The 70,255-nt window shown below is 36.3% G+C and overlaps 8 protein-coding genes across 11 annotated transcripts; 3 read left to right on the forward strand and 5 right to left on the reverse strand.

The window, feature by feature from the left end:
• Positions 1–7,302: 7,302 nt before the first annotated feature.
• LOC126691104 (uncharacterized) lies at positions 7,303–9,968 on the reverse strand. Its single transcript, XM_050386180.1, has 2 exons — positions 9,819–9,968; positions 7,303–7,665 (listed from the first exon to the last, which is right to left on the reverse strand). Exons 1-2 carry the CDS (start codon positions 9,966–9,968, stop codon positions 7,303–7,305), a joined length of 513 nt encoding a protein of 170 aa, XP_050242137.1.
• Positions 9,969–10,217: 249 nt separating this feature from the next.
• LOC126691105 (uncharacterized) lies at positions 10,218–10,991 on the reverse strand. Its single transcript, XM_050386181.1, has one exon. It carries the CDS (start codon positions 10,989–10,991, stop codon positions 10,218–10,220), a length of 774 nt encoding a protein of 257 aa, XP_050242138.1.
• A 12,203-nt stretch (positions 10,992–23,194) lies between these two features.
• Positions 23,195–28,731, forward strand: LOC126692588 (acid phosphatase 1). 2 transcript variants are annotated; one of them, XM_050388251.1, is made up of 5 exons: positions 23,195–23,317; positions 25,674–25,803; positions 26,014–26,446; positions 26,927–27,139; positions 28,416–28,731. In XM_050388251.1, exons 3-5 carry the CDS (start codon positions 26,055–26,057, stop codon positions 28,591–28,593), a joined length of 783 nt encoding a protein of 260 aa, XP_050244208.1. In that variant the 5' UTR covers positions 23,195–23,317; positions 25,674–25,803; positions 26,014–26,054; the 3' UTR covers positions 28,594–28,731. The 2 variants fall into 2 exon arrangements, with proteins under 2 accessions (XP_050244208.1, XP_050244209.1); XM_050388252.1 differs by lacking the exons at positions 23,195–23,317; positions 25,674–25,803 and having other exon boundaries at positions 25,823–26,446.
• Positions 28,732–30,820: 2,089 nt separating this feature from the next.
• LOC126692590 (V-type proton ATPase subunit E2) lies at positions 30,821–34,508 on the forward strand. The gene is made up of 6 exons (XM_050388254.1): positions 30,821–31,035; positions 31,651–31,751; positions 32,157–32,313; positions 32,896–33,089; positions 33,223–33,322; positions 34,068–34,508. The coding sequence occupies exons 1-6, from the start codon at positions 30,934–30,936 to the stop codon at positions 34,089–34,091; spliced, it is 678 nt and encodes a 225-aa protein (XP_050244211.1). The 5' UTR covers positions 30,821–30,933; the 3' UTR covers positions 34,092–34,508.
• Positions 34,509–34,916: 408 nt separating this feature from the next.
• Positions 34,917–39,154, reverse strand: LOC126692589 (BTB/POZ domain-containing protein At3g08570). Its single transcript, XM_050388253.1, has 4 exons — positions 38,907–39,154; positions 37,519–37,585; positions 36,006–37,160; positions 34,917–35,537 (listed from the first exon to the last, which is right to left on the reverse strand). The coding sequence occupies exons 1-4, from the start codon at positions 38,978–38,980 to the stop codon at positions 35,013–35,015; spliced, it is 1,821 nt and encodes a 606-aa protein (XP_050244210.1). The 5' UTR covers positions 38,981–39,154; the 3' UTR covers positions 34,917–35,012.
• Positions 39,155–43,373: 4,219 nt separating this feature from the next.
• On the forward strand, positions 43,374–45,111 carry LOC126692591 (protein RETICULATA-RELATED 3, chloroplastic-like). The gene has a single exon (XM_050388255.1). The coding sequence runs from the start codon at positions 43,649–43,651 to the stop codon at positions 44,774–44,776; it is 1,128 nt and encodes a 375-aa protein (XP_050244212.1). The 5' UTR covers positions 43,374–43,648; the 3' UTR covers positions 44,777–45,111.
• A 1,796-nt stretch (positions 45,112–46,907) lies between these two features.
• LOC126692592 (putative zinc transporter At3g08650) lies at positions 46,908–53,612 on the reverse strand. 2 transcript variants are annotated; one of them, XM_050388256.1, is made up of 6 exons: positions 53,377–53,612; positions 52,203–52,900; positions 51,460–51,744; positions 49,710–49,838; positions 49,147–49,244; positions 46,908–48,240 (listed from the first exon to the last, which is right to left on the reverse strand). In XM_050388256.1, exons 2-6 carry the CDS (start codon positions 52,677–52,679, stop codon positions 47,427–47,429), a joined length of 1,803 nt encoding a protein of 600 aa, XP_050244213.1. In that variant the 5' UTR covers positions 52,680–52,900; positions 53,377–53,612; the 3' UTR covers positions 46,908–47,426. The 2 variants fall into 2 exon arrangements, with proteins under 2 accessions (XP_050244213.1, XP_050244214.1); XM_050388257.1 differs by lacking the exon at positions 53,377–53,612 and adding an exon at positions 53,246–53,264.
• An 11,588-nt stretch (positions 53,613–65,200) lies between these two features.
• On the reverse strand, positions 65,201–69,038 carry LOC126692593 (histone acetyltransferase TAP1). Of its 2 annotated transcripts, XM_050388258.1 has the most exons (8): positions 68,878–69,038; positions 68,559–68,650; positions 68,407–68,467; positions 67,243–67,423; positions 66,582–66,681; positions 66,344–66,444; positions 65,646–65,739; positions 65,201–65,497 (listed from the first exon to the last, which is right to left on the reverse strand). In XM_050388258.1, the coding sequence occupies exons 1-8, from the start codon at positions 68,910–68,912 to the stop codon at positions 65,418–65,420; spliced, it is 744 nt and encodes a 247-aa protein (XP_050244215.1). In that variant the 5' UTR covers positions 68,913–69,038; the 3' UTR covers positions 65,201–65,417. The 2 variants fall into 2 exon arrangements, with proteins under 2 accessions (XP_050244215.1, XP_050244216.1); XM_050388259.1 differs by lacking the exon at positions 66,582–66,681 and having other exon boundaries at positions 66,344–66,469.
• Positions 69,039–70,255: the final 1,217 nt, after the last annotated feature.

Raw genomic sequence — 70,255 nt, forward strand, 5'->3', positions numbered from 1 at the left:
TTAAGCTAATAGCTATAAAAAAACAAAAAACATATTTGTTTATAAATAAAATAAAATAAAAAACCGTATATTTCAAGTTGGTTTGTATATTATGCTATATCGGTTAATCTTATGAATAATGCTAGAGATACAAACTACTTTACAAATTTTTTTACAAACTGTTGATGTAGTAAGTGATTATTGGTAGATGAAAAAATGATATTAATGGTAAGCCTAGATGAAAACCAATAAAAGGTTGGCCACATTAACATTTTATAAAAATATTGTAAAATAATCTATAGTTGTAGTATTACGCTAATCTTATTGGCATATTTTAGATGCAGAGTGCCTATGGCTGACTTGGAAATTGATTACGATTTGTGAACTATTCTTTTTTTTTTTATGGGTCCGACAATTAATTGTTAAAAGATTTTATTCTTGCTCTCTTCTTTGTCTTTTAGTCTTGTTGAAACCACATTTTTTCACACATGTAAGGTATGTTTAGGATCCGCTTATTTTACTGAAACTGAAATTTTGTTGAAATTGTTTTAAACTATCACTTTAATTATTCATTGTTAGTATAAGTTTTAATTGTTTAAGCCTTAAAATATCTCAGGCATTTAAGCTAATAGCTAAAAAAAAAAAAAAAAAAAAAAAAAACATATTTGTTTATCAAAAAAAAAAACTGTATATTTCAAGTTGGTTTGTATATATATCGGTTAATCTTATGAATAATGCTAGAGATACAAACTACTTTACAAATTTTTTTACAAACTGCTGATGTGGTAAGTGATTATTGGTAAATGAAAAAAAATGATATTAATGGTAGGCCTGGATGAAAACTAATAAGAGGTTGGCCACATTAACATTTTTAAAAATATTGTAAAATAATTTGTAGTTATAGTATTACGCTAATCTTATTGGCATATTTTAGATGCAGAGTGCCTATGCCTGACTTGGAAATTGATTACGATTTGTGAACTATCCTTTTTATATGGGTCCGACAATTAATTGTTAAAAGATTTTATTCTTGCTCTCTTCTTTGTCTTTTAGTCTTGTTGAAACCACATTTTTTCACACATGTAAAGTCTGTTTAGGATCCGCTTAATTTGCTGAACATGAATTTTTTTTACTGAAAGTACTGTAGAATAAAGGTAAAAGTTAGCTGAAATAGTACAGTGAGACCTATGAATAGTACCTGTAGGGTCACAATTTGTAGCCCAAGCCCAAAATGTATGGAGTCTTGGCCCAATGAGCCCAATACAATAAATTTGTAGAGAATGGGTCAAAGAACCAGGCCTTAATGAGTTGGACAACGGCTAGTATTGAATTGCATGACGATCAAACACAAATAAAGGATGCTGACATGAATAGACTTTCAATCCGAGGAGGTTAGACCTGTATATAATGATCACTCTTAGATATCAGAATGATTTAGATTGCTATAATTTTTTTTCTTTCTCTTTTCTGATCCCCTTCTTATGGAGGGTCTCTCACATTATATAGCCCATTTTGGGCCATCTTGATCCTACACTTGTTGATCATCTGAGTCTCTACTTGAGTGTCTGTCCCATCAAACACCCCTTTCAGCCTTCTGTGAGTTGTGGTAGGCAAGGCAGCACTGTTCAGAGGTCTTTTCCACATAAATGCGGTCAAAAAAGTAGTTGTAATGTATTTAATATGGTGGTAGCAGCTTTTCCTTAGATATTTTGAGTTTTCTTCTTTCTTGTATGTTCATGAGGCACATTCCTATCGCTAGAGCCTTTTGGAGGGTTACTCTAATTGCTAAAATACACACTTGAGCTACATTTGTCGCATTCGAGGAGGTATTCCTCCTCGGATCATCCTCCATTCATTCCCTGCTTATGAGATTTTAGCTGGGGATCCCTTAACAACTATTTGCCCATTCTCGAACTTGTTAATTGTTCCGGATGAAGCCCAAAGCTTTTGGAGGGTCACTATAATTACTAAAGTACACACTTGAGCTACATTTGTCGCATCCAAGGAGGTATTCCTCCTCAGATTATCTTCCATTCATTCCCTGCTTATGAGATTTTAATTGGGGATCCCTTAACAACTATTTGCCCATTCTCGGACTTGTTAATTGTCCCGGATGAAGCCCAAAGCCCAATATATGATCTTAGGCCCTTACCCCTACAATAGCCCCTCAAAATTCCGGTTTTTCCCTCTTATCCGAGGAGGAAAAGTGGGGTTTTGATTTTTAAGGGATAAGACCCACTAATTCTTTGATTCACACATGTGGGAATGTAGTTTTACATGCCTCATAATTGTCACTGATGCTTCGTAGCCCACGAGGCGTCATTAATTACTCCAAGCGGCTTTATGTCCCCCGCATCCAACGGTGAGGTGCTAATCCAATGATTGGCATTTTTCCCTAGAATTTTGAGCGGGAGTCTTCCCACTTACTTTCTCCCTCTATATAAAGCCTTGAGGGAAACCATTTTTCTCTTTTCTTCAAAAACCTTCAAGTGCTCCGTCTCATAGAACACTTTAAATTTCTGAGTCTCCATAGTGGTTTCTTATAAGAAGTCTTCGCAAATTTTCCTAACGGTTTCAGAGATTAGCATATGTGTTCCCGTAAGTCTTTTATCTCTTCATATTCTTCTTTTCTTCTCGACCTTCTTCCTCGGCCTTTTTCTTTTTGGAAGCCTTTCTCCACGTCATTTTTGTTTACTTAGATGGGTAGGTTCAAGCATTTAGTAGACTCACCAGCCGGTACGGAGGGTTTTAGGGCTAAATACCATATCCCCCGGGGGGTGGTTTTGGAGTATTGTCCCCCGGACCGAGTTCTTATTGATAGGGACGTAGGTCAAGTTGTCATTCCCATGATTGCTTTCATAGAGGGAGAAATGACGCTTCCCATGGGTAGGATAACCAGGGATTACCTACTCAATCACAGACTAACTCCCCATCAATGCGTCCCCAACCTATTTAGGGTCCTAGGTTGCGTAGACACTCTCAACGAGCAGATAGGCTTAGGGCTTACGTGGCATGACGTGGTTCACATGTACGAGTGCCACAAGCTCGCCAACACAGGGTATTATCTCAAGTCCCGGTCCGACGTTGTCAAAATGATATCGTGCCTTCCCAAATCAAACAAAGGCATGAAGGACGACTTACTTATCGTCTCCGGGGAGTGGAGTGACAGTCTTCATTGCCCAACTAGAGCGGGAGATCTAGGTAGGGTACCCTAGGAATAGGTTCCTAAGCAAGGATTTTAGCCCTCTCATATACTATATATTTTTCATAATTATTTTAATATTTCTCCCTCTCGGGTAATAGTTTCTATTTTTCTAACCACGATTGCCTCCTCGGACATGGTTGCAGATAAAAGCCACGTTGCTCCAAGGCTTAGCCACGTTAACGTACCGGGTCTTAACAAACTACTGAGGTCCGAGCTATTCATCAGCGAAGACGGACAGTTGCGTGCTGCCTACCTGATTTTGGACTATGAACCCTTGTCCCACATATTCCAAGACGCGGGCCAGGCAATAAAGGCTGGTGATTCTAGGCTTAACTGTATAGACGTGTCCAAGCCAGGATTCTTGGCTCGAAGAGATCTCCCACCCGTTGAATTGCCTATTCAACGTGCTCCTCTCTAGGTAGCAGCCTTGAGAGAGGAGTCAACCTCTTCTCGTCATTCCCTTAAAGCTGAGATCGACCAGTTTCACTTTGAGAAGGCAGAAGGAGCACCAGGAGGACCTGTAAAGCTCTCAGATTTTGAGCACGAGTCCGACAGATTTTCCACAACTCATCCTCCGAGGCTAGTCGTCACTCGGGTTGACTCCAGCTCAGAAATTGAAGAAGAGGGAATGGATCTGAAGCCAAGGTCAAGCTTGAAGGGGCTGTTGTCGAATAGGAACATAGGGTCCACATCGAAGGAGGTTCCTAAGACCCAAGTTCCTCCTAGTCTTCCTCTTCCCCCTCTTTTTCCACCCACAAAACCTAGACTTAAGGCCATTTCAAACTTGAGGAAGAAGAGGCCAATTGAAGATTTGGAAGAGGGCGAGGTAGAGCCTCAGAAGGGGACCAAGCAACAAAAGAGGGGCCAAGATCCCAAGGGCAATAAGGCCAAGTCGGTGGAAAGCCGAGAGGAAGCTGATGTACGCCAAGGGCAGCGCTCTTGGGCTTCTCGACTAGAGGTGGAGGGTGTCCTTATTCCTTGGGACTCCACAATCTGGGAATCCCAAAGGGGGTATGCCTCCGTTCTAGCCAAGGCCCTAGAGCAACCTTTGCTTCTCCCTTGGGATATGGAGGGCCTTAAGCGTATTAGGCAACTCGACTTCTTCATGTCATTGAAGAGGACCTTGCCATGGTAAGTCAGCCACTACTCTTCTAAGCTTGACGCTAGTATTTTCATTTATTCACATGCATGTGTTTGATCATTCTGCTATTGTCATACAGCTTACTCAGCAAGTTTACGTGGTTGAAGAGTAAGTCAGGAATGCTCGGGACGAAGTCAAAGCTGAGGCCAACTCTTGCCTTGAAGTTGAGAAGGCCCTTGGGGCTTTCAAAGAAGAACATGCCCAACTGGCCAAGAAATTAAAGGAGGCGGATAAGTCTTATCAAAGCGCTGAGGCCGGCCTAAAGACTACGGAGAGGCAAATAGAGGATCAGCGCCAAAAATTACATATCACTGAGATAAATCTGGCCACCAAGAAGCAATCCATTTTGGACCTCAAAGCAAAGTTACAGAAAACCAAGGATGCTGCTCGGATGGCCAGGGACGCCACCGAGGCCGTAGTGAAGGCATCCTATGAGCATGGGGTGCTGGATACGGAGAAACGGCTAACGGAGGAGGTGGCCATAGTTTGCAGGGATTACTACGCCGAGTCATGGGGAGTGGCGATGGACCGGGCGGGAGTCCCTGCAAACTCCAAGCTAAAGAGGGCCGAAAACATCTTCTTCCTGAAGGATATTCGGGAAATCCTCAAGTCGGATCCTCCTTCTGAGCAGCTCCTTCCTACCCAGGCCCCCTTTCCTGATGTCGAAGTTCCTGAGGGGGCAGGAGTGGGTAAGGAAGCTCAATGAAGGATAAGCCTTTCGAGGACTCCCTCACAATCAAGGATGTGCTCTCCCAGGCCAAGGGCGCAGAGTTTAAGCACAAAGCTGATGGTGTTCATTCCAAGGCTGCTGATCCCAAGAAAGATCCTCCCAAGAATAAGGCCTAGAATTCTAGACAAAGGGTTTTCTTTTGTAGCTCTCTTTTTTAACTTTCCTTTCCTGTGGCTTCTGCCACTACTTATAGTGTAATTTCCTTCAAATTAATGAATGAACTTTCCTTCTACTCCTTGGGTCTCTATTTTTATTGCTTTTATTTTTATTGTTATTACAAATGAGCCTGAACTGCTATTGCTCCATTTCCAACGGTAATTCATTATTGGCATTTCAAGAAATCTAACTACGCATCAGCAAGATAGAGTTATTTTACATTTGTGATACGAATTAATTCTTACATAGTGAATGTTGAATCTGAAGGGAGTAAGTAATATACCTTGTTTCTCACGTTCTGTTTAACATTTATAAAGGTGTTCTTTGAGTGTCAAAAGTATTTAATTTCCCCTTAGCCTGTGGTTCAAGGAGCAATACAGGGCTTAGGTTCTGTTTAATACTTGAATAAATGCTAAAAGTAATTAATTTCCCCTAAACCTGTGGTCCGAGGAGCCATGCAAGACTTAGGTTCTATTTAATATTTGAAAAGATGTCAAAAGTAATTAATTTCCCCTAAGCCTGTGGTCCAAGGAGCCATGCAGGATTTAGATTCTATTTAACACATGAGTAGATGTCAAAGGTTGTTAATTTCCTCTAAGTCTGTGGTCCAATGAGTCATGCAGGATTTAGGTTCTATTTAACACTTGAGTAGATATCAAAAGTTATTAATTTCCCCTGAGCCTGTGGTCCGAGGAGCCATACAGGGCTTAGGTTCTGTTTAACACTTGAGTAGATGTCAAAAGTTATTAATTTTCCCTAAGCCTGTGGTCCGAGGAACCATGCAGGGTTTAGGTTCTGTTTAACACTTGATTAGATGTCAAAAGTTATTAATTTCTCTTAGGTCTGTGGTCCGAGGAGCCATGTAGGGCTTCGGTTCTATCTAACACATGAGTAGATGTCAAAAGTTATTAATTTCCCCTAAGTCTGTGGTCCAAGGAGCCATGCAGGATTTAGATTCTATTTAACACTTGAGTAGATGTCAAAGGTTGTTAATTTCCCCTAAGTCTGTGGTCCGAGGAGTCATGCAGGGTTTAGGTTCTATTTAACACTTGAGTAGATATCAAAAGTTATTAATTTTCCTTAAGCCTGTGGTCCGAGGAACCATGCAGGGTTTAGGTTCTGTTTAACACTTGATTAGATGTCAAAAGTTATTAATTTCTCATAGGTCTGTGGTCCGAGGAGCCATGTAGGGCTTCGGTTCTATCTAACACTTGAGTAGATGTCAAAAGTTATGAATTTCCCCTAAGCTTGTGGTCCGAAGAGCCATGTAGGACATAAGTTCTGTTTAACACTTGAGTAGATGTCAAAAGTTATTAATTTCCCCTAAGCCTGTGGTCCAAGGAGCCATGCAGGGTTTAGGTTCTATTTAACACTTGAGTAGATGTTAAAAGTTATTAATTTTCCCTAAACCTGTGATCCGAGGAGCCATGTAAGGCTTAGGTTTTGTTTAATACTTGAGTAAATGTCAAAATTTATTAATTTTCCCTAAGCCTGTGGTCCGAGGAGCCATGCAGAGCTTAGGTTTTGTTTAATACTTGAGTAGATTGAGAGACAGGATGCGCGATACCTTTATACAACAAAAGAACTTATCGAGAAAGGAAATTTTCATTAATAATAGTACATTTTTAGGTTGTTTACATTCTAAGAGCGTGGTATTACATGCTCATCTAAATCTTCTAGAAAATATGCCCCTATACCAGCCACTGAGGTGATGCGATATGGCCCTTCCCAATTTGGCTCTAACTTTCCCCATGCTGGGTTTTTTATAGTACCTAGAACTTTCCTCAACACTAAGTCACCAAGCACTAGTGGCCTTAACTTTACTTTGGCATCATAACCTTACTTAAGTTTCTATTGATAGTACGCTAATTGGACTATTGCCATTTCCCTTCTTTCTTCAATGAGATCTAAACTTTTCTCTAGCAGCTCATTGTTACTGCTCGGACAGAATGAGCTGGTTTTTAGCGTTGGAAAGCCCGTTTCTAGAGGAATAACAGCCTCGGCCCCATAAGTCATCGAAAAGGGGGTCTCTCCTGTTGATCTGCGAGGTGTGGTTTAATATGTCCACAAGACATGTGGCAGTTCTTCCACCTATCTTCCCTTCGCGTCATCTAACCTCTTCTTAAGTCCGTTCACTATGACCTTGTTAACAGCCTCGGCTTGTCCATTCCCCTGGGGGTAGGTTGGGGTAGAATATCTATTCATAATTCCCAATTCGTAACAGTACCTCCTGAAGGCCTTACTATCGAACTGAACACCATTGTCCGAGATGAGGGAGTGAGGGACCCCCAATCGGGTAACAATGTTTTTCCAGATGAACTTTTTGGCATCCACATCTCTGATGTTCGCTAAAGGTTCAGCTTCAACCCATTTAGTAAAGTAGTCAGTGCCGACAAGCAGATACCTTTTGTTCCCTGCTGCCTTAAGAAAGGACCCGACGATATCCAAGCCCCACTGAGCAAATGGTCAAGGGCTGGACAGGGGATTGATGATCCCTCCTGGTTGATGTATGTTTGACGCAAATCTTTGATACTGGTCACATTTCTTCACGTATTCATGTGCTTCTTTCTGCATGTTTGGCCACCAGTAGCCTTGGGTGATGGCCCTATGAGATAAGGACCTGCCTCCTGTGTGGCTTCCATAAATCCCCTCGTGTAATTCCTCCAGGATTAATTTTGAGGCCTCAGGGTGTAGCAGAGCAAGTATGGTCCAGAAAAGGAACGTTTATATAGCTTCTGGTCCACGGATAGCTAGAATCGAGAAGCTTTTCTCCGTATCTTATTAGCCTCGGTCTTCTCTTTAGGTAAGATGTCTTCCTTCAGAAACAGTACAAAAGGGTCCATCCTGCTAAGTCCCACTCTTACCTGGTGGACATGGATCACTCCTCTCTTCATTACTAAGGGTTTGTATAGATCTTCCACAAGGATGACCCGGGGTAAACTTTGAGCCGAGGAGGTGGCAAGCGTGGCTAAGGAATCGGCATGTGTGTTTCCACTTCTAGGGATATGCAGTAAGCTAAAAGAATTGAAATGTGACTATAGGCGTTTGGCTTGGTCTAAGTATCCTTGCATTCTTTCGTCTCTTGCTTTTAATTCCCCATTCACTTGGCCAACGACCAGTTTTAAGTCTAAGAACATGTTTACTGCTTTTCCGCCCAGTTTCTAAATCATGGATATCCCCTCCAGTAGAGCCTCATATTTAGCCTCATTATTCGTGGCCAAGAAACCCAGTCTTAGTGATTTTTTGATGGTAATCCTTTTAAGAGAAATTAGAACTAGCCTCACTCCAGAGCCCCTTTGGTTTGCTACGCCATCAACATATACTTTTCAGCATGTGGGCCCTTGTAGAGAGATTGCGCCAACTGATTTCTCATCCATGTCTCACGTCCTTGCTTCTTCTTCTAACGAGGGTTCAGCGAATTCAGCCACCAAATCTGTGAGGACTTGGCCCTTGACGGAGGTTCGAGGAATGTACTTGATGTCAAAAGCTCCTAGAATCCTGCCCCATTTAGCAATTCTCCCTGTATAATCGGCACTCCAAAGTATGGACCTGAGAGGAAGCTAGGTCAGAACGATAACTGTGTGTGCCTGGAAGTAATGGGGAAGCTATCGTGTTGCTTGAACCACCGTTAGGATGGCCTTCTCTAGTGGTAAGTAACGGATCTCGGCTTCATACAACGATTTGCTCACGTAATAAACTGGTCGTTGTACGCCGTCGTCCACTCATATTAACACTAGGCTTACTGCATGAGGGGCCACAACGATGTAGGCGAACAAGACTTCATCGGCCTCGGGACTGGACATGATTGATGGCCAGGATAGATATTCTTTAAGTTGTTGGAAGGCCAAAGCACATTCCTCAGTCCACTAAAATCCCTTCCATTTATTCATCAAGAGGAAGAAAGGTCTGCACTTGTCTGCCGACCGATAAATAAAACACTTTAAGGCAGTAATCATACCGATAAGCCTTTAGACCTTCTTAGGATTTCGAGGCGGTTGCAAGCTGTTGACAACCCTGATTTGATCGGGACTGACCTCGATCCCTTTTTGGGTCACCATATAGCCCAAGAATTTTCCCGATCCTACCCCAAATAAACATTTGGATGCATTGAGACGCAGCTTATGTCTCATCAGAATTTCAAAGATGTCTCCGAGGTCTCTCACGTGCTCGGACACCACCTTACTCTTTACCACCATGTCATCTATATAGACTTCAATGCTCTTACCTAGCTGCAGTTCAAACATTCTGGTCATCATTCTCTGGTAGGTGGACCTTGCACTTTTCAAACCAAAAGGCATCACCTAGTAATGGTAATTTCCGATGGGAGTGACAAAAGCTGTCTTTTCTTGGTTGTCTACGGCCAGTGGTATCTGATGATATCCTTGAAAGGCATCTAAGAAGCTCATCCGAGGATGGCCCGCGGTCACATCTACCAACTGATCTATTCGAGGCATAGGGAATGGATCTTTTGGGCAGGCTTTATTCAAATCCGTGAAGTCTACAAAGACTCGTCATTTTCCGCTCTTCTTCTTTACCACTACAGTATTGGCCAACCACTCAGGGTAAAAAACTTCCTTGATAGCCCCTGCTTTTTTAAACTTCATCACCTCGTCCCTAATAGCGTTAGCATGTTCCTTTGACAGGCGCCGAGGTGGTTGCTTCTTGGGAGTAACGGATGGGTTAACATTTAGATGGTGGTAGATGAAGCTCGAATCAACCCTTGGGGCCTCGTAGGCGTCCCACGCAAATACGTCCATGTTTTCTCTGAGAAACCCAATTAGCTCTTCTCTCTCTTGGGGAAGTAGTTCCGAGCCGACTTGAAAGAACTTTTTCGGATCATTGCCAACAGCAACCTTTTCTAGGTCCTCGCACTTCGTTTCCTTGGTTGATCCATTACCGGGCAATGCCGGGGTTGTTGATTGCTATAAGCCCTTTTCAGCGGAGGCAGAGAGCTCAGCGTTGGGTCGGCGTGAAATGGCAGCCACCATGCACTGTCTGGCCACAAACTAATCCCCCACAATCTCTTTAACCTGACCCTTTGACGGATACTTCACCTTCTGGTGCAGAGTAGAAGAGATGGCTCCTAAGGCATAAAGCCAAGGTCTAGCCACAATAGCTGTGTAGGGTGAATAAGCGTCAACCACAATGAAATCCACCTCTACCACATCCGAACCGGTTTGTATGGGCAGTCTAATCTGGCCTCTTGGAGTAACGGTCTTTCCCTCGAAACTTACTAGAGGGGAATCGTACGGCGTTAGGTCCTCAGGTTTTAAGTTCAACCCCTTGTACAGGTCGGGGTACATTACTTCCAAGGCATTGCCCTGATCTACTAGCACTCTCTTCACATCATATCCTCCTATCCTAAGTGTGACTACCAGAGCATCGTCATGGGGTTGGATGGTTCCGATCTTATCTTCGTCCGAGAAGCCCAGCACTGGTGAGGCTTCCTTCTTGGCCTTTTTGGACTCCCGATCGTCGTCCTTGGTGGATAGTCGAGCCACAGACATCACTCTGGAAGGACAAGAGCCGGTCCTTCCCGGAGCAGCAAGAATGACATTTATTGTGCCTATAGGAGGTCTTAAGGAGGTGTCTCTCTGGAACTCCGAATTCGCCTGTCCTTGTTGACCACTGGAATGATGCAGGAGGTGCCTTAATTTTCCCTCTCGGACCAGCTGGTCTAAGTGGTTCCTTAAGTTCCTGCAGTCTTCGGTGGTGTGCCTCGGCTCTTGGTGGTACTGGCAATATAGGTTTTGGTTGCGCTTCATGGGGTCTCCTACCATCTTATTTGGCCATTTAAAGAATGACTGGTTTTTTATCTTCTCCAGAACCTGATGCACTAGATCTCGAAACATAGCATTAACTGTCTGCACGTCGGCAGATGCGGATTATCCTGCAAAGTCTCTCCTCGGTCGATTGTTGTTATTAAATCGGTCCGACCTGAAGTCCCTCCTCTCTTGAGGGATAATCTTTGCTTTACCCTTACCCAATTGCTGGTCTTCTTTAACCTTTTTATACTTGTTAATCCAGTCCATGAGCTAGCGCAAGCTGGTGACAGGCTTTCCTGTTAGGGACTTTCTTAAACCATGCTCAGCTGGGAGACCACTCTTGAAGGTGTTGATGGCAACGTCATCAAAGTTACCCTTTATCTCATTATATATCTTCCAGTATCTGTCCGAGTAGGCTTTCAGGGTCTCCCCTTCTTGCATGGACAAAGACAGTAGAGAATCCAAAGGCCGAGAAACCCTACTACACGTGATGAAGAGAAAGCCAAAGGCCTGGGTGAGCTACTTAAAGGAAACTATGGAGTTTGGCTTCAAGCCATCAAACTATCTCATCGCCACTGGTCCCAAGTTAAACGGAAATACTTTGCACATCAAAGTCCCGTCTTTGAAGTGGACGGTCATCCTTTGATGAAACTGGCTTACATGCTCTACGGGGTCCGTTCGACCATTGTATATGGTGAAAGTAGGTTGATGGAATCGCCGAGGGAGCTTAGCCCCTTCTATCTTGCATGTGAAGGGTGACTTAGAGATCCGATCCAATGCCTTACTCATGGCGTCGTTTACTAGGCCTTTACGAGACGGACTTTTGTGTCTGCGTCTATGGTGGTGCTCTTCCTCATAAGAAAAGGTCTTACTCGGTGGGGTTCTTGACCTTTGCCTATAATTGTTGTCCCCTTCGTCATTAGAGGACGTATCCAAACTGGAAGGGAATCGCTTCCGCTGCACACGATGTAGTTTCTTTTTTAAGTCATCAATCTCTTGCTGCAGGACTTTATTATTGTCTTGTCTTTGGGACACGTGACTTCCCACCCTAGAATGGTTTTTGCTTGTATGGGTAGTACGCACACTACCCTCTCGATATTTCTCTTGATCCCTTTCCCGTTCAAGGTTAAGGAAATTGTCCTGTCATTGAGAACCTGCATGCTTCGTTTGGTGTGGACCTGCTTGGTGCGGACCTGATCCCACCATGTTTAATCATTGCACTCACTGATGCCCAAGTTCTTCCCACAGATGGCGCCAATTGTAGGATCACAATTTGTAGCCCGAGCCCAAAATGTATGGAGTCTTGACCCAATAAGCCTAATACAATAAATTTGTAGAAAATTGGTCAAAGAACCAGGCCTTAATGAGTTGGACAATGGCTAGTATTGAATTGCATGACGATCAAACACAAATAAAGGATGCTGACATCAATAGACTTTCATTATGAGGAGGTTAGACCTATATATAATGATCACTCTTGGATATCGGAATGATTTAGATTGCTATAATATTTTTTCTTTCTCTTTTCCGATTTCTTTCTCTTTTCTGATCCCCTTCTCATGGAGGGTCTCTCACATTATATAGTCTTTTTTGGGCCATCTTGATTCTACACTTATTGATTATCTGAGTCCCTACTTAAGTGTCCGTCCCATTAGACACCCCTTTCAGCCTTCTGTGAGTTGTGATAGCTAAGGCAGCACTGTTCAGAGGTCTTCTCCACATAAATGCGGCCAGAAAAGTAGCTGCAATGAATTTAATGCGATGATAGCAGCTTTTCCTTAGATATTTTGAGTTTCCTTCTTTCTCATATGTTCATAAGGCACATTCCTATCGTTAGAGCCTTTTGGAAGGTCACTCTAATTGTTAGAGTACACACTTGAGCTACATTCGTCACATCCGAGGAGGTATTCCTCCTCGGATCATGTTCCATTCATTTCCTGCTTATGAGATTTTAACTGGGGATCCCTTAACAACTATTTTGCCCTTCCTCGGACTTGTTAATTGTCCCGGATGAAGCCCAAAGCCCAATATCTGATATTGGGCCCTTGCCCCTACAATACCAAAAAGTGCAGTGGAGCTATGAATAGTAGCAAAAATAAGCTGGCAAACAATAAGCTATCCAAACGGACATATAATATACAAAATTTATGGTAATTTTCCCTAATTTTGTACACTTTAATTTCTTCTCAAAAAAATTTTGTACACTTTAATTATTGTAATTTACAAAGAGAATAAAAGCAATATAATTTCTAAACTAAAAAAAAAATTTGCAAAATTTATGGTTTATAATTGGTTTATAATTGGGTTACAAGATCAAACTTCTAGAGAGGATTTTTAACAATAAAACACATCTAAATACAAACAAACACATCAGATGATTGAATAGTCAATCATTTTTTTAAAATAAAAAAACTAATACAAACAACAAATTGTAAATGGAAAGGCTTCACTAGTGGGAAGTACCTACTCCAATATTAGGAAAAAAAAGTGTTTTAATAATAGTACAAAACTTAGATTCAATGCTCTACTGCACTTGACCAAAGCCAGTCTCTAGTAATGGAAGTTTGATCGAATTTTATCTTTTCATATTGCTGCATATGTTTTCAATAATAGTTTCTTTCATTTTTCTCCAATATGTTTGAAATTAGGAAAAGAAAATGCTATTGACGTAACCAATGCTTGGTCCATATCATCCATTTAGTTCGATCAAACCCTATCACTACGCCACTTACTTAATTTAATTACCACTAATTCACTTGGAAAATTTAGCTAAAAAAAAAGTTTTGTTGACTAGGTAAGCATCCTATATATAATAAGATGAGTAATTATGAACCTTGTAGACCATTTCCATGGAGGTGGTGAGTCTAGTGACTATCTAGTGAATTAGGAAAATTATTAAATACTTCGGGAGTATTATAAATGCGTACTTCCCTTTCTCACATGAATTGTGGGTCTTACCATAAATTTCATTAGTGAGACCTAGAGTTATGTGAAATGAGGGAGTGTGCATTTATTGTAATACGATAGTACTCAATAATTACCCAGTGAGTCAACCTACACATTATTCATGTTCTTAAAATCATCCTAGTTACTTACAATCATCATCTCACATTAAACACAACAAAGATTCAGGAAAATGACTACACATTCGAATCACTAGAAAATAATCTAATTCTTTTTTCTTTTCTTTTTTTGAAAAAAAGAAGAGTTACTAATTTAAGTATGAGAGAGTTAATGGCTTGTACCTCAACCATTTTCTCCTTAGAGCATTAGCATTGGTGGTGCAAAAAAATTAGCAATTTAGCACCACAAAAAGTTACTTTTATTTATTTTACCACACCACTTTACAGATACCTAACATCAATGGTTTTATTTTAGCATTTAACAAAATAAGATGGCTGTGAACTGTAGCTCAACCGCCAATTTTTTTGGCTTTTCTTTCACTATTGCAGCATACTTTTTAGTATTGGTGATGCTAAAAATAACAATATGACTTTTTAATTAGTACCACCAATACTAAGAGCATCCATATCAGTGGATGCAAAATCTTGTATAATAGAAAAAGACATCACTTTTACACATTTTGCCTAAAAAAATACTCCACATCAGTACTTCTAAAAATGTGCAAAGATGTGTATATTTATACACTTGCTACAGTAATCGTGTATATTTACACGGTTACTGTAGTATTCTATTTATTATTTTAATAATTTATTCTCTCTCATTGTCTCTGGTTTCGGTCATCTCACCTCACTCTCCTTTTCTTCATTTGATCAAATCATCCTCCATTGCCGCCGATCATCGAACCACGCTGATCTTCCATTGCCGCCGGTCATCAAACCACGCCGATCAAATCATCAAACGAAGGCCTCTCCGATCATCAAACCACACCGATCAAATCATCAAATCGTCAGTGGGTTTCGGGTTGGGTGGGTGATGATTTGGCTTGACTGGGTTTCGGGTTGGGTAGGTGATGAATGGGGTTGGGATTGAATGGATTTAGGATTGACTGGGTTTCGGATTGAGTGGGTTGGTTTTTCTTGATGATGCTGGTTGGGTGGTGATGATGGTGGCTAGGTGTGGAGGGATCGTTGGGAGTGATGGGTCTGTGAGAGAGAGGGGCGGTGAGGGAGAGAATAATAAAAATTTGTAAAAAAATGAATATTTTATTGTATGAATGTGTAAAATAGATAAACTGATGTATTTATTTTGTAAAAATTAGTGTATAAAAAAAAAAATAGCTTTCTTCATGTAAAATAGATGAGAAGTTTGCATCCACTTATGGATGCTTTAATGCTCTAATTATCATTGTTTTTGTAGATTTCCAAATCATAAAACAATATTAGATTCTCCTGCGAGTCCGTACAAAGAATGGGGTTCTCTCACAGGCTGATGGGAGCCAGTGAACCACTATTTATATTCCTTGGAAGCAAAGTTTAAAAGCTATATATCTTTCCAAATTAAAAGCTGCTCGTACATGATTTGTGAAAGCTATGAATGAGGAGTGACTACTTGTGATGACCAATGACTCACTCAGTGGGTGCCAAAAGGAAACCGATATAAACCGTAGAATTGGGAAAAAGACCCATCGAATCGCATCTTTCTTAAAAAGACACCTGCCTCCACATGCTTTCTCTGACTCATCACAGAGATTATAGATGCAGATCCGCTACATAAAGGTTGTGAGTAATTATTTTTTGTGGGTTTACACTTCTTTTATTGAGCACTCTTGAATATACACCCTGTGAAATCATGTTTTAAAAAATACAATTCCATAATTTTAATTGAAATCATGTTGACATGATATTGTTTCTAATTATTAGTATTACCACTCTTAAACTTATGAATTAATTTAATCTAAAAAAAATAATTGTTGTACATTGAACCCCAAGCAAGTATCTCTTTCAGGATATGTAGATCTACATCTTAAGCTTAATTAATCAAGCAAAAATAAAATTAGAATATTAATCAATTTGTCCAGGGCCCCAAACCAACACTGAAAGCCAAGTTGCAATGGCAATATTCTAATTCCACTTCATAACTGACAACCATTTGACACACCAACTCACCAAAGTCTTGACGTTTGGTAAGAAGCTCACCAAAATGAGTTTTCAGATGAGGCTTGGGGGGGAAAATTATAGTAATATACCATATATCTGATACATATATAGCTACTCACATGATATCGAAGACATCATATACCTCAGCTTCTAATGCGTTTGACTATTGATGAAATAATTAATTATATAAAACTTAAAACTTAAAAGACTTATCAATTGAAAACTTGCTAAAAATAAAAGAGCTTGATGTAATATTGGCCTAATAATTTTGATACTTAATAGTCTGAAAAGTGGATTTATGATAATGCTACTCAGATATTAGCCTTAATAATTTTATTGGGTTAACAATAATACTATTTGTAGAGATAAGGGCCCAAGATCATATGTTGGGCCTTGGGCTTAGTCTGAGGACGTTGAATGGTTCAAGAAGGGCCAAATAGTCATTAGGGATTCCAGTCCAAAGTCTCATAAGTTTGGAACGAATGGGGGATTGTCCGAGGACGAACTCCTCCTCGGATATGATGAATGTAGCTCAAATACCTATTCCAGCAAGTAGAGTGATCCTCCAAAAAGCTCCAATAATAGGGACGAGCCACATGAACATACGAGAAAGAAAAAAACCCAAAAATATCTAAGGAAAAGCTACTACTACCGCATTAAATGCACTACAGCTACTTTTCTTGCCGCATTTATGTGGAGAATACCTCAGAACAGTGTTGCCTTGGCTATCACAACTCACATAGAGCCTAAGAGGGTGTCTGATGGGATAGGTACTCATGTAAGAGTTTAAATGATCAACAAGTGTAGGATCAAAATGATCCATAGGGAGCTATATAATGTGATGGATCCTTCATGAGAAAGGGGATCGGAAATCAAAAGAGAAAACACACTGTTGTAATCTAAATTATCTTCATATCCAATTTTGATCAATTTATACCAGATTATCTTCTCAGACTGAAAGTCTATTAATATAATTTGTGTTCGATTGTCATTTAATTCAGTGTTAGCCGTTGTCCAACTCATTAGGGCCTAGTTCTTTGATTCACTCTCTATAAATTTTATTGTATTGGACTTATTGGGCCGAGCTCCCATACATCTTGAGCTTGGACTGTAAATCGGGTCCGTACACTATTGACACAACTTTTTTTCACCATATATTTGATAATCATTAAAGTAATCAATTGTGAATGGTGGAAAAAAATTGAGTTTATGAGTGTTTGTTTTCATTTTAACAAATGTAAAAATTGTTGTGAAAAAGTTGTATTACTAGCATTAATTATCGATCGAGTTAGATGATGCTTCTTACTTATTTTTTAATTATGGTAAGACTTTATTCTCCTTATCAATCATAATTCCCATCCAAGTTTATTGCTCGGTATTTTTTCTCAAAAAAAAGAAAAGAAAAGTTTATTAATGTACGGTGGAGCATCAAAGATAATCACTAATGGGCCTGGGCAAAATATATTGCTCCTATGGCCTTGACATCACCGAACCAGTGATTTCAAATTACTAGGACCTAACTGTTCACTACTTTGCTCCTCCGGCCCATTTGTGCAATTACTCATGTATGGCCTCAGCCACAAATGACAGCATTTGAAAGCATTCACCACGTTTCAAATTTTCTTTTAAATGTACAAGATCGAAGAATTCATTTGAAAATTATTAATATGCTCATAACGGCAAAATTCCATTGTTGATAGTAGTTTTTCAAGATCTGCAAAGTCTTGCGGATAAACTTTTTTACGAACAAACAAATATTATCAATTATTAAAAGTTCATGTGCCTCTTGAAGATCTAGAGTTCACTAAGAATAAACAATTTCATTGCATTCCAACTAAATCTATGATTAAATTCTTTTAATTGAGAACAAATTGTAGCACCGAAAAATATCTATCTTAATATATAATGATGCTTAATTGTAGACTAGTAATATAATTGATGCAAGCTCAACCTCGTTTCTCAACATGATTCACAATGTTAAGTAAAGCCTCTCATCCATCTTCTCTAAAAGTTTACATAAACACTTCAGTGTATAAAACAAGAAGTATGGCATCAAGTTCTAACATGATCTTTATACAACTATATGACATCCATCTTCTCTAAAAGTTTAGATAAACACTTCAGTGTATAAAACAAGAAGTATGGCATCAAGTTCTAACATGATCTTTATACAACTATATGACGTCCATCTTCTCTAAAAGTTTAGATAAACACTTTGGCATATAAAATAAGAAACATGGCATCAAGTTCTAGCTAACATGACCGATCTCTAGACAACTATATGAATGGACGTAGAATCATTCCTTATAAGATTTAGAAAAGCACAACTTAATTTTTCCATTTCTTAATTTTCTACCAATTCTCATCAATCAACAGTGAATGCATATTATGCCTAAGAATTCTCAATATATTTTGAGAAAAGATAAGAATTCTAAATAGGTTATTAAAAAGAAAGCTTAGTAGAAAAAAAAATGTACCTTATTAGGTGAATATTCAAGTCATGAAGGACATATTATTGTTTACCACAAAGGTTTATTAGTCATATTTTTTAATTTACTATGTGTCCAATAATTTTCTAACTAAAAAACCAATTAATGTTATTGTAGGGGGGCGGTTTTGGGGCTCAGGCCCAACAGGTGGGTGATTCTGGCCCAAAAGTCCCTCAACAATGAATTTGTAGAGAGTAGGTTACAGAACTAGGTCCTTGACAGAGGAAACGTAGTTATGACCAAGCCATGCAACCAGTTGGACGTAAGGATTATTCCTTCAAACTTTTTGGAGTAACGATCCTTGGGGCTGTTTCTTCTACTTCAATCTCCTTCCTCTTTCTTTATCTTTTTCTCCCTTCTTCTTCCGATCTCCTTTCCATGGGGGTCTCCTTCTCTTATATAGCATCCTTTCTAAGATCATGACCCTACACTTGTCAACCATCTGACCTTCCACTCGAGTGCCTGTCCCATAGGTCATCATTTCTCTTTTCTGTGAGTTGCACTGGCCAAGATGATTCTGCCTTCCTGTCCCTTCCACATTAATGCGGCTGCAAAAGTAGTTCCTTGGCATTTAATGCGGCAGTTGTGGTTGCCCCCCTTCCTGAACGCCACGCACCATTCCTTCGTATTGGGTGACCTTTCGCCAGGTAGGGGGTGTTAATTTAACACTCACTTGGCGAGTCCGAGGAGGTACTCCTCCTCGGACGCCCCTAAGCAGGCCCGGCCCATCATGGTTAGGATGGGATATCCTGCGCCCATGCCTTTTCTTCTTATCGTGGTTGGGCTTAGTACATGAACTACGGCCCAACATCAGCTGACAGATTTTACCCCCCACAGTTATCATGTAAAAATGAAAAAAAAAAAAAAAATTTAAACGCAAGGACAGGGAAAAAAACGTTCTAGCATATTATCTTAATAAATAAATCCCCTCTTTACACACAATATCAAAGATTTATCCCTCAAAAGTTTTATCTTATCAAATTGAATTACATAACCCCTAGTGTTTTATATCTCTTTCTATTCTCCCTTGCTTTTTTGCATTTACAATATTTTTCATTTCATTTTAACTGTAACATTTCCAATCATATATACTTTTATATATATATATATATATATATATATTAAAAAAAATCTGGAGGAAGGGGGCCTAGGTGGCGGACCCCTTAGTGTTATAGATAATGTGCTTCTAAGAATGATTAGACAGACAATTTCTCTTCTCCCACTCATGTTTGTGGATATATCATGTTATTGTTGGAAAAACATAGTTTGTATCGCATACAAAACACATGCAGCGAAAAATTAATGGATCTACTTCATTCGCAATTGATAACATATACTATGTAAATTTCAGAATTTAAGAACAAAAGAGTGTACCTTGGTGCGATGAAATTCAAAACCAAATATTAGAAGTACTTGAGAACACTTTTAATTTTCACTCCAATTCCACTTTTGTCCAAGAAGTGTGGTCTCTCAATTAGTTTACGCGTATGTGTTCAAGGGAGAATAAGAGAGTGGTTTATACTCACATACACACCATTTCCATACTTTTGAAAATTCTGTATGTTTCTCTCCTTATATATAACTGATTATCTAATTGGACTAACCTTTTAGACCATTCCAATTGGGTTTTAGTATGAGGCTTGGAGTGAGACTAAAAGGAACAAATAAAACACTAGCTTCAATGGGTTTTAGACTTTTCTGTTAACTCTTGACAAGCCCAAAATTATCATTAATTATATTTAATACCACTATATAAATATAATTGCACTCTAAGCCTTATTAACAAATTATATCCCAAGACTTAATTATATATTCAACCCCTTCATTAAAATATTTGTAGTAATACAAAGTCATAAATATTGACTGCCACTTAAAAAATTACTACATCTTAGTCCTTGAGTACCCGATTTAATCATTTAAGTTATTCATCATATATTTATGAAATCCAATTTCTTAAATATATACTTTAGTAACTTCTTACTAAAATAGTTAGACCTAACATTCTAAATAATCAAACTCATTAAACTTTTTTTTTTTTTTTTTTAGAATAACTCATTTAAACTTATTTCAAGGGAATATTTTATATCTCCGTTAAGAGATTATAAATTTCATCTTGAGAATATATGTTCCTTCAGCATTAAATGTGACTGTCCAACATACTGAGATTTTGATCGTGACTTTAAATCTCACTCCTAATATATCAAAACAACCTACATTTCATGATCAGGTTCATTATTCTCTCAGGATTAAGAGTTTATGTAAATAGAAGTCGTGAGATTTATTATTCATTTGACAGTCGTTAGTAGAATAATAAATCTCACAGCGGCCTAGTTCAATATGTTTTAACACTTAAAACATATCAACATATCAATTAGAAGTCTCCATTTCCATGATTAAGACAAATCATCTTAGTTGATATGGTATAATCTTCGCAGATGAAATGCCTAATTTCATCACCGACTACGAACTAAAATTCTGAGTTTACAAATAACTTATGATTTATATCTTCTGTGACTAAATCACATAGTATGCATCTCATGGACTATATGATAATATCCAAATATTCATGTTACCATTATTTTAGATAATAATAAAACAACTTTATTAATCACAATATAATGTCATACATAGTATCATATAATAGGATTTAAAGGACACATATCCTAACAGTTATAACTTTCTTGACCATGTGCATTTCTATATGCTATTGCAATTTGCAACAACAAATAATTTCCTTATAATAACGTGTGTTCCACATCATGATCAACATGAGTCATTAGGTCTTTTCTCACTGGTTTCTTAAAAAAACAGGTCTTTTCTTACTATAATCCAATCCAATCCAATGGCGTTGACATATATCATGGAGAAGAAGAATATAGATCAATTAGTTTAATAATCTTGTCCTAGTATATGAGCAATGGAAAAGTTAATGGATGCTCTAAGAGTATTAATTTAGGATATATTTTAAAAACTTTTTATGAGAAAAGAAAAATGCAATAAATTTTTTAGATGACTGTTTATATATCTCATAAAAATGGTATCAAAATTTTCTTAAAATAATTTATTAACAATTTTCCTAAGTGAGATCTCCCTATAAACAAATTTGAGAAACTAATCGCGATCAGATTCCGAAATGGTCTGTGGAAAACAAACAAAAACACAAAAAGGTTTCTAACTCATTGACCTCAATGGTCAATGCCCACCAATCACCTTCTTTCTTTTTCTTAATTTCTACGCCGACCTAAATTGGTCTGCATACTACTGGACGTGGCACACTCGATTTTCCAAAATGACTCTCTGATCCAATTTCTTTGCAAAGGTTTCCAACTTATAAATTCCAACAATGTCACGAATGTAAATGGTATGACGGCTGTTCCCACTTCCCACCACTATGGTTTTTGTTAAGATGTGGGCTCTGACTCTATTCCCACTTTTGGACTACTAAACATTTACCAATTGGTATGACATATATGCTTTTCACATTATGGATATGATTGATTGTAATGGTATATAAATGAAAATAATAAATTCATATAAAAATAATGTTATTGTACTTAAAAATTAAGGTGTTTAAAGAATCAAGTTGATCAGCTAAGTATTAAAAATTCAGACTGATTTATTTATTTGTATTTCGAATACAAGTGGAGCTTGAGCTTATTATCAAACAAGATTACATATTCGAGTTTGGTTTATTTTATTGTAGAACAAGGTCGAGCTTCTCCATGAGTTACTTGATTGATTAACCTACTCTTTTCCATTATATAGTAAAATCATGACTATTTTTATTTTATTTTATATAAGATAGAAATTATACTCTAGTTTAATCTAAATGTATATGTATGTAAAACTCTCTTCTAGAGACTTGAACCCTGACCTTTGCCCCCACACCCCACAAAGCATTTATACTTATGGAGTGACCACCGCACCAAGGGTGCGCGGTGGTATGACTAAATTTTTTTGACCATTCACAAATCTATGATTTTCTTACAACAATTTGATTGTCTATATTATCAATAAGCTACAATTAATAATATGATATTATATGGACCTATTATAAACTTACACAATTTCAAGTCTATATAAATAAATTTTTAGAAAAATATACGTATAAAAATATAATATTATGTATAATTAAATCGAATCTTATATTTACGAGTTTATTTAGGAACACATTTATGTATGAGCTTAACTTGTTTAATAGTCAAGCCTAAACTTGAACTTGAGTTTAACTAATTTGCTAAACAAACGAATATAAACAAGTTTTTTTTTTTTTTTTTCTGAGTTGAGCTTGAATTGTTCATTAACAGCTTATTTCATTTACAACACTACTTAAAATATATTATCTTATATGTTGTAAGGACTAAGGAGGGTTATAAAAAATATTATGAAATGCTCAATGTCTAAACCTCCCCAATAGACCGCGGCAGTGATCTCTTCTGAATCCATATATCCTCCGTGGTGGACGGTGGACCACGTAGCTCTCCTCTAACATCTGGCTATCCACCATAATAGATCACATTCATTTTGCTCTCTGACGCCATTCCCACCAAAAACAAAATTGAGACTTTGACAAACTGTAGTTTCTTCATGAATATTTTAATTTTGTGGAATGCTTTTTCGCTCTTTAAATACCTACTTGGTAGTTGCTCCTAAGATGCACATAGATTACTTTGATCAGCAAATTTGGGTCAAATATTGCAACTTATTGTGCAACATTTTTTTTTTTTTGGGTGGTTTTGGGTAAATGTTGTAGGCATCTCGTTTGCCACTTTTATAGGTAACTCTTTCTTTGGTAAGCATTCTTCTATGGATCAGCTCTTTCAATCTCTTATTTAGATTAATTTCCTAGTATTCTCTTGCATTCTGTTCTTAGGTGATTTAGCATAGCACGTATTCTTCACCTTTTCTTGTTTTTATTTTCCAAACCCCCTCCAAAAAGAAAAAGGAAAAAGGAAACATGATGTCCCATTCTTTGTTGTATCTCATGGAGTCCTCAATTTGTATCACGTCTCACAACAATCTGAAACCATGTAGTACTAGATGAGGGTGGCAAAACTGGACACGATCTGTAAACCCATGGGTTGAGATTTAATGGGTTTGTGTCATATTCGGGTTAACACAACTGACCCATTTAATAAATGGGTTGGGTTAGTGTTCATCACATGGAACCCGTTTGACTTATCTGACTTATTTAATTAAATGACACTTTATTAATATACCCTTCAAATCCTAGGTATATAAACTTATTAGTTGTTGTGATTTATTTTCTTTGACATATTATGATTGATTATTTGTGATATTAAGATATGTTTTAGTTTTAAATGAATATTTGTGATGCAGTTACTCATTAGTTCTGAATTTTATATTAAAAATATTTATTTGTTTGGTTTTTCATAATTCATATCAATTTGGTTAATGCTAAAATTAGTTAGGTTTTTTTTTTTTTTTTTTTTTTGGATAAAATCTAATAAACATACTAACATGACTGACCTGTTTAATAAATAAGTTGTGTTAGGATTAAAGAATCTTAACCCGTTTAATAAACATGTCGGGTTAGAGTTGACCCATATAATCGAATATATGAGTGAACACGACACGAACCCGACACGCGAACATGAATTGCCACCCCTAGTTCTAGGGTTGAACTACTTTTTGAAAATCACTTATATATGGTAAAATTACACTTTACCACCATAACCTATACTTTATATTACACTTAAAAATCTTAATTTTTCGAATACACGTTTTACACCATAAACTATGGCACTTGTTATACTTTGTACACTGACATTAAGTTTTCTGTTAACTTAGAATGGAAATTCAAAGTTTAAGGTATAAAGTGTAATTGAGAGTATAGTTTAGGGTGATAAAATGTAATTTCTCATTTGTTTTTAAGGGACTGAGAAGAGGGGCAATTGAGTGTTTTTACATGATGCAATACTTTTCCATCCAAATTAACAACAAATTTGATATTGGAGTGTAAAGTATAACAAAACTCATTTTTTTAAGGGACAGAGAAGTGAGGCAATTGAATCTTTTCACATGACACTATATTTTTCCATCAAAGTTAATGGCAAACTAGACATTGGGTACAAAATATATTCAGAAATCATAGTTTATAATGCAAAACATTGCATTTAAAAAGTTTAGGATAATAAAATGTATTTTTTTTCTATAAATAAATTATCATAGCACTGTATATTGACTTGTACATTTGGAAAAACAAAACACGAGCTTATATTATTTAAAGTCAAAAGAGGATCTTCCATATTGATCATATTTTAAAATTTTAAGTGATGGATGGTGGCCAAAAAGAGTTTGGATCAGCAAAGTGGCAATAGATTACCTTAATTAATAAATTGAAAGTATCAATTGTAAGTTTCTCCAATCTGAATCATGCAATAGATTTTGGGTATCTGAGCTAGACATTAACCCATCCACCCACCCACCCCCACCCCTATTTTTTTAATCTTTTCTCTGCTTTTCAATTGGTAAATTTTGTATGGAGCGAGAATACCTTTCTTTTAAATGGCATGACATTCATTTGTGGGCTGATACATATTCTCTGTTCTTCCACTTTCTTTTAGAACGCTATAGATCATCCAAAAGTCATCTTTAAAGCTCAATAGGTGCATCTGAAGATGCTTCTTGTGGCTTTCCTTCATCCCAAGAAAATTAGATTTTCTTGATATTTTTTTAAAGAAAATAAAGAATAACTTTTGTTGAGCACGCTAGCTTTTTCGGTGACTTTGGCATCTATATATTCTTATCTTCAAGTACACAAAGATAATCAAAACTTGGTTATAGAAATTTGGTTGCATTATTTAAATTTTGATTTATTACTCAACAACTGAAAATAATACCCTTTTTTTTGGGGGAGAACGTGAATTGATGGTAGGGAATTCCAAACCTATTGAGATTATCTACCAATAAAAAAAACTTTTTTGAGAGTTAATTTCTCCTAGTAACATAGTTTGCCAAAATACAGACAACAGAAATAGGAAAAAAATTTCTAATCGTGCAAACCTTACTCTATTTGTCATCAGCCTTTTCTTTTAGATTTTTTTTTTAGCTTGTTTGTTTATGTATAACTTTTCAACACCCTTTTTTTTCCTAAGCTTAATCATATTTTTTTAACCAACTTTCAGCAAATAAGCAATCAACAAAAAACTAAATTCAAACAGACATATCAGGAGCACGCCTTGGTGAAAACTGAAAATCTCATTTGCAAGTGCATTTTCTAGTGTAAGCGTGAAGACTTGGCCAAAGGAAGCAAAAGTAAGCTCAGTCACACTTATGATTTTAACTTTTGTAAGTCTCATTCGCAATATTGACACAGAATAAAGTAAAACTAATCCCACCCCACGTTATCCTTTGGCATCAGCAGTGAGCAAGCTCTCACTGCTTATGGCTTTATCATGCTCTTATTATGTGTTACCGCTCGTGTTTCCAATCTTGATACTAGCTATTTGTGCCTGCTTGCATTAGCTTTCTCTCATTATTAAGCTAGCTCAGCTCATCGGGCACACATGATCAGGGCCATGGTACATCAGGTACGAGAGGTTTTCATTTATTTGTTTTTAGCGGTGTTCTACAAGGCAACTGGTACTGTAAAGCCTTATTGGAGACCAGGAAGCAACTTGAGTCCTGATAATGATCGTGCCTATTGCTTAAGCTGGAGGTTGGGTGTAGAGACCAACAATGTGCGTGCATGGCGTACCGTCCCATCTGAGTGCAAGGAGTACATTGAAAATTACATGACTCGTGGACAATATTACCATGACCTCAACTTCATTACCAACCAAATTTCAAGTTATGCAGATGAGATTGCTCTTTCTAACGATGGCATGGACGCCTGGATTTTGGACATTGATGATACATGCATATCCAACATCATTTATTACCGAGGAAAGAGATATGGGTACGTTATATTATGTGAATAATTACTTTAGTTAGTGTAGATTTGTATCCCCTTATCAATGGAAAAACTTATCAAAAATCATTTTTGAACTTCCAAAATTGTACTACCCTAAATAATAGATTGTTAAATTTCATTCACTTTGTCACAATCATGAAAATACTTTAAAATGTTTCTCATTAATCTTTAAACTTTAAAAATTATTTTTAGAAAGTTCTTATTATCATATAATGGATGAAAAATGTTGAAATGATAAATGAAATTTATGTTGTATTATAGGCTAACTCCTTGTTATCAAAATAACCTTATTATTTTCATGAATTCTATTTAGTTCGTTAGTATTTTCCATCCATCTAATAATGGTAACATTATTGAAACATTTAAAATATAACAATGATTTTGAAACAGAAATTAAATGTTGAGGACCGATTGTATACCATTTGTCTTGAAATATATTTGGTTTCCATTTTGTAAAATGCACAGGTGCGACCCATATGACCCGCTAGGGTTTAAGGCGTGGGCAATGAAAGGAGAGTGTCCAGCCGTTCCTTTCATGCTTGGGTTGTTTGACAGATTGGTTCAAAGTGGATTCAAGGTGATCTTGCTCACGGGAAGAGATGAAGAGACCCTCGGCCAAGCCACAACTGATAACTTGCTTAGCCAAGGATTTATTGGTTATGAACGTATCATTTTCAGGTAAGATGATAAAAACTCCTATGGTTTTTTCACTCGTTAAATATATTAGATTATAATACTCACCATCATTGAAATGATTACTGAACAACAAAGTAATAATACTGTTTTACCAAAAAAACAAAAAATAATACTGAAAAATCCTGTGGAGTACTGGTAAAAACTAAAACTAATATATTCTACAGTTGCTTGGCTAGGAATGCCCAGTGTTCCATATATATGTTATTAAAAAAATAAAGGGCAGCCGAGTGTGTATATGCCAAATTGCCACATCATCAAAAGTCAATTTTATATTTGGATATTGTCCTAGTCAACATCCATGCAATATAAATGTAAAAATCCCTGTTCCTTTGACCAGCCAAGAGCCTTCCATATCCAATAATATTCTTCTTTTTTTCTCTTATTTATATTTATTTATTTATTGATAAGAAAGAATTTTATTGCACACAAATCCAATAATATTCTTGCTGACATTTTCTACAAGCTTTTGATTTGTTTGATATTTGATACTTACGGCATATTTAGGGTCCCCTTAATTAGTATACAAGTATATAATTATAATTTGTAATTATATGTACTTTAAAAAATATATATTTATCAATAATTCATCAGGTGTTTTTTTCTTTTTTGCTAAATATTTGTGTACAATTTAATTTGATTTATTTTTTGAAAATATATAAGAAATTTATTATTATTATAGTAAATACCTATTAATTAGTGTCTTCAGGACACTTTTTTTTTAAAAAAAAAAAATTTAAGATAGCTCTTTCCGTCCCTAAACTCCCAAGCACTTTGTGCATGAGAATGTGTCAATTTAGTTACAAAGTCCTTGGTAGTATCTTTAGGGCACTTGTTAAAACTTAATCAAGATTAAAACTAATGGGTTCTAGAATGGGTGCATTGCATATGGGCTTAAGCCTTTTGCTAATTTGAAGTTTAAACTTTTTTTTTTTTTAATATACAAGATAGAATTTCTACTCTAATCTAATCTAAGTGTATATATGTGTGAACCTCTTTTTTGGAGACTTGAACCTCGGCCCTTGTCCCCCCACACCTCACAGTATTTATACTTGTGAAGTGACCACCGCACCAAGGGTGCACGGTGGTTGAAGTTTAAACTTTGATGGGTGGGTAAAGAAATCAATGTTAATTACTAATTAGTGGTTTATTTTTCTTTTCTTTATTTGAAGAATCAAGTTTAAGTCTTACCCGTCTCATTGATGTCATTGAATTAAAAAAAAAAAAAGCATTTTTATCCTTGTGATTCTTTACCACACAGGACCACGGCTTATAAAGGGCAAAAGGCAGTGACTTTCAAGTCTGAAATTCGGAAGCAGCTTGTAGAAGAAGGTTACAGAATATGGGGAAATGTTGGAGATCAGTGGAGCGATCTTCAAGGAGAATTTACGGGCAATCGGACCTTTAAGCTTCCTAATCCTATGTATTTTGTTCCTTGAAATTGTAAAACCTTTGTATTTGGAATATTGTATATCCAATTACAATCACCAGTGTTCCTTTTAAGTTTTATCAATAACTTGTCACAAATAAGTCACGCAATGTGTGAGAATAAATAATTATTTCGTATGTTCAATTAAGTCTACTTTGGTCCAATTTGGTCCACTCGGTCAATTTCGGTTCCCTTCAGTCCATTTTAGACTAATTGAGCCTTAAATTGATTCTTTTATATAGGTTACATTTTCAAGTTTAGCTCAAAAATTTTTTTTTTTTTCTTTTTTTGGGGCTGAAAAGTATGAAAGTTTATTATTTTTGGGTTAAACTCTTTAGTTTTGAGTTAAAAAATACAAAGAAAATAGACATTAGAAATATGAGCCCTAAAAATGCAATAAAAATGATAAATATTCAAAAGTCTTATTCGGTCCACATTGGTTCTATATATCTAGTCCATTATGTCCTCTTCGGTCCAATTTGGTCCATATAGTCCTAATCAGTCTATTTGGTTCTATTTAATACATTCTGTCCATTAAAGCTCTATTCGATCCATTCGGTCTTATTCAATCTACTTCAGTCTTATTCGGTCCACATTAATCCTATTCAGTCCATTCTGTCCACTTTGGTTTTATTCGGTCCTTTTCGGTCCAGATTGGTCCTATTTTTTCTATTCTGTTTACTTTGGTCTTATTCGGTCCATTTTGCCACTTTGGTTTTATTCGGTCCATTCTGTCCACTTTGGTCCTGTTCGGTTCATTTGTTCTTATTCCGTTCATTCGGTCCCCATCGGTCCTATTCGGGTCACCTTGTTTCTATTTGACCTATTCTGTCTATTTGGTCCACTTTGTTCCATTTAGTCCAATTCGGTCCATTTGGACCACTTCAGATCATTTTGGTCCACTTCTATCTATTTTTGTGCACAAGAAAGACATATTTGGGTTGAAAGCACCTAATCAAAATTCAAATTTATTAAAAAAAATATAAATCTCAAACTCGTAAAATCTAAAATATTAAGCACAACATTTATTATCGTTATGCTTTTGTTCTTGAGCCATATTAATGTAGTATTCTAATCAGGGCCGTCCTAATAAAATTTGGGGCTTAAGGCAAAAAATTTATATGGGGCCTTTTTATATGTAAACATTAATTAAATAAAATTATATAATACTAATTAATTAAGACTACTTTGATGTAAATACAGAAATTGATGAATAATACTAGTTATGAATATTATAGTTGAATCAAAAGGAACTTACTTTAACTTGGATATATGATTATGCATAGTTAAGTACAGTTGTAATCTAAATTTTAATTTTATATATTTTTTTTAAGAGAAAAAGATGGATAGATATTATTTGGTGTGTGACTTAGTAGGAAATTAGTCATCATTGATGATTTATCACATTTGCAGCATTTTATTTGAAACATCTTAGGGTTTTAATTGGGTTAAATTTTTATTGGTCTCCTATTTTAAAAGCCTTGTTAGAAATGAAAAAGAAAAATACTAAAAATACTAAAAATACCACAAAATGTTTACAATAAATGTGATTATGATTGTAATTGATGAATTTCAATAACTTAATTTATTTGTGTTTGAATTACTTTTTTATGTGATTGATGATATGTCAATTAAATCTATAGTAAAATTTGTGATATCTTGAGCATCACTCTTAAAAAAAAGTACCAATTATTTAAAAAATGTTATATTTTTATAAAATTTTGGGCCTTTTACTAAGGGAGATGGAGCCTTTTTTTAGTAGGGAAATTTTTTATTTGTTGTGGGGCCTTAGGCCTAAGCCTAAGTTGCCTAGGCCTTGAACCGGCACTGATTCTAATCCACTTCGGTACGAGTAAATTTAAGTGAAAGTTCTTTTAAACATAAAGTGTATGGATGTATAAATGTAATCTTTATGTTAATTATTCATTTGTTTTAATGTCATTACTTTTAAATGAATTTGCATGAAGTTGATTATTTATTGATAAAAATTTAGTGGTGTGAATAATTGAGGAGAAATTAGTAAAAACACGAGTCCCAAGATTCGTGAAATACGGGAATTATTAGTAATTATAAGGATTTGTTCAAACTTTATTTATTTATTTTTTATTTATTATAATTAGGATTTGTTCAAACTTGGAACGTCCAAAGTTGGAAAGTTCGGAAGAAACTTCGCACTTGAAAGGACCGTATGTATGTATATGTGGTCTTCTCTTACCATTTTTACGTGGAACTTATCATATGCGTTAGAGCACGTTTTGTTTCATTTTTTTTCTGTGCCATTTTTTAAGGTCTCTGATAAAGGGTCATCTGAAAAGCCTGGGAATAGAGTTAGTGTTCGTACGTAGTAAGAATGGAGGACGCAGATGTGTCTAAGCAGATTCAGCAGATGGTGATGTTCATCCGTCAAGAGGCCGAGGAGAAAGCTAACGAGATCTCTGTCTCTGCCGAGGAGGTCTGTTCTAAACAATGATCGTTTAGAAACATTGTGACTTATATCTTTTAGCAAATACATTAGTTTTGCTTGTTGAAAAAAAAATTTACACATATGACTGACTTTGTTATTATTGTTGTTGTATCTAATAGTGTTCTGTCATTTGACATTTACATGCACCTTTAAATTTTTTATATTTAATCTGAATCACAAAATAAAATGAAGAAATTGAGAGGATTCTAATTCATTTGAATGAATCTTCGCTTCTTTCTAATAAACAACAGATCGTTTAATGGCAGTATGTTTAAGAGTATGTGTGTCCCCTATAATGGTTTTGGATTAGAGGGAGCCCTTGCCTTATATGTTACCAACAGTTCCAATACACATGCATAGGGAGTAAAAACCTGCCCTGTCATTCTGTTAATGTAACTATGTAAGACACAATGGACTTGTAAATATTTATTATTTAAGAGTTGTCTATACTCCAAACAACCTCAATTTACTCTTAACAGAAATATGGCTTTGGTTTTGGTATGGTATGGTATGTTATGAGGCAGAAGATATTGGATTCATTTAAATGTGTATTTCTAAGCTATATATAATACAGTTATTGATACATTTTCTTCTTCTGTTCAGGAGTTTAACATTGAGAAATTACAACTGGTTGAAGCTGAAAAGAAAAAGATTAGACAAGAGTATGAGCGGAAGTCGAAGCAGGTTGAGATACGTAAGAAAATGTGAGTTTTCATTTCATACATCTCTTCCCAAGCTTATCAGCAATGCAGCATCGGTTTTGTTGTTTTGTGGATGTGGCTCTCAATTCTATTTTAGTTTTTGTTATCTGAAAGGTTTGTGCCTTAGCATATTAACTGCTTTAATACTTAGTGCTTGGCACTGGACAAAACTTCTGTTCATGATCTTATTATGCAACTGCACATTTGAACACAGATGATACTCTTCTTCTCTTGCTTGTATATGTTATATTTTCTGATTAGTGATCCTTTAGTTTTTGAAAAGAACAGATATTGTACACCAAGTATAACAGATAAAAACCATATAAATTATAATTCTTAACGGTTTTCTTTCCTATATTTCTCTGTATTTTCCCTTTGAAATTCATACAAAAAATAATTTCTGTGCAGTGAATACTCAATGCAGCTGAATGCATCACGAATAAAATTTCTTCAAGCACAAGATGATGTGGTGAATTCCATGAAAGAATCTGCTTGCAAGGAAATTCTGAGTGTTTCCCAGGACAAGAGCACATACAAGAAGCTTCTTAAAGACTTGATTGTTCAGGTAATCACTATACATTGAGTTATCTGAATCTCTTTCCAATTTGCTCATTTAGGCCACAATTACATTGGTGAAACATAATTCTGGCATTTGTTCAATTCCTGATGATCTATATATCAGAAAGACCCTTGCATCTGTTTCTTTTCAAATCACTTTGTTTGCCTCAAATTTGGAGCTATGTGCATTCCAGCTGTTAGCTTATGCCTTGTGCAAAACATAGTTGATGATTAACTTGCATGGTCTAACTTTCATATGATTAAGTTTTCTTGGTCTAATATATAAATCAGAATTGGCTTTCTCAGACGTATCATCTTAGACTCTTAGTTATTGTAATAAGATAAACTTAGATTTCAAGAGCATGATTTGCATCAAATCTCTTGTTTTTAAGTTTGAATTTCAACTACAGATTCAATTTGGAATTAACATGATAGATATCATTCTTCTTATTATATGTAATATATCACATTTACTTGTTTTACAAGCTAGCTGTCCTCTTTGAAAATTCCCAGTTTAATTGATATCTTAATAATGGTTTTTTGCCTATACACAGTGCATTGACTGGAAACTTCTTCTTGTGATTTCTAGAGCTTACTAAGGCTGCAGGAGCCAACAGTATTGCTGAGATGCAGAGAGGTTGACCGTAGGCTTGTTGAGTCTGTTTTGGATGAAGCAAAACGAGAGTATGCCGACAAAGCCAAAGTACATGCCCCTAAAGTTACCGTTGACAAAGTGTTCCTCCCACCACCTCCAAGTACAGCTGATTCCCATGAAACCTCTTGGTAATGTTTAACTGCAGAACATATCCAAGCAGACAATTTTATTGCTATTTGTTCAAAAATACAATCTTATTGCTAGAGACCATGCTTTTACTGATACAACTGCTGACCCTTATTTTGGTTAATTGCTGAATAGCTCGGGTGGAGTGGTCTTGGCTTCACAAGATGGGAAGATAGTCTGTGAGAACACCCTTGATGCACGGTTGGATGTTATTTTCAAACAGAAACTGCCTGAGGTGTGTATTTAGAGATCAAATTGAATAATCTTTGTCCTTTGTCCTAACCACTAGTAGCCTAATTTTTTGAGTAATGCTAGAAACGCAATTTTTTCACAATTTTTTTCATAATTTGCTAAGATGGCAATTTGTGATTAGAGCATTTCATAAAGACCCAATATTGACACTACTTTATTATGCTAGCTTAAAAATTTGTTAAAATTTTTTATCACTAGACTTATTGTAATTTTTTATGCCATTGTCCAATGACTTCTCTCATGATATCAACCCAAACACTTTTGGCTCATTCTTCAAAATCCATTTTGTATGTATCAATTTTTTTATATTAAAAATAAAGTAATGAAAAGAATATCCTATATTTATGGCGAGAAAACATTTTTAGTTGAAATATTAAGAATCTTATACAATGGCTGACTTGGATCAGATAAATTTCTGAGCATTATTATGTATCAAAAAGATATATAAAGCATTTATTTAATTTCTTCTCTTAATTTATCTTTCCTGAAGTTTGATGTTGTGTTGCTTAAAATCTCCAACGTGTATATTTATTTGCAATAACTTGAGTGATTGCATTTGAATTTCAATAACAAATATGGTTTATGCCTAACTGTATGAGTTTGGACAAGGAATTGTAACTGAGATGATGAAATCATGGCACTAACAAAAGTTTTGATAACCTTTTTTTGTTCAATTGATAGGACTTATAAGTAACACTAAAAAACTAATTTATTTTTCATACTTGCAGATCCGAAAGCGCCTTCTAGGATAAGTATCAGATACTTATCCTTCCCGTTGCACCAGTTTTTGCTAAGGACGGGCATGCATGTTTCCAAGTGGGTGCCTAGTCTCCTGCAGAGTCAATTGTTTACCTCTGGAAATAAGTAATGTTTTACTGTGGTTTGTTCTCTATTAAATTGAAAAGAGTAATAGTTTTCATCTTCATTTAAAATTCTTACTTTCTTTTACATGTACATGCTGTTGGCATTTAACAAGAATGATGTTTTAGGAATTAAAATAATCCTGTTGGTGTACAAAAACAATCAAGAGTTTAAACCCTTAAGCATTCTGCAAATGCTTAACATTATGAAAACTCTTCCAATAAAATAGCATTACTGTGAAGGGATATCTCTCTAAATCAAATGTGAGAATACTTTTCCCAACAATTCTTGTAGTAATAGTTACAGGCAATTTTACAGTGTTGAAGAAATGCTAATAATATATCACTATACATATGGGAATTTGATGCATATAAGTGTAATGTGTGCATGTAAGCCTTGAGAAGGTAATAGAGTATGATTTTGAATATAATAGAACCACGAAAAAGAATATGTGGCTAACTCTGATTAGTATGTTGAGGATCCATAGTCAACCATGCTCATGAGTTAAAAACCTATTTTGAGTTAAATTATTTGTTATAGAGCCATGGGAAGGGTTAGTTGACTATTGCAATTAAGGAAATTTTGGTTGGCATTCTAAATAAATTCTGAAGAGTTGGCAGCTGATATCAGGTTGTTGGACACAAGCACCTTTGGTCTTTTGAGCGTGGCCAACTAGGGCAGTCCCATTGTTCCTCTATCAGTGCTGCATGATCCTATTAAACTGAATGCCATATCATAAAGAAACATGAACTTGTATACACTCAAAGCCTTTGGTTCTCTTTAGAAAACAAAATCAAATATAAACACTAAAGCTAGGAAACAGAATGCCTCCTACTCCTACCAGATTTCCCGTCTGCTCCACGAGACTTCCGACCATTTTTGTGCCTCTTTCCTCCTGCTGGACCGCTAAAGATTCCAATCCTTCCAATCCCTTTAGAGAGTGAGGTCAAGAAAGTTTTTCCATTCCCTGCTTTATCAATCATCCCTTGTTTCATAAACGTCTGCTCCTTCTCTAACTCGCTAAGCCTCACTCGCATTCTTGATACCTCAAGCTTTAGTTCTCGGTTTTCTCTCCTAAGTGAAGCATAATTATCTCGAGGGGACATTGCAGCACTGGGGACACCACTGCTAATTCTCTGCGACAGAAATCCATCTCCAGAACTTCCTGACAAAGCATCCTTCAGACGAAGCTGCTCAAAATAGAGGACTCGCACTGCCATCTGTACTGGGAGTCTATCATTCTGTGCAGCATGATTGCATGCTTCCTGAGAGAGCTTTTGGCAGTCTATGAACTTGCAGAGCTTCTTGCATTCATTATCAGTTAGCATTGAATGAGCCTTAAAGAGAAAACAAATTATAAAATGTTAGAGATTAGCAGGGGAAAACTGGAAAAAAAAAGTGTTCTACACAGTTTCATAGCATTTTACAAGTCCGTAATGAGAATTAAAGTTCAATATGTACACTTATTTGTTGAAAATTGGCAAAAGAACAATTGTACCTTAAAAAGATTGACTTAAAAAAGTTGTACATAAGCAAATTAGCTAATAAGTTGATGGTTAGAAACTACTGATATTAGATGCAAGAAGATCATCTTTTGAAACATAAAAAATCGTCACTTCCAATGAATGAAAAATGAAATCAAGCATAATAGAAGACACAAAAGTAAGTTTGATAATAGTAGCAACTAAGTAGTGTATAGCGTGGGTGGCTGTGAACTGCAAGATCTATCTTTGGTTGCAACAATAATGGAAATGATCTGCCAAAGGTTACTTATAATTTTAAACCATTGATATTGCAATATTTACCTTCAAATAAATATCAATTGCTCTATAAAGCCCATCATCAATGACACGAGCATAATCAGGCAGTATCTCAATCATAGCAATAAATTTCTGTAGACTCAGATAAGGATCAGGGGCAATTTCTGCAAGATATGCATCAATAAGCTGCCCTACTTTCAACATAGAACCATGGCTTGGAGAACCAAGGCATTCTGATTCATAGCCATAATCTTCATTTTCCTCCTCTTCAATTCGCTGCAGGAAATTCACCAATATCCGATGGACAGTATCAACATCAAATAATGAATCCCCAGTTTGGACAGATGGTATAAGCAGATCATCAAGTAAAACCACTTCCAACCTAAGAGCTATCCTCCTTTCGAGCTCAAGCTTGCATGCAATGGTAGCATCCACCATGATAGCCATCCTCAACATCCCAAAAAGAAAATTCATGGGAATGGAAGAACTTTTCTCTGTTGGCATTAGACTAACAAGAGTTTCCACAATTGCCTTCTGGTCATTTTCTACCAAGCCAGAAGTTGGTCTGGTCCTTGCTGGATTCCATATTTGACACTTTCCAATGCCTTTTAATGATGCTTGAGCATAATGAACTAAAGATCCGACAATGCTATCAGGTCGAACACCCATTCTCCCCATGGCACAAATAACTCTCTGATAGAAATCAATCCTCAGCACTGAGAGATCTTCAACCCACCACTCAAGACAACCACTCCTAAGCTCCGTAGATTCACTGTCACATTCTAACCTAGACAAACCTGATACTAATTGTTCCTTGCAAGCATTCATGGCAATAGCCTCCACACATCTACTTGGAATTCCAACCTCCTCTGCTATTGGAGGTAGCATCTCACAGGTGGATAAGACTTCCACTGATTTTTCAAGACTTTGAACCACAACCTCATTCAGGTAAACCTCCGTTCGTTCAATGAGATTTTCTTCCCGGTAGTTTTCAGTCATATCCAGGTATTCTGCAGCACAGCGTAGACGTGCAACATTTGCACATGTGATTTCAAAGTTCATGCCATAACAGAATTTCATAGCTAGTTCAAATGTCTGGGGGCCACCTGGTAAGTCGAGGAGCTCCAATTTAGAAATATTTGAATCCTTAGCATCAGCAACCATCTTCCGAATCTTTCCACTCCGTGACACCAGGGGAAACTTCAGTGAAACAGACCAAAAAGAACAATTTGATTAGTTCTGAAGAAACTTAAAAAAAAAAAAAAAGTGTTTTTGAGTTCAAATTAATTTGCTTTAAAATTTGAAACTTCATGTACATAGTCTGCAATTGCAGAACCTTAGGTGCTAAATTTACCCGATAGGATGTGTAAAATGTCATAGGTTTAACATTAGTTCTCACATTAACTCATTGAGGCTAACTCAAGCCCTTGTAAACTCGAGAACATACAAAAGATTTTAGCTCACTGATGTATTTATTGAAATGAAATAGATTAGAATTAGTTCACAAATGGTCTAAATAGATATCAATAGCAGTATAACCAGACTGATTTAAATTTACCTTGTGCAGCAGAAATGACTCCCCATCTACCACAATTGTAACGTCCCCAGCAACATCTGAAAAGATACTGCATGCAAATAGAACATCTAATGTAAGCAACTTTCACATGAACAATAAGCATATACAAAATAATCAAGAACATTGCTACTATCTAAGGGAAAGTAAAACAATATCAGAAGAAAATAATGGGATTATCCCAATTCCTTTTTATTATCAACTTTAGGATTTAAATCTCTAGAACAACCCTGGAAACAATTCATGAGAGTTTGGTAATGGATTAGCAGCAGCTCTATGGACAGTTACTTGACATTTATTCGACATGTCTGGAAAAACTATTCACACTGTATAATCTGACCAGCCAAACTTTATGCTAGGACCAATGAAGGTTACAAGTCTCAATAGACTAGTCTAGGCAGCTATATGTATTCTTTTCTGCAATAGGACTAAGAATTAACATTTCAATTAAATGAATTGTTGTTAAAGAGTAAAGACCAGACAAAATCTCATATAAACAGATCCTGCTGTGAGATATTTCCACTGTTACAAAGGAATCAAATTTTATCTGAAAAACTTTGACATTTTAGATTCAAAAATAGCCACTGTCTTTCCCAATTGATTGGCAGACAATGACATGGAAAAATGACGTCGGTATAAAAAGTTAAAAACACCATGAGAATAGTTTAGCTGAGTATGCATAGAGTCCCTTCAAGAACAGTAGTTTGTACTCTCAAACATGTATCTCGAACTCACTTTTAAGCTCAACTGTCTGATATATTTGAGATCTTAAGTCTTACCCTTTGTTCTCACTTTGAAAAACCACAGAGCCTGAGATGATCAATCTAATGGAACCTCTAGCAAACTTAACAATATTAGAATATATAAATTTATACACAACAAGTCTTAGTCCTAAAATATTGGGGTCGGTTTAGGATCCTCCACAAACTAGTCATGTCCGGTCACATGTATTCTTTAATTTCTGGCATTTCATACTCTTTTACTTAGTAATAGTTGATTTGTTGAATCAGTGATGCTCAGGATCATTATAATATCTATGAATTTATATAGAATCACGCAAATAAAAACTACAAGCAGGACAAAGAGACCTTTTTCAAAAATTAAAATAAAAACTATTTTTTTTGGAAAGAATCTTAAGGCTTAGAATAAAGAACATTCTGAGTTAAATGACAAACTGCAATTTCAACAAATAGAAAGACGTGCGAAAGGCAAAGAATTTAAATAAAGTAGCATGAAAAATCTATGAATGCTTTAAGCCCTTCAACAAATAAAAATCAAAACTTGATCAAGCAGACCAAATAATAAGTTAAAAATTAAGGGAAACAATCAAACAATTGCTTCATGCCAAGTGAAGATATGAGTAGAGTACCAACCGAGTAGTGAAGGAGTTGCAGAACTTGGGTGTGGGAGAACGATTATAGGAAGAGAAAGAGGTCTCGGAGACCATGTTTTAGTCTCAGTTTTTAGAGTGTTCACTTGCTCACTTCTTATCTAACTAGCCCCAGAAGAAAAGCAAAGCAAATAGCCTAGCTACAACATGTGATGTGAACAAGTCTCGTGGAAGAAAGATGGAGGGAACATGAGTGAATCAATGCGGATTCCCCTAACTAGCCTCCTCATCATTAGTAATTTACAAAACCAAAACCCAATCTTTTTTCTTTTTCTGACACATGCCCTTCCTCACCTTAAAGCTAGCTAGCTAGCCAACTTTTGCTTTTGCTTTGCTTTGTCTTTCATCGCATTGTATTGTTTGTATTGTATTTTGTGCAGTAGTATATTCTTTTGTTATCACTACAAGCTTTACTTTTTCTTTGTTTTTCTGATAGGAATCGATTACATATAGTTTTTGTGCAGAGTCGAAAAAATGAGTTTTTTTTATTAGGTGGACGTTACGGAACGGAAGCACCACTACGTTAAAAATCTCGAATTTACCAATTGTGTTCAGTGTTCATCCGTTTCTAGTTCAACTTCCATGAAAGTTGGAAACGTTTATATTAACGGCTACTTTTTTTATTGAATTTTATTCACCATCAAATTGAATGGTATAAATAGCTTTATCATTATCAATAAAATTGAATAGCATAAAAAGTGGACTTTTGTTGGAAGTAATTGTAACATGATCCTCTAAATTTGCTTTGAAACGGAGAAACTCCATCTCTTTTTGTAAAAATTTAGTAGTTGGATAATTTTAGAGGCTTAAAATTAGTTATTACTTCTAGTTTAATGTAATGAAATTTTAAATGATGTGATGGTTCAGGGTTCAAGCTCGTCCAACTTGTACCTCTTATAAAACCTTGATCTCAATATAAAAGAAATAGAGAATTTTGCTACATATAAAAGCAATATTTGATGTTTTGGATACATTTTCATACACACAAAAAAAAAGATCTAATTAACTTTGAGACAAAATTTCTTAAAAAGGAAACGAGACAAGAATGGTATTGCAAGAATGATCCAAGATGAAAGGTGCAAATGAGAATATTCTCACTTGTTTTTTGATTTTCAGCAATCTAGACCAATTTGTGGTGCAAGTTACTAGCAACATAATTCATAATCATAAATAGACATGATAATTTTGTTTTCTTCTAAACATACAATAATTTTAATGGAAGTGAGAAATCTGAATTCAAAATATCTTCTAAAAAACACGAAAGAATGTTCTTGACACATAAATATTATAATTTTAAAATCATTGTGATATTATAAAAGTACAAAAATTTATGCCATAATGCCATAAACTATACTAGTATTTGTATCTGCGGTATTCTCGTATTGTTGTACTAAAATTCGAACAGGAGCCACAAAGACAGAGGGGCGGCAAAGCAGGTAGTGTTGTTAATGTAATGAAATCCAAGGGTAGGCTTGACGAGAAAAAGAGAAGACTGTGGGTAAAGGCAGAGAAGAAGGTGGTGTGGGGGCGTGAAGTTGAACTGACTCTGACACGACACAACTGGTAGTGGCACGGAACTCAATAAAGATGTAATTATTAGCAACAAGTACGCTACTACATTAATCTTACTTTTCTTTTCTTTTTTCTTTTTTTTTTTGTTTGGGTATAGAAATTAAGAATCCCAAAATATTCCTATCTTTCTCATGGAGTCCTAGATCTTTGTTGACCACTAAAACCCATATCTTTCCGAAAGAAGCAAAGTTAATTCCTGTTCTATCCTCTCCCCTACCTGCCTATTAATTTGTAATTCAGGTGGTGTCTACCTGCACAGTACAGTGCCTTGGTCGGCTCTTGATGGATTCATTTTGCCAATATGAAAATAACCTTACCTACCAAAAAGCAAAGAATCTGAAATTATTTAGCAATGCCTGACATGAAAATTGATAGAAAATTTATCAGACATCACCAGGGTTTCCTGCACTAAAACAAAATTTTCATCATGTGTGGGAGCAGCAACAAGTATATCATGTATTAGATATATATATATATATATATATGCATCATTTGTGTAACTCATAGGATGCATATATTAAATCATGAAATGATAAGATATATTTTCTTGTGATAGGACGCCAAAAATTACAATTGGAACAAAAAATCCAAGTGAAACGATGTGTCGTTTTCTAGAAAAATTCAAGGTCAATCAAAATCTATGGAGTTGTATGGAACCTTTGCTTTCTTTTTCTATTTTTGGTTAAACATCACATAATATTAACTAGGGAACAATAAGTCTGTCACAAACATGGCCAACTTTGTCCATTACTAGCAAATCAACCATCACAGGCGGTGGGTTATACAAAAAGAGATGGTTAATATAGAGGTCAGCCGTCATCTTTGCTAGTCTGTCAATGCAGCTGTTGGTTTCTCTATAAACATGTTTCACCAGGCAGTTAAGGAACGACTTTTTCAAGTTCCTGCAATCGGACAGCAGTGATTCCAAGTTAAGATTGACAACAGTTGGGTTAGTGATAAGAAATACAAAAAAAGTAGCATCTAAGTCAACACATAAGTTATCAATGCCCAAATGTTTAGCTATCAGGAGACCTTCCTTAAGTGCCCAAAGCTCCGCGGTGTTACTAGAAACATTCCCAAACTTCTTCACAAACCTAACAACCCAGTCCCCCTCGCTATTCCGAAAAATTCCTCCACCACCAGCCTTCTTTGGGTCCCCAATCATTGAGCCATCTGTATTCAACTTCACCCACCCGGGTTGGGGCTTACTCCACTTCACTTGAACTTGGATTCTACTCGGCTTGCTGGGACTGTTTGGCACTATAGCATAGAATTCAGCACTTTTCTTAATACAAAGAGCATTCAACCCACTCTCAACATTTCTATCCTAGAATATGGCCTTATTTCGTTGAAGCCAAATATTCCAAAGGGTTTGGGGAAACATAATTTTCCAAGGAATGCGGGGTCTAGGGAAAAACTCTGTTGAGTTGCAGTATTTCTCTAACCAATCAGCTAAGGGAAGATTAAAAAACTCCATATTTGATTCAGCTAAGGGAACCTTTGCTTTCTCTTGGAACTAATGCCATCTCTCCCACTCTTCACATCACCTAAAAGTACCCTTATTTGCATTTTGTTATTTTCCTTAATTTTTATTTAATTTGCACACATTACAAGTTATGAATTTCACTAAAAATGACAATATATGTAGAGTACCATCTTCTTTCACATCCAACATTCATTAAGCCTAACCACATCAATAATTAATAGTTAATTCTATGTGAAAGGGATTTTTTCCCTACAACCATGTGAGTCATCGACAAGGTCCCCCCCAACATCTTGAACGTAGGGTGTGTTGTCAATATCACTTGCAAATGGCATAAGGAAGCCACCTCTCACTAACCACCATTGGGAGATCAACCTCACTAATTGGTCTTTAGTCAAGTAAGCAAGTTTTTGTCTCTTGCAAACTTCAAATTGGTGAATTCTTGCAAGTCCAATCCTCGTGCTTATGGAAATCTAGACCATGATTCCATTTTTCATTCTACCTACGCAAGGTCAAATTGAAGGATTTTTCAATCCAACCTAAATTTGGTTTGGTTGGAAAATTCTCAACCCAACCCAGGGTTGGATCGATGAGTTATGTATTTGTGCTTACATATTTTATGTCTTATAAGAATTGTATTCATAAACTATTTAAGAAAAAAAAAATCCATCATAATATGCCTAAAATTTACAAATTCATAAAAACTAATTTTCAAAATACTAAAATAAATCAAATTAAAATAAGATAATATATATGTGTGTGTGGGGGGTCAAACAGGCTGGAAAAATTAATAACTCGAGCCCGGTCCAACCTTGGTCCATTTTATTTTTTTAAACCTCCTCTTCAGATGTTTAATTCCAGGCTTTTTTTTTGTGGTAACTGTTGTTTCCTAATGTGCCCACTGTATTCTCATTAAAAAAATGAAAAGCCTACTTTATCCAAAAAAACACACTCCACACCTTTCCAAAACAACCAGCCCAATATTCTTAAGTTCCGATCCTAAAACTGTTTCCCAGGCCCAAAGAATGTCGGGCTGGTTGGAAGGCCTGAAGGCCCACGACTCATAGATATTATATATATTTTTGCTTGATTAAGTGCCCAAACGAACACTAGATTAAGCTTACTAGCTAACTTGGTGCTTGGTGGTGTGTGCCCATTTATCCACCAGATCCATATTTCCGTCCAAGTTCATCATGCCCACTATTTATTTTTTGAGAAAGTCGGCATTTTTTTCTATTTCTTTGTATCAAAGTTGGGTCCTATTAATTATAAAGATTTTGCTCATGTATGTTTTAAGAGCACATAATAATTAATTATTTTTAAATTAATAAAGATAAAATAGAAATAAATGGAACAAAGACAAAAAGATTTATATCGACAGAAGCGTGTGGTACATTGGTACAGTGAGACATGACATTTGGTTCCGTATTTCCAAAGGGTTTTAGTTTTTAGGCATTTGTTGTCGCTGTTTGAGTTGGGTTGTTGAGTTTAATTTCAAGTGTACCACCTCTTCTATTTCTATACCTTAACCTACCACCTCTTCACCAAATCTCGTTCATTGCAGCCTGCTTTCCCAGAAATCGATTGCTCGAGGTCGAGGTTGAAGCAGGACACTCGATTCATAAATCGCTACGATCTGTGCTTTTCTCTCTAACACCCGCATTTCGAAGATGGGAAGCATGGCGGCTCAGCTTCAGCTTCGTTGCTCTAATAATAATCCTAGACAATATCGCTGCAACAACAACGTTAGCGATAATCGATTCAACACTGCCCCACCTGCTTCAATTTCGTTTCCATGTTCTTCTTCATCATCGTCACCATCATCATCATCATCGCTCAACAACAATCAAAAGCGCTCTATAAAATTAATCCCCAACAAGTTATTGCCTTTTGCCGGCGGAGGCAGCGACGGCGGAGCTGGGATCGGACGTGGCGGCGGTAATGGAGGCTGGAGTGGAGGAGCAGGAGGAGATGGGAATGATTTTGGTAATGATTCTTCTAAGTCTTCTGGGAAAGGATTTGGGCTTTTGGGTTTGTTTTTGAATGGATGGAGATCGAGGGTTGCTGCAGATCCACAATTTGCTTTCAAGGTTCTAATGGAAGAGTTGGTGGGTGTCTCTGCTTGTGTTATTGGAGACATGGCTTCTCGACCCAACTTTGGTCTTAACGAGCTCGACTTTGTGTTCTCAACTCTTGTTGTTGGATCCATTCTTAACTTCACTCTTATGTATCTATTGGCACCAACGTTGTCTGCTTCATCGGCTTCTCTGCCTGCAATCTTTGCTAGCTGTCCCGCCAGTCATATGTTCGAACCCGGTGCTTATTCCCTTCTCAATCGATGTGGGACTTTTGTGTACAAAGGAGCTGTCTTTGCTGCTGTTGGTTTTGCTGCTGGGGTTGTAGGGACTGCACTTTCAAATGGGTTAATCAGTTTGAGGAAGAAGATGGATCCCAATTTTGAGACCCCCAATAAGGCTCCTCCAACACTGTTGAATGCGCTCACTTGGGCTCTTCACATGGGGATTAATAGTAATTTCAGGTACCAGACTTTGAATGGGATTGAGTTCTTGTTGGCTAAGGGGTTGCCTCCGTTTGCGTTTAAGTCCTCGGTGGTGGTTCTGAGATGCTTGAACAATGTTCTTGGTGGGATGTCCTTTGTGATATTGGCTAGGATTACGGGGTCTCAGAGTGCTGAGGAAGCTAAACCAGTTGCGGTGGAGGTGGGTTCGGTTGCAGAGAAGGAGAAGTTGATTGATGGGAGTGAGGATTTGCAGAGCAATCAGTCGACTTACAAGTGAAGTGTTAGTTTGGTTTGGAGGTTCATCCTCCATGTTTTTGGCTCTATTTGTTAGTGATGTTTCTGCAATTTTCTCATCTGTTTTCATATGTCCATAACTTGGTTGGGTTGTGGCCGTTCATTATGATCATGGTCATAGTTTAGCTCTAATAAAAATCAAACTACTACTTAGTTCTAGGTTTTTTCATGGAGATGGTACCTGGATGCCCCAACTCAATGTGTTGCCTGGCTCTGATCGAATCGAAATGTTTTATGTTTTAAATTTCTTGTTAATTTGGGATTGTAAGTTTAATATCTTAAATTGACAAGTTTTATAATAATAATTATTTTCGATAATTCGATAGTTATGATAGATTGATAGTTACAATGGGTACGACGATTTGAACTTCCATTGAAACATAAAGAGGTAGTTGAACTATAGGCTCTTGGCTGCCAGTTTTATTATAGATAGGTACATTTCTTGTTTTCTTCTTTTTTTGTTTTTCTTTGTATCCAATCCAGCAATATCGATACTGTTTTATTGCCACTTTTGTTGTTGCTCGAGCTATGTGATAGGTTCTGCAACTATCCTGATTCAATTATTTGGTCCTGCTTGTTATCACTCAATCATAGCACTTCCAGCAAGAAACACATCTGAAGAGTTGGCGCTTTCAACTCTGATACGTACATAAATCTTTCAAGGGTTGGCATGCCACCAGACAGAGCCTCCACGTCAGACAATAGCTTGACAATTATAGAAAATCGACAGTCTCTAATAACTATGAAAAAATCAACAATTTTCATAGCCATACATTCGTCAATTAGTATCAACAGAACGGTTTTTTCCCCCCCTTGAGTTTGAAATGTGTTTGAATCAGAAGTATGCCAGAGTAAAATCGCAACCAAAGGAAAAAATCAAATCTTATTTGTTGTGTCTTTGAGAGGAAGAACATTACTGATCTTATTTACGAATCTCTTATAAAATGGCCTAGCACAAGTGACAAGCTCAGACGTTGGAAGATGACTGTGCTACAACCACATCAACATATGCGAAGTGCACCTAATGAATAGACATCAATATGAGCTGCAGCATTAGGAACTCATCTGACAGCCTCTGGTGTAGAATTGCAGTGAGGTGAGTGCAAGCATACCAACTTTGTAAATGCTAAACGCATAGCATCAAACATCACTCCCACTGCAATTATTTCATCAGAGGATATTGTTATCTTAATTTTTGGTCTGTTTTATTTTCCAGTTTAGAAAAGTTGAGACAGATACAGAAAGAGCAAGAATACATACCTGCTGCTGTAAAAAAAAGTCTTGAGAGACGAGAGCTTTTTCTTCAGACCTCCGCGCGAAATCTCATTACTCACCCACTCCTATTACGATTTAGGACTCTTGCTTTGCTTTCAATCAACATATCTTAACCGACTTCTTCTTTAAAAACCCAATTTTTTTTTTTAATATTTAAATTTTGGTTGCCCTATGTTGCCTTCAAAATGACTTTTTTTTTTTTTTTTTGAAGTGTCTTCAAAATGACTTGACACTCCTATAAAACAGTTTTGTTATTATTATTTATTTTATTTATGCTTTGACACTTTCCTCTTATAATTTATCCATCTCCCTAACCGTTAAAATTAGTCCATTTTTATCTTTAAAAACAGAAACTAGCCAAGTTTACATCACTACCAAACTTTTTGAGTCATTCCTAATATTTTAGCACAGGACTGAGAGAAGCAGTTAATCAAAGACATGTGCAGAGATTTTATTGGCAAAATGGTTGTTGGTAGGAAAATTGATGGATAGATTGGAATTGTTTTGAAGTCACAGACTAGGTGGATTTTTTTTCTTCAGAATTGGTGGAGTCTTGGGAGTAGTGTTTTTCAATGGGGTTGTATCAACTCATTGTATAGCCCATATGCTGTAGCGTTTACTTAAGATTGTATCAGGCTAGACCTGGTTTCATAGTTGCTGTTGGGTGTGTTTTCTTTCCCCCGTGCCAGGGGCAGGCATAGACCTGATTTGTAATGGTCTAAATTCCATCTGAATTATACGGAAAACAAATAAAAACAAACCACTCTGCTAAGGGCTGGCATGCAACTAGACACTGCCACCACCTTTGAAAGCTGTTTGACAATCATAGAAAGTCCTCATGAGAAAATAAAGTCTAATAAATCAGCAATTTTTAATTTTTTATAGCCTTACATTCACCATTTGGTAACAACAATGGGGTTCTTAATTTTCCACCAATATCATTTTCATCTCATAACCTGCTCAATAAGATTGGCAGCTGATATGGGGAAAACGTTTTTCATCGAATTCCTTTTTTTTTCCCCCTCTAAAAGTGAAATATGTTTGAATCAGAACTATGCCCAAGTAAAGTGACATCAAAGGAAAATTCAAATCTTTATTTGTTCTTTCTATAGGAGGAATAAAACAATGACATTATCTATGAGCACTATAGGAAACCTCTCATCTCCTGGCATACTTCTGAGGAACTTTTCTTCTATAACACCCCTTTGCACTGAATCTCTTCTACAATTTTTTTAGTGGTATCCTTTGCCTAGCACAGGTGCCAAGTTCACATGTTGGAAGATGATTGTACTAACCACATTAGTGTATGCAAGTGCACCTAATAATTACACATCAGCATGAGCTGCAGCACTATCAACTCATCTGACAGCCTCTGGCGCAGAATTGCAATAAGGTGTGTGCAAGCAAACCAACTTAGTGAATGTTAAACACGTAGCAGCAAACACCACTCCCACTACAAGCCCGCAAATTCCTTTCCGTGTCTCCAACCTTACTGCTCTCTTGATTATTCTTCCAAAGCTTGGGAGTAATCCCCCACAAGCAAACACCATCACATGGTCTAGACCTGTGTAGTCAATTCCTGCAAGAATAGCTCCAATTGCAGATATTGGACCTGTAACTCCAATTAGGGCAGCAGCTGCAAGGGACCCATGCCAGCTGTCAGTAGCCCCAAATATGCAGCTAGCCACAGCTGCACCCCGAGGGAATCCATGTAGAGAGACAGGAAGGACCATGTGCCGACCAAGTCCAGGAGCTTTTGGTGCAGCCACTCCTAGTGCAAGCCCCTCAGCTAAAGCATGAAAGGCAACTGCTCCACAAGACATGAATGACTGAAGGGTGTGAACACTCAACGGGGGACCGGATATTGTAGGCAAGTTATTCACTGATGTTCTTTTGCGACTTGCAAGCTTCAAGACACTGGAACTTGTAACATGGACAAATGCAGCTCCCATTGCAAGCAGCAATACAAGAGGCATAAATCCCATTTTTGATGAGAAAAGTAGCTGTGATGGTCGCCAGGCACCAAGGACAAAGGCAATGCCAGAAGCTGTGCCCATTAGAAAAGCATGCTGAAGATGGAAAGCAAGGGCAAATGCAACAAGAACAACTCCACCGAGCAATGGCCCAAGACCAAAAAGTAAGGAAACAAAGAAGCCAGAAGCATCCTCTGAGCTGAAATGCAGAGAAATTTAAATTAGTCAAGAAGAAAAAAAAAAGGAAATGCAACCAAAGTTGGTTTAAAGGATGTTTTCCTTCTTATATGGCATTATCTTTTTTTTGGGGGGTTAGAAATCCTAATGCTACTACATGAACCCTCCCCTCCATCTACCCCAAGCACTTTATGTGGGTGGGAGGTACCAATCATTCTTATATGGCATTATCAATATAACATTTCTATTGTGTCAACCAAGAATTAGTTTCGGTCGTATTTAAAACATTGTACAACCTCACCTGAGCCACAAGAATCCACTTTTAGAGGGATAAAATGCAATTAAAAGATGTTCACTGCAAAGCTTGAACAATGTCATATCAAAGTGATCTATCTGTGAATCAAAACTAACATGTAGCCAACTGAACTTTTGGTGAGGGCTCATGGTCAAAAAATTGAACTAGAAGAAATAATTTACAAACAGTTAGGAAGACTAAGCCCCAAAAATTAGGCTCAGATCAAGAAATTGTAAATCATCTTTAAACAACTGAATGAAATAATATATAGGAGGGCAAAGCACAACAATAGTGGGTAAGAAATAGGTAACATGATAATTTCATCATACAAATTACAAAGACATAGTAGAGGCTTGGAGAACAAGTGGTTGACAACTAATTTGGAAGCTTCAAGAAGTAATAGAGACTTGTATTTATTAGTTATTTTCTTGTGCATGTACTAGCTTGTAGTAGTTTAAAGATTACTATGATGTTGTATATGATAAATTGTTGATCAGTTTTTTACAGAGAGATGAACTGTGACCTGGTTGGAGTCTAGAGATGGTGTAAGTTCCCATGAACCATAAACTTATAATTATGTAAATTTTGGTCTTTAGTTCTTTTCAACAACCAAAAATTCTAGAATGAACTCACTTGTAGCCATGGCTGAAACTCTGAAAAAAAGTGCTAAGAGCTTCCATAAATGCCACAGAAAGTGTAGCTGCTGATGCAACCTGGGAGGAAGAGGCGTCCTGTAACAAAAAAAAAAAGGCATGAGAAACTAGCATTATCTTTCTGGAAATGAGAAACTTCAAGCCAACAAAATGCAATAAATAAATAAGAAAATAGTTCCAATAATATTTAGATTCTCTTTGACCTTCTCTCTCTTCCTAAGGCTTCTCTTTCCTTTTTCTTTATCTTTTTTTTGGTATGTGTGTGTGTGATTTGGGGGGGGGGGGGGGGGGGGGGGGGGTGGGGGGGGGTGGGGGGATTAATCTAAAATGACTGTAAACTACGAAGAGTTGAGACACTCAACTAAGTTTCGTAACCAACCTTCAAGTGCTACACAAGCACAGGAGAATTGAAAATATGTTTTCTTGCTTAGTTTACAAGAATGGATTGGCTAACATAAAAACTAAACCAAAACATTCAGAAAGCCTACTTCAGAAAATGAGCCATGGATCCAACCAAATATATGAGTTCAAGGAGGCACATACCTTAAATGCATCAGGGAGTACCTCTGCAACTACCATCCAGATCATACATCCAGCAGCAAATCCCGTACAGAAAGGCAAAAACTTGTTAAACGCATCAGCACATATAAATGAAGGCACTGCTACGAGAGGCTGCAATACAAAACATGCTAAAAGCCATTGAGTTAAAGATATTCTAATTCATAGAGAGATATTTAGAATGTTCAGATTCTACTCTTGTTCACCACTCAAAATAAACTTTAGTTTCCTTTTGCTTTCACCTCTAAATGAGTATATGCACTTGAAAGTGCAACTTGGACCAGGTTCATTTGGTATGGCATCAACCGAAAGTAAAACAAACCCATTAAGGGTTCCTTTATTTTTTTTTAACTAAAATGAAGATCATATTAGCGAGCGAAACTTTAATTTCCTTTTGCTTTAACCTCTGGATGAGTATATGCACCTGAAAGTGCAACTTGGACTAGCTTCGTTTAGTATAGCATCAACTGAAAGTAAAACAAACCCATTAAAGGTTCCTAAATTTTTTTTAACTGAACTGAAGATCATATTTTCTTGCAAAGCCCTACCCATGTTTGAATGGGTTGTTTGGATTTTGAAATTCTATGATTGATACAAGAATAGGTCATCATTCTACATAGTCTATTTTAAAGGTTCTTTTTTTAAATAAAAAAAAAAAAGGCTTATGGGCTTTGGCATACAGCTCATCACAATGATTCATGGCTTCATACAGGGGCAAGAAATCTTGTTCCCTTTTATTAAGGAAGTGAGAGTAAAAGGTAGCACAACAGGCTAACATAAGATATAATTCAGTTCGCACAAATATCTTAGCAGATCTTCGTATCTGTTCTGTTTCCCCTGACTCTTCATGCACGGTGAGGTCTCCACTCACACATTAATATTATAAATTTATAAGTGAATTGCTCCTCAGGTTCAATATGGTTCCTACCTATCAATCCAGTACCCAAGCAGACACAGATCTTTTGATACAAAAGACGAATGATCTGACACAAAGAAACCAACAAATCACCCATAGGGATTGGGTTGGACTCAACAGAGTTTCCATTTGCATCCCTCCACCAGAAACATGAAGGTTCAAAGCAAGTGTCCAGAGAACTTTGGACACTAGCTTTTTCTTCATTTGGAGTACATTGGGTTATGCCTAAGAGGGTGGTGGATTTATTGGCTTGTTAGAAGAGGCGGCTTGCTAGACATCTTAATGGAGACATTTGGAATGCAATCCCTCTTTGTGTAATGTAGATCATTTGGAGGGAAAGAAATGGGCGGACCTTTGAAGACACTAAACAATCTATGCTAGTGGTGAAGTTGGTTGCGCACTTTATATGAGTGAATGGCAACTATAAGTGGTCATTCCTTCTCTAGATTGTTAGAATTTTTTAGATTCCTGTAATTTTTTTAATTCCAATATACTGCTAGTACACCTCCTGTGTACTGTTGTTATCTCTTTTTCCCTTCAGGATTAATAAAATTTACTTAGTTATAAAAAAAAAAAAAACCATACTAAGATCATTTAACAAAACATAAAGGGCATTGCAAAAGTCACTGTATTAAGCTAGAATGGAAGAAAAATTTTACAAACTGAGATAAAGTTGATCTTCCCAGAGCTTCCATTTATCCCTAATTTATTTTCTTAATGTGGAGAGACCCAGTTGATCTTAGAATACTTTTTTCCTTTAACAATGTGAGAGATAAATATACTCAAAAGTACAACAGATTAGAAAGCATAACATATTACCTGAGGTAACGAAGTAATTACACTCCATAACATGGCTTTCTGTGGAGAAACACCCCTTGATGCAAGCACCATACTCACAGCTAATCCCTCGGGGATATTGTGCACAGCAATGGCCAAAGTCACTAAAAGACCTTGAGAGAACCCCTTTGAGCCAGCAAATGAAACACCAACACCAGAGCCCTCCCCGAATGAATGAAGTGTCATTATGCCAATAACAAGAATGACTTTAGCTGCTTCTGCACCTTTTATGTCCAACATGCTTACTTCCCCATATTGTTCAAGAAGCTGAAACCCAAAAGGTGAGTAAGAAATAGTTAGATCTTATACACCTTACCTTATGTAATATGTATTAGGCATATATTGGCACGACTTAGGTCTATTTCTGTTCAAGTTTCTTCACATGCCATATTGACACCTACCAAGCTGATATTGTAGTTACTTACACTGCCTTATCCTTCTTCTTTATTTAGTAAGTTACAGTCACCCCATGGGTCTTGAATCCACAACCTTTACCAATATTCAGAAAAGCAATCAAGCATGTTTACAAGTATTCATAATAAGAAAGATGAGGCCAAGAGCCTCGAAGATCAACTAGCACTTCCCTTTGTTGATTTAAATCCCCCCTCCCCCATTGTAACTATTGAACTATCAAAAATAGAATGATGAGAAGCAGAAAATTCTAAATTCCCAATGAAAGGGGAAACCAGAAAATGATGTGAAAAATGGAAGACCAAAGTCATCACCTTTTTACAGAGCCAAATGAATATTCCACCAGCTAAAAGCCCAAACACAACCCAATTTCCACCATCATGCCCCTGCTGCCCTTCCTCTATGAGATCAAAACTCGCAGCCAACATCACACCAGCAGCCATTCCATTGCATATTCCAGCCCACTGCGGATCAAGCTCCACAAAGAAGAATGGGACTGCACCTAAACCAGTAGCAGCAGCCATTGCCAGTGTAAATAACGCAACTGTTGACCATGAAACTTTGCTGCTTCCACCCTTAGTCTCTCCCAACACCTTATCAGTATCCTGAAAACTGAAAGAATTCTCTGTAACAGTGCCATCTATAACATTATTTCCTACATCCTTATGTGGAGCGGTTCTCAGCTTTCTAGAAATTTCATGTTCAACCTCTGCAGTAGCAAAAACAAAGAACAATATAGAGGAGAGCAGCAAGAATAACAGGGGTCCCTTAAATCTCAACTGCATTTTCATTTGTAAAGATGCAACAAAATAACCATCCAAAATCTCAAGCAACTCAAAATATATCCTTCCAATGAAGTAATCAAAAACACCGGTCTTTCTACTCTCCCTGACTGCAAATCATACAGCAAACAACGTTTCTCATATTAGCAACTTCCAGAACCCCTAATTCAGGGAGCACCCAGAAGCCAATTTAGGTACAGGCACCAGTCCTTGTTGGATACCAGCTTTAGCTGCAATACAAGATCAGATTTTCAGAAAAAGGGTATAATGCTTGATAGAATCATATTACCAAAACATAACATTATAAGAATTTCCAATAACTTAAGGCACAAACAAGAGAAAAAAATTGAAGGAATTTAATGGAATTAATTACAAAATCTCATCTAAAGATGATAACTTTTTTCTAAATCAAAGAATACCCAATTCCACAATCAACAGCCTCTCCAACATTCCACTTTGAACCCACCAAAATTAACAACTAGAACATAGAAATTAAAAGGCTAAACTTGATAATCTTGATCAATGCCCCCATCAAAGAATTCAAAATTCAAGTCCAAAGAGAGAGACAATTCTACCATTTTTCGTTTCCTCAAAGAAAAAAAAAATTTTGAAATTGCAGATACTAGTCAACACATGAGAGGATCAGAGAGAATCCGATCATGAAAATTAAGAGAAAATCAAAGAAAAAGAAAATAATGGAACTTACCAATACAGACAAAAAGAGGGAAAGCGCGTAGGTTCCAAAACAAAGGAAAGGAATAGAATAAAACCGCCGAGTTAGTGAGTCATAGCAGGGTGTGTCAAAAACCCGGCGATTTTAAAGAATCGGTGAAGGTAGGTTCCAAAGGAAACCTTCAACAAAACCAGTCCTGCTAATTATGTTTTAATTTAGAAGATAGATATACAAGTATAGTAAAATATCTAACTTTACAGTACATGGTTTAAACGTAAATGTAAATGTAATTGTGAGAGAGGTTATACGAAGTTTTAGTTTATAGGAGTCTTTTCAAGGATAGATTATTATTTTGCGCCCGCACGTTGTTTTCTTTTCAACCTTGACCACAAACAAATACTACCAAAATTGAAAGTCCAAAAACCAGCGACTCATAAAGTCTACTTTGCTCACGCGGCACCCACCGAATTAGGAGAGTAATTTTCTTTTCAATTTCTTTTTTATTTATTTTTTAATAATTCAATAGGTATAATAGGGAGGGGAATTTGAAATTTGAATCTTTGGAAAGATACTATTGAATAATTTAAAATTAGTTAATTGAGTTACAAGTCTCTTGGTGAAATAACCAGTTAAGAATGAAGTTACATCACTTCTACTTGATTTTATTACTAACCCTGCTTTTATTATACACTAATTACAACAAATTTTATTTTCCATCTTTTTATCAAACAAATTTACAATAAATCTTATAAGTAGTTATGGAAAAAGTTGTAAACCTTAACGTGGAGAGTTAACGATTTCCATGTTGCCAATACCCATGGAAACTATTCAAACCGAGTAAATATCTTGAACCGAGATAATATGTCAACCGAGGAAGCTTAGTTTTAATGGAAAAATGGGAATCCAAGGAAAAAAGATTAGGACTGTAGAGAGATGTCTCGAGAAACACGAGCATGTGTCCTAGAAATGAAGGGAGGAGAGAAGAGGGAAAGCTAATAAAAATGATCATATCCTTGAGTCGAGATAGAAAGGCATTCTTCATAACTGTTGTATCAACATTAATGATAGCCACATATGACGATTGAAATTAATTAGCATTAAGTGTTAAGTGACTCAACTGTTCACAGGAGTTAATGAGAGCATTAAATGTAGATTAACTCAACTGTTCACGAAAGTTAATGAGAGCCTACATGCAATCATATTTTAGCCTAATTTACAGATAAAGAAAAGAAAGACTGGATGTCCCTTATCATCACTCCTCTTTTCGCTTAGGATGAAGGCAAAAATATCGGCTATAAATACCAACCCCCTTCCTTCAGAAGAGGTCACAAAGAATAGAGTGGAGAGAAAACCCGAGCAATAGTTAGAAATTTAAGAGGAGAGTCATTCATGAGGGAAAATTGAAATTCTTGAGTTCTGGTTGTGGTTCTTATGTATATAAAAAGAAATCTTATTGTATTGGTTTAAATGGATGGGAGAAAAATACCAAGATAAAAATTAATATTTGCATTGAATAAATCCGTTATGATAAAAAAAAATTTGAGGAAATTACACTTTACCCTCCTTAAACTATCCAAATGCACACTTAACCCCATAAATTATTACTCGTATAACACTTGCCCCCTAAACTATTATCTGTGTAACTCTTTGCATCACATCCTATGAATAATTGTTTAGGGAAATAAGTATGTATTCTCGTAGTTTACATGGATAAGTGTAAAAAATGTATAGTTTAATAGGGTGGGGTAAGTATAGAATAGAATATAGTTTAAGGAAGTAAGTGTAAAAGATGGTATAGTTTAGGAGGTAAAGTATAATTGCCCCCAAATGTCAATATTTTCCTTTTCAAATGTCACGATTAAAAAAAAAAAAAAAAAAAGAGTTAAATAAAAAGAAATTGACGGAAGAAAAAAAAAGGTTGACTGGAGAAACTCCCCAAAATAAAAAGTTGACTGGATTCTTAAAAACAAAAAAAAAAAAAAAAGATTTGAGAAGAGAATATGCAGGAGTACAATGGAATACACTACTAATCATAGAGCTGGCACTTGATTTTCTTTTTCTTTTCGTAGAACCGGATTATTATTCAAAAATCGAATTATTAAAATTAGTGCAGTTAATTTTGAAAACAGGAATTTTATCCGTATCTCAGTTTGAAATGAGGAGGTGTTCAGCTTTGGTTGGGTAAACCACACTTATTATTTCCCTTAATATGACCCTTTAATTTTTTTTTATTATAATTACCATAATTTTAATTTATGGTGTATAATTTATATGGTGTTCTGATTCTGACTTCCAATGTTATCCAAAGATGGTATTCCATCATGGATTTTACTAATGTGTGCCCTAAGGGTACACAATAGTAAATCAATTTTGAAAAAGTTTTATCAGAAATTGAAAAAGTTTTGACAACTTTTTCAAAAATAGATTTGTTAATGTGTGCCAAATTGGATCTGTTAATGTGTGCCTAACCGGACTCTTCAAGGGCACACATTAACCGGACCCTTCAATCATTTCTATATACACAACAATTTTTTGAATATTCTGTTTTTGGTATCGGAATAATACTAAAGGCACACATTAACCGAACCCTTCGATCATTTCTATATACACGACAATTTTTTGAATATTCTGTTTTTGGTATCAGAATAATACTAATGCGGATGCCCTGTTTGGGTGCAAATTTTGGTTATCCTGTCAAACACTCAAAATCCTCTTTTTTGGATACTACAGTCCTTAATAAACTTAAAATCCTTGAGAGCGAAACTTGCGAAAGCTACATAGGTGGTAATTCTCAGCACTTTGTCAAACCAATCCAAGTTTAAAGCATATTCTGCCAAAAATAAATAAAGAAGAAAATCCAAGCATAGAGAGCATCACTTAGAGCATTCTTATCAAGGATTGCAAAAAATTTAGCATTTACCCTCTCAAAACCCATTTTTATAACATATAACACACCACTTTACAACACCACTTCCATCAAAACTTCTATTTTTTTAACATTCCATTTAAATATTCTTTCTTTATCATTTTTTTTATTTTTCCTTCTCTCTCCTCTGTCTCTCTCTTTCTCAACCCAATTATTCTCAGCATCGCCGGCCACCGCATCCACCCACGCATACCACAACCACCACATCCACCCACCATCGCCGCCTACCAGCCACCAGCCAGATCCATCGCAACCACAAACAACAGTAGAGAAAAAAAAAAAAAAAAAACCTCCACATCCACCCACCACACCCACCACATCCACATCCACATCCACCGTTGGACAAAAAAAAAAAAATCAACAGCAATCGGACCAAATCACCACCAACCACAGCAAGAAAAAAAGGAAAAAAACCCACAAAACACGGCCAAATCGGACCACAACCCACAGCCAAAAAAAACCCACAAACCAAATCAACCAAATCGGACCACGACTCCTTCGATCCACGCTCCGACCCGTGCTCCATGGTTGACCTCCAAGCTCCGTCGCACAATCGGAGCCTAATCGGACCCAAGAAGAACCACGCAGAACAAAAAAAAAAAAAAAAAAAAAAAAAAAAAAAAAAAAAAAAAGAGAGAAAAAGAAGAAACCTCCATCTCCGCCACCGGACCACAGCCATCGGACCCATGATCCATGACCACAATCACCGGACCACAGCCATCGGCATCCCACAATCGCCGGAGCACAATCATCGGCGGAGCCCACTCATCGGTCGAGCAGAGGGAGAGAGAGCAGAGCAGAGCAATGATGAGAGGGAAGAAACGGGAAATGAGAAAGACAAAGAAGAAAAGAAAGTGGACCCCACTTGAATAAAAAATTAATATAAATTTTACAATTGGTGAACAGTGCGGTCTCAAATATGAGACCGCACTGTTCACCAATGCAAAAAATTATAGCTTTTACCACTCTTGATGGAGCAAGTTTTTAGGTCAAAAATGCTAAAAGAAAGCATCTTTTAGCATTTAAAACCCTTAATGGGAATGCTCTAAGGGACGGAACCACATATATATATATATATATATATATAACTAAGGGGTTTGTTATAAAACTTAGTTTTAACTCCAAACTAGCATTATGCCTGTGCGATGCACAACTTAATCAAAATTTACATGTAAATAGTTTTTTTTGTATTAATTTACTTAAAATTAGATAATAGAATAGATAATAAAAATAAATTAATATTTCACTTTTAAGTTATATAATGAATGCTTATTGTGTAAAACTAAGGTATTATAAAATGCATATATATATTGGGCTTTAAGGCTCAATTAATCACCAACATACATTTAAATAGAAAAACCTTGAATTTAATAATTAAAAACTATCCAAAACAATAATTGAAATCATATTTAAGTGAAAAACTCAATACAATAATTAAGAACAATCTAAATTACTAAAAATTTAAAATAATGACAAATTTTGCCAAAAAAAAAAATTAATGACAAATTCAAATCCACGTAAGTTTGAAGCAAAGCTTACAAATTTTGCTTCATAACATTGACAAAAAATAATATACGAAAAAAAAAAGAATAAATCATCTTACGTATTCTAAAACAAACATATTTATTTCACTCTTTTAATAAGTAATATATATATATATATATGTAAGGACTAAAATTGGGTTGGTCCCAAAACAAGATTGGGTTCAAACCCAAGCGGCTCAAACAATAAATTTGTAGAGCATGGATGGAAGAATTAGATTTATTCCAGGAGAAAAACGATTAAACTTGGTAGTTTGAGACTGTTAGTCACAAGTAAGATCAGAAAATCTGTCCTCGAAATAACCCAAGGAGTTTGTATTATGTTGTCTTGTTCAACAATAAAATTATACAAGAGTCATAGTCCTGTTCTTAGACAATCTCTCCTCCTTCTTTTAGTACCTCTTTCCATGTTATATATTCCAGTCTTAGTGTCGCCCCTACCACATACGTGTAGGTTAGATTCGAAGAACTCCTTCCTGTTCCATCCAGCACTTCCCAGAACTATCAACTAGTAGCTGTAAGGCTGCTTGATCACTGTTCAGGCGTCACTTCCACATTAATGCAGTCAAAGAGTTGGTTGAGAGTCATTTAATGCGGAGGTAGCAGCTTTTTGAAGATATTTGTTGCCCTTCTCTTTTCTTATCCCATGTACAACGTTTAACTCTTAGTGATAATGTAACTCCGAAGTAAGTCCATGATGAAATGGCACTCGAACTGACCTTGGACATATATTGTCAAGATGGCTTTTATCCTCGGACGCTTGTTGGACTTATCTCATATTGTCTCTACTCTTCTCTTCACTCTGTTCTTCTTATAACCTTGTCTGGACCTCCTTGGATGGTCTAACGTCCTCGGATCGAGTCATAGGCCCAGTTAATACTGCCTTAATAGTACTTCCTAATTATCTGGCCCCACAATATATATATATATATATATATATTATGGTGAATATGTTTATATCATGAATAAGATTATTTTTTTCTTATATATAATTTTTAAATTATTTTTTAAAAATAATAAAAATGTTTAATTATCTTAACCCAACAAAAAAGTTACTAATTTTACTTGTTCAAGGTGGGCTTCAAATAGTCAACCAGCTTTGGTTCTTGAAATTTACTATGTCTTTTTCTCTAAAAAATTTCTCTTTAATTTATATTCATAGAAGAATACAAAATTTCTCTTTAATTTATATTCATGGAAGAATACATGTTTCCGATTAAAACTCTTAAAATACATATTGATAATCACAGTGAAATATCATACCAAACCCTCAAAAAAGTAAAATAGCTATCATAAACTTTATAAAAAAATACATGCAATAAAATCAATGCCTTACAAAGAATAAGAAAATAAAATACGAAGAAAAAAAAAAGTAACTTGGAGGACCAAATAAAAAGTAATTGAATGACACATCAAAAAGAAAGAAAAAAAAGAAGTAACTTAAATGAAACATGTAAGGACACAATTTGTAACGACCCATAATAATGTTGGGTTCACACGTAAAAAGACCCAAACAATATCATTTATAGAGCATGGGTTTGAAAGGCTAGGCCTTGGTCACCAGAAGGTGGTTTGTCGTGGTGTTCATACATAGTTAAATCGTGTTCGCTCTAGGAGTTTTTCTCCAGGAGGCGGGCTGGGAGGCTCTGGTTTTTTGCCATTTTTCCCAGCCTCTTTTATCGGATTGCTTATTTCTCTCTTTATATTAGTCTGTATTCCTTATCCTTCATCCACGTGTAGGATCGACTTTTCTAAGACTGATACTTGTCCCATCAGCCCATTCCCAGAGTGGTTGGGGGTGGTTGTAAAAGTTTAAGAGCATGGCTCAGTCAGATGCAGAATGCTTTATTACAGTTTTGGCAGCCTTTTAATTGTGTTGTCTCCGCACTGTGGTTGCTCTTCCTTTTAGGGGCATTTATGGCATGCAGAGCAGGAACTCGTCCTCGGCCATATCCTTAGGCCGTCCGTGACTCTCATGATGCATCCTCGACCCTGTGTCTCCTCGGCGCAGGCCTTGGGCCCTAACATGAAATGGGCTGGGGTCACAAACTCTCTGGCCCCACAATAGCCTCTCAAAATCCTGCTGTCCGACCTCTTGGTCGGAGAGGAGGGTTTTGGTAATACCACGTCTTTATTGCGGTTTGCTTAGATCTGCCCTTCATCAATGTAGGTGTCTCTTCATCTCTCCAGGAAACATACCGGGCTACGAGACATTCCTTTGAATTTATTCATGATGTGTTCCTGCTGTTTCACTATCCGAAATGCGCCTTTAATGATTTCCCTTTACGAGACCATTTAAATTCGACGGTTATTGACGGCGTGGGGAAGTGGAGTGGGCATATTCTCGTTTATAGATTTTCTTAGAAATTTGGACAGATTAAATGCCTCCCGTTTTGCCCTTCATATAAGAAGAAAGGCAAAAGGTTACCCCTCTTATACAAAGACCTTTTAATCCTTTTAAAGTCTGAAACCTTTAGCTTCCCCTAGAGTTTCCTTTACCCGCTAGTTTACACCTTGAATTGTGATATGTTCGAGAGAGGAGCGGGAATGAAGAGACCATACCCTTCCAAGAAATGCTACGTTCTTGTGAAGCTCAAAATGGCTCGGTCAGGGCAGGGATGTGGCAAAGACTCAAGATACTTCTCATCCTCCTTTCAGCCAAAATCCGAAGCAAGGGCTCGTCGCGTCAAACTTTTGGTGCGACTGAGCTGGGGTCACCCATTATCAGTACCAGCCGCTCTTTTATGAGCATAGCTAACATGGCACCAGCGTGTTAGGAGTCAGGACTAATGCAGGGACAAAGTATCCCTGCTTCTTCCTCTCTTCCTTCACTGGTGCCTCTTTTTGCCTCCCCTTCTTCTTCTTTCCCATCACCAGATCCATCCTGGTGCTTTTCCTTCTTCCTCTTCTTTTCCTCTCCCACCAAGGAAGGTCCTCCTCTCAATATGGGTGCTATTAGGGCAGAATTTGGAAAGACTTGGGAGCAGAGCTTAAAAAGATTTCTGGTTGTTTGTTTGTTGTTGTTGTAGTTGTTTTTTTTTTTTTTTTTTTTTTTTTTTTTTTTTTTTTTTTTGTAACTCGTTTTCTATATAGGCTTGTTTAAGCCCTTCATTGTACGCTGTAATACCTCTTTATATTAATAAAATTCATCATTGCTTTATTTCGTATATTCTATCTCTTCTTTTTGAAATGGTTATGTCGTGAATAGACGTACTACTTTGTGACTTCTTTTTTATTTCTATACTCTGAACGATGCTTAGGGCCAAAATCTCAGTTAATAAAAAGATCTTGCTCTGTGCTTATTGAAACTATCCGACATAATAATACCGAATTGAACAAATAATACTTAGGGCTGAAATCCTTACTAAGAAGAAAATGAAAAGATATTATGATGAGCTTATTAGGGCTGTCTGGCATAATAACGCCGACCTGAGAAAACAATACTTAAGGCCAAAATCCCTTACTAAGAAAAAAGATGTTATTATGAACTTTATTAGAGGTATCGTGTACAATAAAACCGACCTGAAAATGGGTTGTATACCCCAAATTTGAACGAGGTGATGGTTGAATGCTCGATGCCATGTAGGAAGTAATCATCCGAGGATATATAACCCAAAAATGTACAGCCCCTGTAGGTTGTTGAGTAATAAGGCGTTTCGCCATCTTCCTAATAACTTTCATAGCCTTAACCTTTTCCGGTATTTGGTCCGAGAACTGAGCGACTTAGAATTCTTCTTAAGTAGTTGACTTCTCCATAGGTTTGAGTCCGAGGACCATGCAATACCTTGGTTCTGTCCAAAACTTAACTTCTAAGTAGTTGGTTTCCCCATAGGTTTGAGTCCGAGGATCATGCAATACCTTGGTTTTGTCCAAAACTTGATTTCTAAGTAGTTGGTTTCCCCATAAGTTTGAGTCCAAGGACCATGTAATACCTTGGTTCTGTCCAAAACTTGATTTTGATAAGTAGTTGGTTTCCCCATAGGTTTGAGTCCGAGGACCATGCAATACCTTGGTTCTGTCCAAAACTTGATTTCTAAGTAGTTGGTTTCCCCATAGGTTTGAGTCCGAGGACCATGCAATACCTTGGTTCTATCCAAAACTTGATTTCTAAGTAGTTGGTTTCCCCATAGGTTTGAGTCCGAGAACCATGCAATACCTTGGTTCTGTCCAAAACTTGATTTTGATAAGTAGTTGGTTTCCACATAGGTTTGAGTCCGAGGACCATGCAATACCTTGGTTCTGTCCAAAACTTGATTTCTAAGTAGTTGGTTTCCCCATAGGTTTGAGTCCGAGGACCATGCAATACCTTGGTTCTGTCCAAAACTTGATTTTGATAAGTAGTTGGGGGAATTAACCCCTCGGCTATGGCGTGGGACCCTGGTTTGGGGGGATTAACTCCTCAGCCAAGCCCCTAGAACCATTCATGCTGCTGACGCTACGAAGCGCAGCCCCTAGTAAAGAAACATAGGCCCTAGTGGAACTTTGTGCTAAAACACTACACCCGGCTGTTGGAAATGATGTGAGTGATTGTCTCAACCCACCACCTGTGTCAAGACACAAGTCTCCCCACAGACCGCGCCAATTGTAAGGACACAATTTGTAACGACCCATAATAATGTTAGGTTCGCATGTAAAAAGGCCCAAACAATATCATTTATAGAGCGTGGGTTTAAAAGGCTAGGCCTTGGTCACCAGACGGTGGTTTGTCGTGGTGTTCATACATAGTTAAATCATGTTCGCTCTAGGAGTTTTTCTCCAGGAGGCGGGCTGGGAGGCTCTGGTTTTTGGCCATTTTTCCCAGCCTCTTTTACCGGATTGCTTATTTCTCTCTTTATATTAATCTGTATTCCTTATCCTTCGTCCACGTGTAGGATCGACTTTTCCAAGACTGATACTTGTCCCATCAGCCCATATCCAGAGTAGTTGGGCGTGGTTGTAAAAGTTTAAGAGCATGACTCTGTCAGGTGCAGAATGCTTTATTACAATTTTGGCAGTCTATTAATTGTGTTGTCTCCGTACTGTGGTTGCTCTTCCTTTTAGGGGCATTTATGGCATGCAGAGCAGGAACTCGTCCTCGGCCATTTCCTTAGGCCGTCCGTGACTCTCATGATGCATCCTCAGCCCTGTGTCTCCTCGGCGCAGGCCTTGGGCCCTAACATGAAATGGGTTGGGATCACAAACTCTCTGACCCCACAAAGCATAAAAAAAATATATATATATATATATATATATAAATCAACACATAAACTCAAAGTTACAGAGAAGTTCCTATTAAAAAAAAGTTACGAAAAAGAAATTGAAAATAACAATTAAGAAGAAGAAGTTGAGAGAATGAAGTCTAATATATGTGCAATTTTAGCAAAAAGAGTGAAGGAAAGGTAACAACAAATATGTTTTTGTATTTATCTAAAAAATTGATAGAGATTTATAGACAAAAGTTGATAAGAAAAATTATAATTTTGTGTCTATACATGAGGTGTTTTAAAAAATAAAATAAAAATTAAATGATTTTTTTATAAGAAAGTAAATAATGATAATTTATTATAAAAAAATAATAATAATAACTCCTATTAACGTTAGACCACTAAATGATGTCTAACCTCTGTCTTTTTCCTTTTTTTTTTTCTTTTTTCTTTTTTTCCTTGAGAAATCATCAAACTTAAAAACACAAAATTCATCAAGAACACCTATCTAAATCAAGATTCATCAAAGTTAATCTCTTCAAAACAAATTGTAGGTACATGGATATGGTTGCTAATCTCTTCAAATGAAATCGCATTAAGAATTTGGATTGCAATTAAGATTTTTAGTAACTTATAGATAAATTAATAATAAAAGGATTAGATGAAGAATTTGGATTGTAATTAAATTAAAATTTTTATCAACTTAAAAATTATAGGAAAAGAAGATAAGGATAAAATATATGTATATATATTTTTTAAATCTAATAAAATTTCTACAATTTGATGAAGCCACTTGGCGCAACCACAGCTTCTAAACCCAACTTTTATTATATAGTATATGATTTGATTAAAAAATAAAAACTCCATTCTCTCCCCCTAATGTGCATGTATTTGTTTTTAAATAAAATAAAATAACTCCAAATTTTGATTATAGAGAAAATATATAGATGATGCCAAATAATATATATATATATATATATATGTGTGTGTGTATTATCTCTAATCAAATTTAACACAAATCTCTCAGCTGTTGGTTGTTTACAATTACGTCATCACCATTGCTTTGGCTACTTCGATCTTGAAATCCTGACTCGAATTTTCTACTAGACTCAAGTGGGAGTACGATCCTTATCTAACAAAAAATAAAAAGTGGGAGTAACTTGTGTCTTTTTAGTTTTTATGGGTATTGAAAGTTGAAACACAGAGTTGTTATAAATTCAGCACCAACATTGATTATTTTCAATTGAACAAAGAACTTAAAAAGCGGTGCTTAATTATTGTCCCTCCCTTATAAGAATTGCTTTGGACTCCCAGGAAAGAAAACATAACTCAGTGCAAATCGAGCTCGCATATTTGCATTTCTTTGTTTGTTCAAACACGTTATAATCAAGTGCTAATGAGCACATTGAATCATCTATGTGACTTTACCCTCACAATCCTGACACAATGGGGTAATTATAAAGGGTGGTAGCTTTCAAATTCTTGTTAAAGAGTATACATGGCAATCACCATTTTTTTTTTTAATGCAGTGCTAGTCTTCCTTTATTAAGGTACATTTCTTATATGCTGATTTTGCCGGGCAATCCAAACAGTACTAGTATCGTGTAAGCATGCTTTACCTTAATGATTATAGCATGCAGTCTCCCCTCTTTAACTTAATATATTTATTTGATGATGAGCATCCACTGCCTAAACATACACGTGCTATCCCTGATGTGCTTGGTAGAAAGAACCAACTCTTTGGAAAACTTCAGGATAAAGAATCAGAGTGATCTTCCTTGTAGAAGGAAGCCTCTTTGAGCAGTCACGTATCCAAAATCTTCTAACACAATAGAACAACTATTGGGACTTAAATCTTTTCAATAATATGGTGGATTGAGTGCAATTGAATTCAACTTAATTCAATTATGTCCTTCATACCAATTAAATTGGGATTGGTTATAGAACCTCATAAAATCAGAGTCAAACTCATATTCATCCTCATCTTTCTATTCTATCTTAATTCATTCTTTCCACCTTCCTATTCAATATATCCTCCATTATTGTCTACCCTAGTGATTTTTTATTTCCCCTGCCTCTTTTCACCACATTTAACTCCACCCGTATCAATGCTTAGAGTCCTAAACTTGGATGAAAGAGGAGATTGCAGTAAGTTGGCGACCAACATAAAACTTCGTTTTTTAATATGAAGAGATCCTTTACAGATATGAGTAAGCCTCCCAGCATTAAAATATATGGAAAAATTCAGTGTCTGTTATTCCCTTAGTCCAGAGGGAAGATAACTCACATAAAACCATTAAGCATCAATGTCATATCTACAAACTACAAATGGGGAAATTATCAGCCTTGTCCCAATTCCCATCCAAAGCCGCCACACAAATCAATGCCAAAGGAAAAACAAGCTTGACTTTGTTGTGGTGAGAATTAGAACTTTGGGTACCAAAACATACCTTTAATACCTTCTGGGTCAGGTTCAAAACCTAAATTCCGATAGAACTCTACAACTGCAATGATAATTGAAGAGAAGTGAGGCTTTGAATCCCACATACAAAGAAAAGAACTATCTAGTAGAGAGTTTAAGTTAAAAACAATGGGCTGATAAATGGGCTTTCTACCATAATGAACATAAAATCAATCATTCGCTATTTATACCTTGACTATCTGCGAAGAGTGTTATATTTCCAATGTCTCTTTGCAGAAGAGCCCTTATAATATTTTCAACAAGGGTCTTTCCAAGGCCTTGTCCCTGAATGATCAAAACATCATAAGTAAGATACTGCATTTGCATATAATGAAAATCATCTGTTAAGTCTTGTTGTTACACAAAGATGTACTTAGGTCCATGAACACATGGTTGCCAACTTAAAGAATGCCTTTACTTTTTACCAGTGAATCAAAAGCAAAAGATCTGACATCTAAAACCAGACCCAAATTGAAACACCTGAAACAAAAGTGTGGTGGGAAGTCAAACACCAACACTCATTTTTAAGTCGAATTGCAGTATTTCCTTGAGCCCAAACTTTCAGCTTTATCAAAAGAAGACACATTTTTTACAAAATTAATACTATAGTTATTTGTTTAGTCCACTTTTGACCCCATTCAGCCAGCCCATTATCCTATGTCATAAATAAATGTAAAATGCATTCAACTAGATATCCAGAAACAGAAGCTGCCTGTATAAAACTTCAAATTGTGCTGTTGTATTTCTTTAGCATGACTGCAATTTCAGATTGATACACATGCTGCAATAAGCTTGTATTGTTAGACTTCTCTTTTTGATGAGCAATAATGATTAAAATCCTCAGTAACGATATGGTTGCCCATCCATGCTTAAGTAACACATATTGTACCTGATATGAAGGATCAACAAGGACATCCCATATTGTAGCATTGAAAGCATGATCTGATGTTGCACGAGCCATGCCAATTAGCTTCTTTTGGTCACCCCCTTCTGTCAAATAACTTCTCCAAGTACACTAAGATGTTCAACAAATAGTTTTAGATGTAGTAATAAGCATGAATAGAGCTTATCATGACCAATCATATGGAATTGGAGGATAGTGCCACAACATCAAACTTAATAGTTACCTGGTTCAGGTGATTTCCTAATAGAGTGCAGGGTGGCTACCATGTAGCTATTTTTTAAAGCAGCCGCTAGTTTTGACAGTGGCCTCCGAGGCCAACCCACCTATTAACAGCATGATATTATGCAATTTATGGATTTGATCATCACCCAAAGATTTTACATAACTAACGACTACCTATTCTTCAAACAGGAGAGTGCTTTTGCATTTCACATGTGTGTGTGTGTGTATTTCTTTCGATCAATATAAATCAATTACGGGATGAAGGAGCCTCAATGGGCATAATCAGCGTCAAAAAGGTTTTATAATTCAAAGCAATCATGGTTGGTGTCTAGCCAACATATATTATAAAATACAGCTAAACAGATTAACCTTCAGTAGAAGATCAATCAGCCAATATAAATTTAAAACAAAATTAAAATAAAACCAAGTCTCAGTCAATTTACAAAATGCTTCTTGATACAAGGACTTGATCTATGAAAAGTGTCACAAAATCACTTGTACCCCATCAACGCATACATGATCCATGTACACAATGCAGTACACATGAACTTCAAATCCAACCAGCATATAACTTCAGTAATTCTGTATGCATGTACAAAAGAGATACCAACAAAGAAATACTGAATGCATGTGCAAAAAAGTTACCAACAAAATATAATTACCTTATCACATAGGGCTTGAAGATCATACACATCAACATCTCCACCTGAAGAGAATATTATTTGTTCAGTTGCTCCATCTGGTCGAGTCTTCTCAATGAGAACAAACTCTTCAGGGAGAGGTTCCTCTACCTGGGGTTCAGGGGATGTTTCTATGACTTGTGTGGTATCGTCCTTTAGAAGCCTGCAATAAGAAGAAAGTTAAGGACCTTTTAAATAAAGTTAAAGCAAGAAGCAGTTGAAACTTCTTGATAGAATTGCACCATTGGTTTATGGTTTACCAGTGAGGAGTAAATATATACACTAAAGAATGAGATCTATATTAGATAATGACAGAATATTGGTTTTGTACCAATAAAGCTTAAAGGTTAATAATCTTATAATCATGTAGTGTACACTGGTGCATAAGAGATATTATCTTACTCTTTTACACCCCAACTAAGAGTAGCAAATGCATATCATATAGTGGTTAAAGTTGCAGCTCTTAATAATGAAACCTTTATTCCGAGCTAAGGAGTCAACGTGGTATTTCGCTACCAACATATGGGAAATTGTGGCTTATTCACCTTCTGACATTTTCTAAGCGAGTCTAGGACTTAAGACTGTCTACAAGAGTACAATTCTACTGCCTGTTCATCTTGGGAAAATGTAGTCAATTCATACAAACACCACCACAATTCATACAAGCACAATAACCAATATAAACAGAAAAATTCAGCAACAATCCACAATCAAGACACCAAATTTTTTCATGGAAAACCCTCTAATCAGCAATTCAAAACATCTTCCCTTCTTAGAACATACAAAAACATTTGTGCATGCCAAAACCAGGCAATTCAGCCGACTAATTAACCACTGAAACACAAAGTGAGTTCCCTAAAATACCATTTGTATATAATACACAACATTACAAACACCCATCCAGCAATAGAGTGATAGAAGTATTCTTAAAATTACCCAGAAGAGCATGTGTTTCTTAATTATATACTCAGCGTGTGGATGAGTTTCGTTTGCATGAAATTATTTTCACCTCAGAAGAGAATAAAAAGCTTTTTAAAGTGGTACATTTTCCAAGCTACGGTTATAAACTAAATTAACTGATGAAAATAAACTCATCCAAACGCACACGAATTCTTCATCAAATAACAGCAAATATCTTAAAATTACCCAGATTTAATGGACTCCCAAAAGCCAGCCCTGAGTCTTAGACTCTTATGCTTCCTTCTCCCTGCAAACATATATAGATTGTATTTGTAATTCAATCAATCAAATCTTTTACTAAAAGAACATACCAAAAACACCCATGTAGATATATGTACCTCCTCGGTCAAGCCCATAGTTGAGTTTGTGAGCAAACAATAACTTATCATAAACTTGCTGCCCTTGGAAATCAAATGAAACAATTGGGCATCTGAGACATATATATAAAATGAAAGTTCGTTATTTTCTCAGAAACCTTAAATCCATACATAACAAGAAACCCACAAAGCATCATTTTAAATAAAAGCCAAGTGAAGTGAAGCTCACTACCCAAGTACACAAAATTTGCAAAAGATTTTTCATTTTTCATTTTAAATGGACCCCAAGAAAAAATTTAAAAAAATTAAAATTTTTAGAGCGTTGGTGATGGTAACTTACAGAGAGGAAGGAGCTACAACGTTGTGGGTTAGCATTTTTTTTTTTTTTTGGGGGGTTTCTGGGTGGATTAGATAATATTAGGATATTGTTTTCACAGCCCCAAACGCCCACACAAAAACGATCAAGTCGACGGTTGGTCAACGACCCGTCGTTGAGAAACGACTTGCGGTTGAAGTTGATGTTGGTTTTAATTTTTTGGCATTGCAATTTGCACACAATGACCCAGTTTTCTTCTCTATTCTTGTTTGGGCCTGCCCAATAAGTATGGCCCAAAAGTGCAATCCTATTTGATGATCTTCGTTTGCCCAAAACAATTTGTTGTCTTTATGTTTATTATGAGTGTATGTGTAACCTCTGATTCCAATGTTGTTTTGAGCAATTTTTTTAAGGGCGTTTTTCTTACCCTTTACATGTTACATGATGCATTAGCTCTCTCAACTCTGGTACTTGATGCATGTCACATTGTCAGATTATTCGTTAAAGGGTCTGTTGTTGTGAGATAGTATTTGGACAAACTTCTGATTGATGTTTTAAATGAAGCAATACTTAATACAATTAGTATCTGTACTTGAAAGAGCTTGTGATTTTTCTCATAGACATGCAGCCCAACTATGTGGGATCCCAGTCTGATCAGTTGAGAGGCCTCAAGCTAGTTTAACTACCAAGGTGGTTCTAAAAGCTTCAACGGATGAAGCCTATCTTTCTCTGCTGAATCTTATGAGCACCAAGTTGGATGAGTTCCTGATGCTAACAGAAAAAATCAATTGGACTTCAGAGGAGATATATCTTAGAATGGGATGAGTGTATTAATGAAGTGATCATTTATATTGACACTCTTATATCCATATCACAGCATATTATACCCTTGGATGCTCTGTACAAGGTTGGGAGTGGAGCTCTTGATCATATATCTAACTCAATAATGGCAGCTTTTATTAGTGATAGTGTCAAGACTCAATAGGTTCAATGCTAATGCTGTTATTGGTATCAACAATGATCTAAAGATGCTGGAGTCTTTTGCAGATGAGAGATTCCATGGTACTGGCTTGAGTGAAAATGAAATATACAAGGAAGGTAGTTTTAGAGGCTGTTTAATAGAAGCATAGCAATTGATAAACCTTTTGTTAAGCAGTCAGCCGGAGAACTTCAGGAATCCAGTGATAAGGGATAAAAACTATCAACATACTGGATTATAAGAAGGTGGCTGGAGACTATCTACAAGAAATTCAAGGATTCTCCTTATGGGATCTTTGGAAGCCTTTCAAGCCCATGCTCTAGAATTTTCCTTAGCTGAGGTGAGAATTTTTAGCAGCAAACAAAACCCTCAATCATCTCATATTTCCTTATAAATAGACAGGGCAAAACAGGTCAGAATTTT

Source organism: Quercus robur, chromosome 7 (genome assembly GCF_932294415.1).
Source record: "Quercus robur chromosome 7, dhQueRobu3.1, whole genome shotgun sequence".
Taxonomy (NCBI): domain Eukaryota; kingdom Viridiplantae; phylum Streptophyta; class Magnoliopsida; order Fagales; family Fagaceae; genus Quercus; species Quercus robur.

Excerpts from the sequence above, each read along its gene's own strand:
- LOC126692592 (XM_050388256.1), bottom strand. The coding sequence starts at position 52,679 with ATGAAAATGCAGTTGAGATTTAAGGGACCCCTGTTATTCTTGCTGCTC. Across the intron at positions 51,745-52,202 it reads TCATTTGGCTCTGTAAAAAG|CTTCTTGAACAATATGGGGA; the intron begins GTGATGACTTTG and ends TTTGGGTTTCAG. Across the intron at positions 48,241-49,146 it reads AGTTTCAGCCATGGCTACAA|CTCAGAGGATGCTTCTGGCT; the intron begins GTGAGTTCATTC and ends TCTGCATTTCAG.
- LOC126692593 (XM_050388258.1), bottom strand. The coding sequence starts at position 68,912 with ATGCTAACCCACAACGTTGTAGCTCCTTCCTCTCT. Across the intron at positions 66,445-66,581 it reads TAGGAAATCACCTGAACCAG|AAGGGGGTGACCAAAAGAAG; the intron begins GTAACTATTAAG and ends GTTATTTGACAG. Across the intron at positions 65,498-65,645 it reads ACTCTTCGCAGATAGTCAAG|TTGTAGAGTTCTATCGGAAT; the intron begins GTATAAATAGCG and ends TTATCATTGCAG.
- LOC126692589 (XM_050388253.1), bottom strand. The coding sequence starts at position 38,980 with ATGGTCTCCGAGACCTCTTTCTCTTCCTATAATCGTTCTCCCACACCC. Across the intron at positions 37,161-37,518 it reads AGTCATTTCTGCTGCACAAG|TTTCCCCTGGTGTCACGGAG; the intron begins GTAAATTTAAAT and ends GTTTCACTGAAG. Across the intron at positions 35,538-36,005 it reads CAATTGATATTTATTTGAAG|GCTCATTCAATGCTAACTGA; the intron begins GTAAATATTGCA and ends TTTCTCTTTAAG.
- LOC126692588 (XM_050388251.1), top strand. The coding sequence starts at position 26,055 with ATGATCAGGGCCATGGTACATCAGGTACGAGAGGTTTTCATTTATTTG. Across the intron at positions 26,447-26,926 it reads TACCGAGGAAAGAGATATGG|GTGCGACCCATATGACCCGC; the intron begins GTACGTTATATT and ends TAAAATGCACAG. Across the intron at positions 27,140-28,415 it reads TATGAACGTATCATTTTCAG|GACCACGGCTTATAAAGGGC; the intron begins GTAAGATGATAA and ends TTTACCACACAG.
- LOC126692591 (XM_050388255.1), top strand. The coding sequence starts at position 43,649 with ATGGGAAGCATGGCGGCTCAGCTTCAGCTTCGTTGCTCTAATAATAAT.
- LOC126691104 (XM_050386180.1), bottom strand. The coding sequence starts at position 9,968 with ATGGACGTATTTGCGTGGGACGCCTACGAGGCCCCAAGGGTTGATTCG. Across the intron at positions 7,666-9,818 it reads CTAACGCTATTAGGGACGAG|TGGGGCTTGGATATCGTCGG; the intron begins GTGATGAAGTTT and ends CCATTTGCTCAG.
- LOC126692590 (XM_050388254.1), top strand. The coding sequence starts at position 30,934 with ATGGAGGACGCAGATGTGTCTAAGCAGATTCAGCAGATGGTGATGTTC. Across the intron at positions 32,314-32,895 it reads TTAAAGACTTGATTGTTCAG|AGCTTACTAAGGCTGCAGGA; the intron begins GTAATCACTATA and ends TGTGATTTCTAG. Across the intron at positions 33,323-34,067 it reads TCAAACAGAAACTGCCTGAG|ATCCGAAAGCGCCTTCTAGG; the intron begins GTGTGTATTTAG and ends TCATACTTGCAG.
- LOC126691105 (XM_050386181.1), bottom strand. The coding sequence starts at position 10,991 with ATGGTAGGAGACCCCATGAAGCGCAACCAAAACCTATATTGCCAGTAC.